Source organism: Lithobates pipiens, unplaced genomic scaffold (genome assembly GCF_037356315.1).
Source record: "Lithobates pipiens isolate NorthernLeopardFrog02 unplaced genomic scaffold, aLitPip1_a1.2 Scaffold_13, whole genome shotgun sequence".
NCBI classification, from domain to species: Eukaryota; Metazoa; Chordata; class Amphibia; order Anura; family Ranidae; genus Lithobates; species Lithobates pipiens.
The window spans coordinates 154,065,562-154,130,199 of record NW_027507718.1 but is presented as its reverse complement, the minus strand read 5'-3'; the positions used below and the strand labels follow the sequence as shown (position 1 = coordinate 154,130,199).

The 64,638-nt window shown below is 47.3% G+C and overlaps 6 pseudogenes; all 6 read left to right on the top strand.

Annotated features, from left to right (window-relative positions):
• Positions 1 to 11,365: 11,365 nt before the first annotated feature.
• LOC143979533 (5S ribosomal RNA) lies at positions 11,366 to 11,484 on the top strand (annotated as a pseudogene).
• Positions 11,485 to 12,139: 655 nt separating this feature from the next.
• On the top strand, positions 12,140 to 12,258 carry LOC143979830 (5S ribosomal RNA; annotated as a pseudogene).
• A 97-nt stretch (positions 12,259 to 12,355) lies between these two features.
• On the top strand, positions 12,356 to 12,470 carry LOC143979811 (5S ribosomal RNA; annotated as a pseudogene).
• A 99-nt stretch (positions 12,471 to 12,569) lies between these two features.
• LOC143978908 (5S ribosomal RNA) lies at positions 12,570 to 12,688 on the top strand (annotated as a pseudogene).
• An 8,500-nt stretch (positions 12,689 to 21,188) lies between these two features.
• Positions 21,189 to 21,297, top strand: LOC143979081 (5S ribosomal RNA; annotated as a pseudogene).
• Positions 21,298 to 21,984: 687 nt separating this feature from the next.
• Positions 21,985 to 22,093, top strand: LOC143979661 (5S ribosomal RNA; annotated as a pseudogene).
• Positions 22,094 to 64,638: the final 42,545 nt, after the last annotated feature.

Genomic DNA, 64,638 nt, shown 5'->3' with positions numbered 1-64,638 from the left:
AAGGTCGAAAGCCGCAAGAGGTTCCATTCGGACCAGTGACCAAAGTGGTAGCCGTCACCAGGACTGCCATCCTTACACAGGAAAGTCCTACTTGGATCCATGCCAGCAGAGTAAAGAAGGTTGATCTAAGCCCAGGAATTCAAGAAAGGCTGAAAAGAGGTGAAGCAGGTGTTTTAAGTCCTCAAAAGACAAGCACAGACATAAAGGACAGTGATGTCACTCATTTCACCACAGACTTCTGGGAAGGCCTTTTGCCTTCTGGTGATGTTTCTACTTCTGATCTTTGTCCCAGTGTGGATAATAACTAACTGTATTTTTCATCCTGAAGACTTAGGTGCCTTGAAACTCATATGTGGTAAAAGCGAAATACACACCAACCATACTGACTTTCACCTCAGAAATCGCAGTAAAAGAGATGTCTCTAATGAATTGATCAAAGAAACAAGTTTTTCTGGAAAAATGTTACTGTTAAAATTTAAATATGCTTATGCTAGAAAGTCAGGATATGAAAAATGCTGGATTTGTAGTAAGTTGCACCCAGAAACTGCTAAAATCCCACTCTTAGCTGTCCCTCTGAACCTCAAGTCATTATTGGAAAATACTCTAGTCTTAAGTATTAAGAATGTCTCGGAAGGGTACCGCAATCAGAGTATTATGTTTTACACTTTAGGAAAGACACATGAACCTGAGTGGTGTGTTCAGTTAGGCAATACATCCAACGGAATAGGTATGTGTTCCAAGTCTGTATTTAACATTTCAAAGGGTATTCCCTTCCACACCAGTAACATTATCATAGGTCATATGTGTAGTTACAAAAATCAATCCCTTAACAACACCATTAGTGAACTTACTACATACAGGAACACAACCTCTGGGATACTTGTGAGTAAACTTGTTAGTGCTGCATTTGAGGCTGGAACTGAGCCCCAACGTAGTTCTCTAAGAAGTTTTTCATTGGGAAACAATACATATGTATGCTGTGCTAAAATTTGTTACCCATGGATCCCCGCAGGAGTGAAAGGATGGTGTTATTTAGCACAGTTGGTACCAGTCATGTCAGCCCTAGGCCAGAATCAGGAACATCACATACAAGTTACTTCAAGTCCAGTACATAGGTTAATTTATAAATACAAGAGAGAAGCCCCACCTATGTTTTCTACTTCAGATAAGTCATGGACATGGTTTCCATCCTGGACAGGATGGGGCATAACCATGATGGACAAATTAAATAACTACACTAGTTTAATAAATGATGTTATGGAAAAAAACTCCCAAGATATAGGACTACTCAATGTCGAGCTCAAAGCAATTAGAAGACAACTAGAGTTACACGAATTAGCTATTGAAAGCATGAGTGCAGCTCTGACAGGTTTATGCGAAATGACCCAAGATTATGAATGTTGTACATGGTTTCACAATACCAGCCTGGAAATCCCAGACTACTATGATGTTATTAGTCAACACCGAACACAGGTAAATGAATTAATGAAACAAGCAAGGGACATAGGTAATTATGGATGGAATCCCTTTTCTAGTTTGGGTTTAGGTGGAATGTTTTCATGGTTAAAGGACATAGTGATTATGATTATCATAGTACTATTGTTAGGATTGATAGGCTACTTGATTTTCAAGCTTATTCTACTTTGTATTAGCAAGTGTACTACACCAGACCAACCTTCTCACGCATATACACAATATCTGCAGCTTTATGTAAAAGAATATAACAAACGTAGCAAGAACCGTAGATTTCAGGAGGCTGCGGATCTGTAGAAGTCATTTCATGACTTAAAGAGGGGGTTGAAAGGTTATGCTAAGCATCCATCTTGTTTCTGTCAGCCATCTTAATATTCACAAACTTCCATTTCACAATATGTACAGTTTGAACACCCCTTTAACTTCTCAGATAACTGTCTCAACATGAGATTCTTCTAACCCGTGTGTTCTCACACACTTATCTATAACCTTCACACTGTTTCTCAGCATTGCTTTAGCTACAGAAGGAATTATGTATCTTTTTCTTATATTAATTCAGCTAGCTTAGAACAAAGAACAATAGCGATTTGTCTTGACCAGCTGTAATCGTCTTGATGTCTACTGCGCATGTCTTATTCTGTATGACGTAAAATACACTATATCATTTGCTTTGTAAAATCTCAATACAATTAGTTCTCGAAGGACGCCATGGTGTGTGTGTGAATTTATTTGTCCTTTGAGAATTGATTCCAGAGCGCTCTGAATTTATACAATACATTGGATCTAAGGTCTGAGAGGTTGAAGGGACCCCCCTAGACACAGAATTAACCCTAACAGACGTGTGCGGCACAAAGCCGGTTATTGTATAATTTGATTTATTCTGTACCTGGATGGGAGACCACCTGGGAATACTAGGGATGAGACGAAAACCCCCTGGTTCGGTTCGCACCAGAACTTTCGAACGGACTGCAAATTCGTGCGAAATTTAGAACCCCATTGAAGTCTATGGGACTCGAACGTTCGAAATAAAAAGTGCTAATTTTAATGGCTAATATGCAAGATGTTGTCCTAAAAAGGGTTTGGGGACCTGGCTCCAGCCACAGGGGACATGGGTCAATGCCTAAAATGTTTTTAAAAACATCAGTTTTTTCGGGAGCACTGATTTTAATGACGATTAAAGTGAAAAAAATGTGAAATATTCCTTTAAATATTGTGCCTGGGGGTGTCTATATTATGCCTGTGAAGTGCCACGTGTTTCCCGTGTTTAGAAAAGTCCCTGCACAAAATGACATCTAACGGAAAAAAAGTAATTTAAAACTGCTTGCGGTTTTAATGTAATATCTGGTTCCGGCAATATGGATGAAAATCATTGAGAAAAATGGCATGGGTAGCCCCCCCTGCCCATTACTAGCCCCTTTGGGTCTTGTACGGATATTAAGGGGAACCTCGTACCCATATTAATAAAAGGAAAGACATGGTGCCCCCGGGCCCTATATACTCAGAACAGCAGTATACAGGCTGTGCAAACAAGACAGGGACTGTGTAGGTTTGTTGTGTTAAGTAGAATCTGTTTGTAATTTTGAACTGGTGCATTTTTAAAGTGTAGCTCCAGTCAAAAAATCGATTTTTAAGCTTTTTGGAAAACATAGGGAAGGGTTATCACCCCTGTATAATTTGTTTTGCCGTCCGTCTTTCTTCATCTCACTTCCTGTTGTCTCCTTCCGTTTGCAAGTAGGAGACGTTTGTAAGTTGGATGTTTGAAAGTAGGGGTCGGCCCTATATGCTCTGCAGAAATGGCGGTGTTCTGTCGTATAGTGTCCGGCCATGAAATAGTGTCCGCCCCGTACTGCGCATGCGCAGTAAGGAGCAGACAAAGCTTCGGAAAATTTCCGAAGCTGAACGGCGCCTGCGCCGTGAGTGGAGGTGGTAGCCCCACCATCCAAGCGGACATAGGGTTGTGAGTATTAAAGGGCCCCTCGCGGGCGAGCTTCGCTCGCCACGCTTCGGGCTCGGCCTCGCTGCACTCGGCTCTTTTTTATTCCTACTCTATGTCCACTTGGATAGTGGGGATAGAACTTGGACTCACGGCGCAGGCGCCGTTCATCCTCTGCAATTTTCGGAATCTGTGTTGCTGTGTACTGCGCATGCGCAGTACACAGCGGACACTATCCGATGAAGGACGTTATTAGACAAGACACCGGAACAAGGTGTTGGCGTTGCCACAACATTGTAAGCCCTCAAAGTGACTCTTGGTGGGCGCTGGAGCACCCTGCTGTAAACGATTATATCAAGAATTGTAATTACATGCCATTGTTGAACAGTGGTAGAAAAATTGGGCCTTTGGTGGTTGTGGTGCTGGTGCCACAACACTATAAGTCCTCACAGTTACTCTCGGTGGGCACAGGAATGAGCCCTGCTGTGAAATATTATATCAAGAATTGTAATTACATGTCCCTGTTAAACAGGGGCTGAAAAATTGGGCCTTAGGCACTGGTGCTGGTGCCACGACACTGCAACCTCTCCCATATACTCTACTTGTAATGCAGGAATGAGCCCTGCTGCAAAGCATTGCATCAAAAATTGTAATTAAACACCCCTGTTAAACAGGGGCAGAAAAATTGGGCTGGTGGCATCACCCAGAACCAAAAATGTTCTTCCAAGATATCAGCGGAAGAGGAAGAGGATAGACAGTCAACATAACAGGACAGTCACTCAGCATCAGCATAGGCAGTCTTGAAGGGATGTGATATTTCAAAAAAAAATATTCGGTTACATCAGCTTCAGGTGCTTGGTAGCTGGTGGTGATCCAAGACTGATTCATCCTTATGAAGGTCAGTCGATCAACCGAGTCGGTGGACAGGCGGTGATCGGTAACAAAGCAACCAGCAGCACTGAAGGTGCGTTCCGAAAGAACGTTGGATGCAGGACAGGCCAGTAGCTCAATTGCATACTGTGCAAGCTCTGGCTCTGTGCAAGCTCTGTGCAAGCTCTCCATCCTCAAGACACAGTAAGCCAGAGGATTTTCGGTGGGAAAGGTGTCCAAATCTGACCTTGCCCCTAGGTATTCCTGCACCATGTAAATCAGATGCTGGCGATGGTTGCTGGAACCGATCATACCTTGGGGCTGCGGACTAAAAAATTGTCTGAACGCATCGGTCAGACGCCCACCTTCTCCACCGCTCCTTCTGACCGATGCCTCAGCAACACGTTGTCCAGGATGTTGTCCTACACGTTTGTAACCTCCCAGTCTGTGGGGACGCATTGCACAGACCTTTCTGCAAGGCCTCCTGGAGATGTCTCATCCTCTGCTCCCTCTGCGACGGCAAGATAAGGTCGGCAACCTTACCCTTGTACTGTGGATCAAGGAGAGTGGCCAGCCAGTAATGGTCCCTCTCCTTGATCCAAAGAGTAGGATGATCCTTCCGCAGGCTTTGTAGGATCAGGGAGGCCACGCAGCGTAGGTTAGCTGAGGCTTTCGGTCTGGAGTCCTCTGGGTCACTAAGGACAACATGATCCGCAGCTACCTCCTCCCAGCCACGTACAGGTCCACAGGTTTCTTGGGACTGTAAATCATCCCTACAAGGCTGCTGCTGCTGCTGATGCTGAGTTCCAGCCTCCACCTCCATGCTGACACAATCATCCTCCTCCTCCTAGTCCTCTTCATGTGTGATGGGTGGGACAGCAGGAACACTGTCTGGATAAAGGGGGCCTTGAGAGGCAAGGAAGTCCTCCTCTTCCTGCCTCTGTTCCGCCTCAAGTGCCCTGTCCATTATTCCATGCAGCGTTTCCTCCAACAGGTGGACAAGAGGTACAGTGTCACTGATGCATGCACTGTCACTGCTCACCATCATTGTGGCCTCCTCAAACAGTGACAGGACAGTGCATGCATCCCTGATCATGCCCCACTGGCATGGGGAGAAAAAAACGAGCTCCCCTGACCCTGTCCTGGTGCTGTAGTTGCACAGGTACTCATTGATTGCCCTCTGCTGCGTGTGCAGCTACTGCAGCATGGCCAACGTTGAGTTCCACCTGGTGGGCATGTCACATATACAGTGGTGTGAAAAAGTGTTTGCCCCCCTTCCTCATTTCCTGTTCCTTTGTATGTTTGTCACACTTAAGTGTTTCGGAACATCAAACCAATTTAAACAATAGTCAAGGACAACACAAGTAAACACAAAATGCAATTTGTAAATGAAGGTGTTTATTATTAAAGGTGAAAAAAAATCCAAACCATCATGGCCCTGTGTGAAAAAGTGATTGCCCCCCTTGTTAAAACATACTATAACTGTGGTTGTCCACACCTGAGTTCAATTTCTCTAGCCACACCCAGGCCTGATTATTGCCACACCTGTTCACAATCAAGGCATCACTTAAATAGGAGCTGCTTGACACAGTAAGGTCCAGCAGAAGATCCTTAAAAGCTACACATCATGCCGAGACCCAAAGAAATTCAGGAACAATTGAGAAAGAAAGTCATTGAGATCTATCAGTCTGGAAAGGGTTATAAAGCCATTTCCAAAGCTTTGGGAATCCAGCGAACCACAGTGAGAGCCATTATCCACAAATGGCGAAGACATGGAACAGTGGTGAACCTTCCCAGGAGTGGCCGGCCGCCCAAAATTACCCCAAGAGCGCAGCGATGACTCATCCAAGAGGTCACAAAAGACCCCACAACAACGTTCAAGGAACTGCAGGCCTCACTTGCCTCAGTTAAGGTCAGCGTTCATGCCTCCACCATCAGGAAAAGACTGGGCAAAAATGGCCTGCATGGCAGAGTTCCAAGGAGAAAACCACTGCTGAGCAAAAAGAACATCAAAGCTCGTCTCAATTTCTCCACAACACATCTTGATGATCCCCAAGACTTTTGGGACAACATTCTGTGGACCGATGAGACAAAAGTGGAACTCTTTGGAAGGTGTGTGTCCAAGTATATCTGGCGTAGAAGGAACACTGCATTTCATAAAAAGAACATTATACCAACAGTAAAATATGGTGGTGGTAGTGTGATGGTCTGGGGCTGTTTTGCTGCTTCAGGACCTGGAAGACTTGCCGTGATAAAAGGAACTATGAATTCTGCTGTCTACCAAGAGATCCTGAAGGAGAATGTCCGAACATCTGTTCGTGTACTCAAGCTGAAACGAACTTGGGTTCTGCAGCAGGACAATGATCCTAAACACACCAGCAAGTCCACCACCGAATGGCTGAAGAAAAACAAAATGAAGACTTTGGAGTGGCCTAGCCAAAGTCCTGACCTGAATCCTATTGAGATGTTGTGGTATGACCTTAAAAAGGCCGTTCATGCTCGAAAACCCTCTAATGTAACTGAATTAGGACAATTCTGCAGAGATGAGTGGGCCAAAATTCCTCCAGGACGCTGTAAAAGCCTCATTGCACGTTATCGCAAACGCTTGGTTGCAGTTGTTGCTGCTAAGGGTGGCCCAACCAGTTATTAGGTTTAGGGGGAAATCACTTTTTCACACAGGGCCATGATGGTTTGGATTTTTTTTTCACCTTTAATAATAAACACCTTCATTTACAAATTGCATTTTGTGTTTACTTTTGTTGTCCTTGACTATTGTTTAAATTGGTTTGATGTTCCGAAACACTTAAGTGTGACAAACATGCAAAGGAACAGGAAATGAGGAAGGGGGCAAACACTTTTTCACACCACTGTAAGGCAGTTCTTGGGCAGGTTCAACTCCTTTTGGAGCTCAGCCAGCCGAGCACAGGCATTAAATGATCGGCGGAAATGCACACAGACTTTCCTGGCCTGCTTCAGGACATCCTGTAAGCCCAGGTACCTGCCCAAGAACCGCTGCACCACCAGGTTAAGGACGTGAGCCACACAGGAGGTTGCTGCCATTGTCGCAAACCACCAATCCTGGCTTAAGCTGGCGTGGCGTCAACCACCTCTTGGCCTGCCCCTGCAGAGCTGACAAAATATCTGCCCCAGTGTGGCTCCTGTCCCCCAAACAAACCAGCGCAAGCACGGCATGGCGTCGTTTTGCCTGCGTACTTGCGTAGCCCCTTGAACGCCTACGGAGCACCGCTGGTTCCGAGGACAGAGCACTGGAAGAGGCCATGGAGGAAGAAGAAGAGCAGTGGGTGGAGGAGAGAGGTGTGTCACAATCAGTAGTAGCATTTTGGAGGCGTGGTGGCGGAACAACCTCCAACACTACTGCACCTTGTCTCCCTTCCCATCTGCCAGAAGAGTAAACCAATGGGCGGTGAAAGACAGGTAACGTCCCTGTCAATGCCTGCTGGACCATGAGTCAGCGGTAATATGCACCTTACCGCTGACCGCCCTGTCCAGCGGGTCAAGGACATTGCCTTCCACATGCCGGTAGAGAGCTGAAATCGCCATACGTGAGAAAAAGTGGCGTTTGGGGACCTGCCACTGGGGAACCGCACATTGCACAAACTCACGGAAGGGGGCCGAGTCTACCAACTGAAAAGGCAGCAGTTGATGTGCTAGAAATTTAGACAAGCTAGCATTCAACCGCTGGGCATGTGGATGGCTGGGAGTGAACTTCTTTCGACGGTCCAGCAGCTGGGGCAGGGAAATTTGCCTGCTATAATTGGACATGGGTGTACTGCTAGCAGAGTGCCCGCAAACACTTGGCTGTGACACACCTAATTCTAGACGTTCATTCCTCTCAGCGCAGGTTTCAGAGAGGACTTAAGGTCTAGTGGGGTTGGAGATCCCAGCTGATGAGGAGCAAGGAGAGGTCCGCTTTGTTCTTTGGTGTGGGTCTTTGAGGTACGCTTGCCAACGAGCTACATGGCAGGTCAACATATGTCTGGTCAAGCATGTGGTGCCCAAGCGGCTGATGTTTTGGCCACGCGAGATACGCTTGAGACATATGTTGCAAATAGCAGCGGTGCGATCTGATGCACTCGTCTCAAAAAAGGCCCACACCAAAGAACTTTTAGAATAACGCGCAGAGGCAGCACCCTGCACAGGCTGCCCCTAAGCTGGCCCCCGGAGGGCATCCTGCCTCGTTGGAGATGTACTTCCTCTTCCTCTCTCCTACCAGGCACGCACGTGGAGTCAGTGCCCTCATCATCCCCTCCCTCTTCATCGCTGGAGCAAACCTGGCAGTATGCTGCACTCTGTGGAACATGACTGCCAGATGGCTGCCCTTCTTGAGCATCCCCTCTCTCTGCACTCACGCTACTGCCTTCCTCTAGCTGAGTATCATCATCAGAGCTTACTGGGAATCCTCCTGGAGCATGTATCCAACACTGTGCTCAAAGAGTTCAGGGGACTCCTCAGGAGGACGTGGTGGGTCTAGGGAAGGAGTCACTGATGATGACATTGAGACAAGGGAAGAGGATGCATTGGCAGCTGCTTTGCTAGTACCCTGAGCCCGGGTGAGAGAGGATGAGGAGGATGAAGAGGGCTTGGTCATCCACTCTACCAAGTCTTCAGCATGATGCGGCTCAACACGTCCAGCTGCCGAAAATAAGGACAAGCGTGTCCCATGGCCACGTGCTGATGACGAAGCACCGCGTCCACGACCAGCACTGTTGTCTCTAGACACAGAGCCTGCTTGCCCTCTTTTATTGGCTCGTGACTGCCTGCCTCTCCTTGTTGGCCTTCCAGACAAAGTAATGGCCTGCAGGGAGATGGGAAAACCAGCAGTTGGGTAGTGTATATTGTGCTGGAGGCACACAACACCCACTAACTCCTGCAGATGCCTTTATTATAGAACAACAGGAATTAAAGGGTAGATACCGGTGTATACTGTGCTGTGCTGGAGGCACACAACACCAACTAACTCCTGCAGATGGCAGATAGCTCAATTAGAGAAGAGCAAAATAGGTAGATACAGGTTTATACTGCTCTCAGGGCACACAGACAACACCTAGAAACTCCGGCAGATGGCTGATAGCTCAATTACAGAAGAGCAATATATCTATATACTGTAGGTGGATAATGGTGTATACTGCGCTCAGGGCACACAGACAACATCCACAAACTCCTGCAGCTGGCTGAAAGCTCAATTACAGAAAAGCAATATAGCTATATAGGTGGATAATGGTGTATACTGCGCAAAATCAAATAGATGGTGCTGCGCTCCCTTAAACCAATAAACTAAATAAATGATTCCATAAAGTGCTAACCAATAAATACATAAACTATCTGTGAATAGATTCTGATTACCGTGACCAATCGTGATCAGTGATTAAAGTGACTAGTGCAAGCAAACATTCCAATAAAAAAAAAAAAAAAATATATATATATATATATATATATATATATATATATATATATATATATATATATATGTGTGCAAAAACAAAGAACATATATAAAATCGCATAAACCAAAGCAAAATCGCATAAAATCACACGGTGATAGTGATGGATGCAAATAAATAAACTATCTCACAAAGTGTAAATAAAAACATATAAAATCGCATCAGCCAAAGAAAAATCGCATAAAATCATACAGTGATAGTGATAAATGCGAGTAGGTAAAATATCTCACAGAGTGTATATAAAAATAATAGAACCAAACTTAATAGTAGTGAATCACTCAGTGCAAAAATGAATAAGTCTCTCAAACTGCAGAATAAGTTAAAAGTGGCAGAAAATCCATAAGGTGCTTCTCATAGTAGCAAGTGCAATACAACGCAAACTGTGCACACTCTGGTGTCTCTTCAGTGTCCCGCACCTAGCAGTTAGGGTGGCCCCTTACCTTACTGCTGTAAGGTGAACAGCATATAGAGACCGGGGTCTCAGATGGTAACAGCGGTGTACCCTTAATTCCAACTGGGAGGTATTATCCCCACATCAGGGTGTCAAACTGGCAAGATCTCACAGAAAGGGAAACAGGAGGGCTCCAAATAGTGAAGTATGTATACACTTTTTATTAATCAAAACTCAAAAAATGGAGAGGTACTCACAAACAATCAGTTTAAAAACGCCAGATATGCAGTTAAGTATTTCTTTTCGTTTCTCAGACGTGACTTCCGGTATCCACAAACGCTTCCTTTCCGACGCGTATCGTCATGTGACTTCATCAGGGAATGATGGTGGATAATGGTGTATACTGCACTCAGGTCACACAGAAAACACCCACAAACTCCTGCAGCTGACTGAAAGCTCAATTACAGAAGAGCAATATAGCTATATAGGTGGATAATGGTGTATACTGTGCTCAGGGCACACAGACAACACCCACAAACTCCTGCAGCTGTCTGAAAGCTCAATTACAGAAGAGCAATATAGCTATATAGGTGGATAATGGTGTATACTGCGCTCAGGGCACACATACAACACCCACAAACTCCTGCAGCTGGCTGAAAGCTCAATTACAGAAGAGCAAGAACGCTAAATAGGTGGATAATGGTGTATACTGCACTCAGGGCACACAGACAACACCGACAAACTCCTGCAGATGGCTGAAAGCTCAATTACAGAAGAGCAAGAATGCTAAAGATAACGGACTGTGTATACTGCGTTGAAGGTACACAGAGAACACCCACTAACTCCTGCAGACGCCAACACACTACACAAGGCAGCCGTGCTGGCGGCCTTATATAGTGTGGGGCATGTACTACACAGCCTGAGCTATGATTGACCACAGGCATCCTGCCTGTGGCCAATCATGGCTCTCCTTGCTGCCGGCGCTGTGATTGGCCAAGCATGCGGGGTCACAGTGCATGCTTGGCCAATCATGAGCCAGCAAAGCACTGCGATGGCGCAGTGCATTGTGAGACGTGAGCACCACACAAATTTGGCGCGAACGGCCCACAGAGTTCTGGCTTCGCTGAACGGGCGAACAGCCGGTGTTCGAGTTGAACATGTGTTCAAGTTGAACATGCGTTCGACTCGAACACCAAGCTCATCCCTAGTCAATAGGTTTGAAGGTGGCCAAAGAGATTGCTACGGCCACATCACCCTGAAAGCGCCCAATCTGATCTGATCTTGGAGGCTAAGTGGGGTCGGGCCTGTTTAGTACCTGGATGGGAGAATGCCTGGGAATACCAGGTGCCGTAGGCTTATTTTTTTTTGGCGTTGACTTGTTCTTTTCCCTTCTTTCCCAAGGTGACCATCTTGGTATTTGTAAAGAGAGTTGAGGGTGCCCCAAGAGATTGCCTATGGCCACATCACCATGAAAATTTCTGATCTCAAAAGGCTAAGCAGGGGCGGCCTGGTTAGTACCTGGATGGGACACCGCCTGGGAATACCAGGTGCCATAGACTTCTTTTTTTTTTGGAGTTGACTTGTTTTTTTCCCTTGTTTCCCAAGGTGACCATCTTGGCGTTTGTCAGGGTGTCCAAAGACATTGCCTACAGCCACATCACTCTGAAAGCGATTGATCTTGTCTGATCTCAGAGGCTAAGCAGTGTCGGGCCTGGATAATGGAAGACCGTAGGCTTCTTTTTTTTTTTTGGTGTTCACTTGTTTCCAAACGTGACCATCTTAGCGTTTGTCAAGAGGGTTGAGGGTGCCCAAAGAGAATGCCTATGGCCACATCACCCTGAAAGTGCCTGATCTCAGAGGCTAAGTAGGTTTTGGCCTGGTTAGTACCTGGATGCGAGACCTCCTAGGAATGCCAGGTGCCATAGGCTACTTGTTGACTTGTTTTTTCCCTTGCTTCCCAAGGTGACCATCTTGGCATTCGTCAAGAGGGTTGAGGGTGCCCCAATAGATTGCCTACAGCCACATCACACTGAAATCACCCAATCTCGTCTGATCTCGGAGGTTAAGCATGTTCGGGCCTGGTTAGTAACTGGATGGGAGAAGACCTGGGAATACCAGGTGCTGTAGGCTTCTTTTTTTATTTTTTTTTGGCGTTCTTTTTTTCCCTTGTTTCCCAAGGTGACCATCTTGGAATTTGTCAAGAGGGTTGAGGGTGCCTAAAGAAAATGCCTATGGCCACATCTCCCTGAAAGCGCCCAATCTCATGTGATCTCAGAAGCAGGGTTAGGGCCTGATTAGTACCTCGATGGGAGACCGCCTGGGAATACCAGGTGCCGTAGGCTTCTTTTTTTTTTGTTAGCGTTGACTTATTTTTTTTCCCTTGTTTTCCAAGGTGACCATCTTGGCGTTTGTCAAGAGGGTTGAGGGTGCCCAAAGAGATTGCCAACGGCCACATCACCCAGGAAGCGCCCAATTTCATCTGAACTTAGAGGCTAAGCAGGGTTGGGCCAGGTTAGTACCTGGACGGGAGACCTCCTGGGAGTAGCAGGTGCTGTAGGCTTTTTTTTTTTTTTTTGGCGTTCACTTGTTTTTTTCCCTTGTTTCCAAAGGTGACCATCTTGGCATTTGTCAAGAGGGTTGAGGGTGCCCAAAGAGATTGCCTATGACCACATCACCCTGAAATCGCCCGATCTCGGAGGCCAAGCAGGGTCGCGACTGGTTAGTACCTGGATAGGAGACTGCCTGGGAATACCAGTTTTTTTACAAAGATTTTATTATATTTTTACAATAACAGAAGCATGAGTAACATGGATACTGCAGTACAAGTTATAGGAGTCAAAATTGTACAAAAGGGCAATAATACAGAGAACATGTATATTGTAAATAGTTAATCACTTGACTATTTTAGTTACCATGTTCTAAGTAGGTCCATTAGCATCCTGTAGGCTAATTATAGTTATATATGGAGAGGACTGAAAAAAGACAATAATAGTCCAATGTCTCAGAGGCTACTATGGTATAAAGGGGCAGGGGACAGAAAGAAGCGTCTGGTATGCAGTTCACATGCAGTTTACCTGTAATCAGTTAGTGCGTTGCCCCTGTGAATTGGATTATTTCCCAAATTTGGGAAGATGCTGATGGGACATGACGGCATGCAACACCTAACAGGGTAGGTGGTGCAGTCCTTAGCCCGGTTGACTTCGTATGATGTTACTGGGTAGCACGATATAATGGGTAGGAGGAACTTGATAAGGGGGAAGTAGAGGATGGAAGGGTGACGGATTGGTGACGTGACCCAATAGGGTACTGATTATCCTTCCATATGTGAGGGTTTAAATATTACATAGTTACATAGTTAGTAAGGTTGAATAAAGACACCAGTCCATCCTGAGTGTCTACAATTGTCCCTATCCTTGTACATTGCACACTCACATTGGTCCCCATTCATATACTAGGGTCAATTTTTGACAGAAGCCAATTAACCTATCTGCATGTCTTTGGAGTGTGGGAGGAAACCAGACTACCCGGAGGAAACCCACACAGGCACAGGGAGAACATGCAAACTCCAGGCAGGTAGTGTCGTGGTTGGGATTCGAATCAGTGACCCTTCTTACTGCTAGGTGAGAGTGCTAACCACTACACCACTGTGTGTCTAGCAAGCCCATGTAGTTAGAAATTTGTTGGGGTTTTCTTTGTCTTGGTGGATAAGTCTTTCCATTTCAGCTATTTTTTCTACACAGACAATCCATTCGGCAACTGTAGGTGTGTCCATGGATCTCCAATGAACTGGTATACACTGTGTGGTGGCATTGATAAGATGTAGGGTAAGGGATTTTTTATAAGATGACAGTGGAAGAGATATATGGTGGAGTAATTATTGCGCTGGAGTGAAGTCTGGGGTGTAGGTTGTGATTTAAATGATCAAAGCGTGTATAGCTTTCCAAAAAGGTTGTATTAGTGAACACTCCCACCAAATGTTGAGTAATGAGCCGTGTACGGTGTTGCATCTCCAGCAGAGGGAGGGGATGCTTGGGAAATATTTGTGTATCCTATCTGATGTCCTATACCATCTGGAGTAGAGTTTATACCTGTTTTCTTGTGGAGAGATGTTTATGGATCCTTTGTGTATGTGTTCAAATATGATTTCCCATTCTTCTTTGTATATATCGAGGGCTAATTCAGTCTCCCATTGTTGTTTTACCTTCATGTTTGGGTTTTCGTCAGAAAAGAGTAACCCATATATCTCTGAGATTAGGTGTTTCTGGGGTTCTGAGGTGTTGCATACTGTATATGTTCGAAGGAAGTAAGACCCCTAAACCATTGGGTGAGTGGTTGTGTGTTTTGAAAGAAGTGCCTGATCTGAAGGTATTTAAAAAAGGAACGTGGAGCTCCGAGAGCAGTAATGGGATTTCTGAGTATGAGAGGATTGTCTCATCTTCAAAGAATTGTTGGGCTCTGACTGGTGTGGCTAAAAGGGAGTCCTGTGGGTTATGAGCAGTAAAACCCGGTTGGAAATCGGGGTTTAGAGTTAGTGGGGTCATGGGTCCTGGGGAGGGGTTCATATTGAATGCTTTGCATGCTAATTTGAAGTTCAGCATTGTGGGACCTATTAGCGGGTGGGAAGAGTATTCTTTCAGTATGGACCATATTAAGGTTCTGCATATTTCTTTGTATGAGGTGAAAAAATAGAGGGGGGTATGGTGGGAATGGCTTGGATAAGGTAGAGTAATCTGGGGAGGATGTTCATCTTCAAGACAGCAGCTCTGCCAAACCATGAAAAATGGTCATTATGCCAGCTGTGCAGCTCTCCCTGTATTTTCTGTAAGGTTGGCAAGAAGTTTATGGTGTAAAGTTCAGACAGCTTGGTAGGAAACTTAATGCCTAAGTATGTTAGTGCATGTGGTTCCCATTTAAAGGGGAAGTTATGTTGGCATTGAGATACTAATGTATTTGGGAGTGTGATATTGAGGGCTTTTGATTTGTCGAAATTGATCTGCAGGTTGGAGAGTCCCTGATTCTGCGAAGGAGCGGTTCCATAGTTAAAACAAAGATGAGGGGAGAAAGCGGACAACCCTGGTGTGTACCGTTGGCTATAGAGAAGGTGCTCGACAGTCGGCCATTGACTCTGATTCTGGCAGTGGGAGATGAGTATAAGGCAAGTATCATTTGAAGCAGACGTGGAGGAAATCCCAGTGTGGCAGACATGAAGTCCTAGGCCACCCATTCGGAAACGTCTTCTCCGCGTCCAAGGATAAAAAGAATCCCTGAGAGGAAGTTGTATTTAATCAGTGGTTCACGTTTATTGCTTTTGTGGTGTTATCCCTGGCTTCCCTTCCAGGGATAAAGCCGACTTGATCAACCAAAATCAGTTTGGGGAGTAGGGGAAGCAACTGGTTTGACAGTATTTTGGCATAAAGTTTTACATCTACATTGAGAAGGGATATGGGACGGTAGTTAGATACCAGTGTTGTGTCGTTGCCTGGTTTAGGGATTAGGGTGATATGGGCCTCTAGGATATGTTTTTTGGCTAGGGGGGAGGAAGTTAGGTTGTTAAAAGCTTTAACAAGGTTGGGAATAAGAGTGTCAGAGAAGGATTTGTAGTAGTTGACCGTTATTCCATCCGGTCACGGGCTCTTTCCCATTTTTAGCTGTTTGAGTGTGGTCAGGGTTTCTGCAGTCGAGATTGGGAGATCTAAGTCTGCCGCAACTTCCTCTGTGAGAGGAGGGGGGCTATATTTCGATAGGAAGTTATGGTCTTATTTCAGTCAGGGAGTCGCTTGATGGGCTTTGATTCAGGTAAGTTGTACAGTTTACAAAAATAGTGGACAAATTGGTCTGATAAGACATCTGACTAAGCCATTGCCTGCTGGGGTTTTGATGGTGTGGATGGTATGTGTTGCTTTTTGGTTTGTAGGGCTCTAACCAATAATTTGCCTGCCTTATTGCCGAATTCATAGAAAATGTTATGGCTGAGTGCATATTTCCATTTTAGTGTTTTTTTGTAATTCTTCCAATAGTTCTTCCCTCGCTTTCAGAAGATCAGCATAGCAATCAGTGGCTAAAGAAAGTTGTGTATCCATGAGGATAGTTCCTCTATACGGGCTTTCCTGGTTTTGTTTCTTCTAGCCACTATAGATATGAGTTCACCTCTAATTACGCATTTGTACGCAGCCCAGATTACTGTGGTTGAGGTGTCCTCCGAGGTGTTTTCCGCAAAGTATTGGGAAAGGCGTTTGGAGATGGTGTGAGTGTTAGCTAAGCCCATCAGAAGGGAGTCATCGAGATGCCAAATTGCCGACGGGGTGCGGGTCGATGGAAGTGTTAGGGTCATAGTTATTGGTTGGTGGTCGGATAGTAGCATGGGCTCAATCGCCGCCCCAGTAAGGCCGCGTAAACACGGGCGGATTGTCTGCCCAACTAAGTTCGTCAGACAATCCGACAGACAGTCCGTCCAACATTTGAATGAACGGACTTGACCACACACGATGAACAGACAGTCCGCTGAAAGCTTGCGCGATGACGTGTACAGCACGTACGACGGGACTAGAAAAACGACGTCCAATACACTGCAATGCAACCTTCGGCTGTGTAAATCCTTTCTGAGCATGCGCCATACTTAGTCCGTCCAACTTGCCTACACACGAGCGGACTGTCCGCTGAAACCAAGTTTGGACGGACAAAACCAAGTTTGGACGGACAAAATTACGGAAATTCCGAAAGACTTAGTCCGTCAGACTGTCCGCTGAAAAAGTCCGCTGAAGCCCACACACGAGCGGATTGTCCGCTGAAACGCGGTTCAGCGGACTAAGTTGGGCAGACAATCCGCCCGTGTGTACGCGGCCTAAGGAAGGTTAAATAATTTTGGGAGAGGAAGAAGTGGTCAATTCTAGAATACTTGTTGTGTGGTGGGGAGAAGAAAGTGAAGTCTTTGACATTCGGGTGTAGTGTGCACCATGTGTCGTGGAGGGTTAAGTTACTTAATTGGGTTTTAATTGCACGGAGGGCTCTGTATGTTATACAGGAGGACCCATTAGAAGTGTCTTGGGAGGGAGTCAGGGGGACATTAAAATCCCCTCCTACAATCAGAGTACCTGATTTGAAAGCTATCAGTTGTTGCAAGGCTTTGCGAAAGAAAGATACTTGTTGAGTGTTTGGGGCAAAGAGGTTCGCAATAGTTATTGGTCTATTCTGAAGTGATGCTTTGAGAAAGAGAAATCTACCCTGACTATCACTTTGCGTGTCAGGTATCTGGATAGGGCCGTTTTTTGATATCAGGATAGAGATTTGGCTGTATCGTTTGCAGCAGGATATACCATAGGAAAGTTATGGTTATGGAGCTTAGGTATATTGTCAGGTCTGAAAAGGGTTTCCTGGATCAGGGCAATGTGCGTTTTGTTTTTTTGTAGTGTATAGAGTAATTGCGATCTCTTTTCAGGCATATTTAGCCCTCAAATGTTCAGTGAGCAAAGTTTAATTTGTAAGGAGGTAGATGCGTGTTTATGGTTAGTTGAGGAAGGGTCGGTGGTGTCCGCCATACAGGAAGGGGTGGGACTAGTGGGGTAGGTGTAACAGAGAAGGAGGTGAAGCTTAGTGAGATGTAAAGACAGTTATTTGAATACTGCTAGTGGGGGGGAACCACTGCGGGGAGGGGAACTCGTCTGGTCTCCACAACTATGGGAGCAGGATCTAGTATGTACAGAGCGTATGCGGTGTATGCACGCCTGCTGGAATTCCTGCACCGCAATTCGTCGCTGTGTGGGGGTTGACCCAAGCCACGCTACAAAGAGTGTTTGGTGACTGGCTAGATGGTCCATTGCCACAGAGTATACATTAGTTCAGGGAGCAGGAGATGTGCAATACAGGTTGGTCTGCAAGGAAGTGCTTATTTTAGTTACTGTATACATGGGTGGGAAATGTATGTCGAACAAGTACTATTTCCAGGTGGTATGCATGCACAGCAATAGAATCAGTCTATCAAGATTTTCGTAACAACATACTATCTATCCCTGAGATGAGATCCCTGCTCGAAGTACCATGGGGATTCCATATCAGGGACCAGGAAGCAAGGTAAAATAAAGGTCTAAAGCCCCATACACACGATCAGATTTTCTGCTGATTTTTGTCTTCAGATTTACCAAAACCATGTAGTACAAGGGCCTGCCTGTTTGCATACAAATTGAAACTCCTAAGGTTTGACCTCATATTATATGGTTTTGGTAAATCTGAAGGAAAAGATCAGCAGAAAATCTGACATAGTGTGTATGGGGCTAAAGACCTGCAAACTTGAGCAAAAATACGAACCCATAACTGTAGAAATTGGTTGGTACAACTCGCATCTAATTAAAGAAATGATGGGCCATTATGTTGTCTATCATAAACACATCATAGTTAAACAATTCTGCTACCTGTTGGAAAAGTCTTGAATTCTGAAGAGCAGAGTTATATCCATTTTGCTTGTAAAACTTGTTGGCATCAGCAATCTGTACTCAGCAGTATCTGGAGGGAGACATGAAAGATCCTATGATCGTTCAGCAGTGGTCTGGAAAGTCACTTGTCTCTTCTCTGTAAGAAGCTATGAGAACGTGCTTAGGTCTATGGGGAGGAGAGGGGGAGGAGAGGGAGAAAGCGACTGTGCGTGGTCCCTGAAAATAATTATTCAGTGCCGCCAAAGTTGTATGGTGATCCAGTACAGGGGCCGCTCGAAGCTGAGGGGTTAATGATGCAGCAGGAGGGAGTGACTGCTGTGTGGTTTGCAGAATGTCTTTTCACTCGGGTCCGGTTACATAGCAGCACGTGAGCTGGAGGTTGATCTTCTCCAATCAAGTGTCGTATGGGTGTTGCAGAGCGTTATGGGACTTGGGTGCCTAAATCCTGTGTTCAATAAGCTATAGGCAGTCTTAAGGCCTGTACATACGATCGGACTTCATGCAAATTAGCTGTTTTGGAGCAACATCCGACCGTGTGTACGCTCCATCGGACAAACTTTTTAGGTTTTCATCTGACTTTTGGTCGCTGTGCAAATGGACAAACTTTCTGGCAACAAAAGTCTGATGGAGCAAATTCTGATTGTGTGTACAGAAAACCATAGGACTTTTGTACAAAGTACAAACACGCATGCTCAGAACCAATGCAAAAGATCAGACAACAATACAGAAGTTGACCAAAGGTGGTGGTAAAGAGCAGAAAAACCACGTGATTTGGTGAAAGTTGGCTGAAAAAGTCCTACTGTGTGTATGCAATACAAGTTCTCGGCCGACGCCCTTTTTGTACAAAAATCCACGGGAAAGTTTGTACAAAGTCTGATCCTTTGTATGAGGCTTTACTCTGGTTAGAGAGATCTGTATGCTGTATCAGCATCGAGGATGACGGCTCCACTGTCAGTGTGTATTGTCTATAGTCAACAGGCAGAAAAAATGAAAAGTAAAAAATAAAAACTTTGAAAGGTTCATACAGAAACCAATTGCTGTAAAACTGAGAAACTGTATAACTAGGCAGGGTAGAAATCAAAGGAGTATAAAGAGCAAAGCATATTTAGTTAACTTTTGCCAATTACAACTGTGTGTGAAGAGGTGACCAGCCGTGGATTAGTGGTCTCTCCGAGCTCTTCTGGAATTGGATGGTGTGGTGGGACTCAGATCCCTTGGTGAGAGATGAGACATTGTGTGGCGTCCAGATCCCGAGGGGGACTGTCTCCTGCGGTACCTTATGTCTTGAGCTTCCATCTGTTCCTCTCGTTGCTTATCCAGCCTGCCAACAGTATGACGGAAGTTAGCATACCAATTAGGGACGTCCACAAGATGGATGCCTAGGGTGTTGCAGAAGTGAGGCAGATCTTCTGGCACTTTAAGAAGCGCAGTGTGACCTTGAGTGGTGGCAGATAAGCATAAAGGGAATTTCCATTTGTAGAGTATACCCTTACTGCGCAAGGTATCCAGCAGGGGTTTCAAATCTCTACGGTGCTGGAAAGTGATACCTGAGAGGTCTTGGTATATCTGAATGGGTGTTGTTTTATATGTGAGGTGGTTTCTGCTCCTTGCCTGACGTAGGATGTCCTCTTTGATCTTGTAATCAACCAGGCAACATACAATGTCCCTTGGGGGATCCGTGTCTCTACCCCTAGGTCTCAGAGCACGGTTAATTCGCTCCATGTCAATGGCTGATTGAGGAGGTCTGTTTAGCAGGTCATTAAAAAGTTTGGGAGTCAAATCTTCTTGTGGCCCGACGGACCACAGTGTCCTGCCTTTCTGTCACTTTCTCTACCACCTATATTCTGTCAGTCAGAGCATGTATGTCCAAACGGAGCTCTGCAATGGCCGTCGAGAGGGTGTCTTTAATGTCCACGGCAATGGTGCGTAGATCCTGGATACTCAGGTGGGGTTGCGGAGGGATATCCATCCCCTCATTGTTGGTTGTGTTTAGAGGGGCAATGGCGGAAGGTGCACCCGATATTAAGGAGTCATTCAGAGGTCGAGAGGGTGCCTGTGAATGGCCTTGTGAGTGACTGTGGCGGTAAAATGCAGTATTGCTTCTGTGGGACCAGAACATCTCCAGTATATTCTGGCTCAGGTTCCAGTTTTGGGCTCGGGGAGAGCGGGAACGGGATGCCAACGATTGCCTGGACGCGGTTCCCATGTTGTGTTTGAGGTTTGGGGTGATAATACCTCCATTTGCTGTGGGAAAAGTCCTGTGGCGACGGGAGCTCAGGAATCAAGTGTCCATCTTCGAGTAAGGTCAGGCCACGCCCCCCTTCTTTCTTTTTTTTACGTTGACTTGTTTTTTTCCCTTGTCTCCCAAGGTGACCATCTTGGCGTTTGTCAAGAGGGCCAAGATTGTCACCTTGTGCCCAAAGAGAATGACTATGGATACATCACCCTGAAAGCTCTTGATCTCAGAGGCTAAGCAGGGTTGGGCTTGGTTAGTACCTGGATGGGAGACCGCCTGGTAATATCAGGTGGCGCAGGCTTCTTTTTTTTTTTTGGCGTTGACTTGTTTTTTTCCCTTGTTTCCCAAGGTGACAATCTTGGCATTTGTCAAGAGGGTTGAGATTGCGCAAAAAGATTGCTTACGGCCACATCACTCTGAAAGCGCCTGATCTCAGTGGCTAAGCAGAGTCGGGCATGGTTAGTACCTGGATGGGTGACCGCCTGGGAATACCATGTGCCGTAGGCTTCTTTTTTCTTTTTTTTTTTGACTTGTTTTTTTCCCTTGTTTCCCAAGGTGACCATCTTGGCGTTTGTCAAGAGGGCTGAGGGTGCCTAAAGAGAATGCCTATGGGCAAATCTCCCTGAAGGCACCCCATCTCATTTGATCTAAGCAGGGTTAAGGCCTGCTTAGTTAAGGGTTAAGGCCTGCTTAGTACCTGGATGGGAGACTGTCTGGGAATACCAGGTGCCGTAGACATCTTTTTTGTTTTTGGAGTTGACTTGTTTTTTTCCCTTGTTTCCCAAGATGACCAACTTGGCATTTGTCAAGAGGGTTGAGGGTGCCAAAAGAGATTACCTATGGCCAAATATCCCTAAAGGCACCCCATCTCATCTGATCTAAGCAGGGTTAAGGCCTGCTTAGTACCTGGATGGGAGACCGCCTGGAAATACCAGGTGCCGTAAACATCTTTTTTGTTTTTGGTATTGACTTGCCAAAGAGATTACCTATGGTCGCATCACCCAGAGAGTGCCAATCTCATCTGAACTCGGAGGCTATGCAGGGTCGGCCTGGTTAGTACCTGGGTGGAAGAACGCCTGGGAATACCAGGTGCTGTAGGCTTCTTTTTTTTCGCATTGACTTGTTTTTTTCCCTTGTTTCCCAAGGTGACCATCTTGGCATTTGTCAAAAGAGTTGAGGGTGCCCAAAGAGATTGCTTACGGCCACATCACCCTGAAATCTCCTGATCTCGGAGGCTAAGCAGGGTTGGGCCTGGTTAGTACCTTGATGGGAGACCGCCTTGGAATACCAGGTGGCGTAGGCTTCTTTTTTTTTGGCGTTGACTTGTTTTTTCCCCTTGCTTCCCAAGGTGACAATCTTGCCATTTTTCAACAGGGTTGAGGGTGTCCAAGGAGTTTGCCTTCCTTCACATCACCCTGAACACGTCCAATCTCATCTGATCTAGGAGGCTAAGCAGCGTCGGGCCTGGTTTGTACCTGGTAAGGAGACCGCCTGCGAATACCAGGTGCCATAGGCTTTTTTTTTGTTTTTCGGCATTGAGTTTAAACCCATGTTCTTCGAGGCCCTACCTACCCACATAAAAGTGAATTTAACGAAAGACTACAAAGTGGGATGTTCACTGGAGTCTTTGGTAAAAGAGAATAACAATTTGTACTCTATCCAACAGACTGGTGAAAACAATGGAAGGCTTGAAAGCCCTACAATTAAATTTGTGGATAAAATTCATGTATCTCCTCAATCATTACAGTCTAAAACCAAGAAAAAGACATACGCTGATATAGTCAGAGGAGATATGCCACAGAGTTTCCCGAGCGGGAGACCAGATTCCCCAGCCATCAGAAGGGGGGGAGCAGAGACCACCCTTTAGAGGAGGAGTTCAAAGACCACCTCAGGAGTATCAGCCAAGGGAACCAGACCCGAGATTTAAGAGAGACTATAGGGTGTATCTCCAACGGGTCAGATTTAAACCTAGGGGTATACACCCTCACCATTACCGATGTAATCGATCAGTTCTCCAAGATGGCTCATTTTGTTCCTCTTTCTGGTCTCCCTTCTGCCCCTGCCTTGGTTTCCATTTTTCTATGAGAGATTTTACACCTTCATGGTGTTCCTTTCCATGGCGTTTCGGACAGGGGTGTGCAGTTTACTTCTCGTTTTTGGAGAGCCTTTTGCAAATCCCTCAACATTACCTCAACATTACCTCAACAAGATTTTACCTCTTCTTACCATCAACAATCCAATGGCCAGACTGAGAGGGTTAATCAGGAGTTGGAGGTCTTTCTCCGTACCTTGGTCTCGGCCCATCATGATGATTGGGCATCATTATTATCGTGGGCTGAGTTCTCCCACAATAATCATGTCAACGTCAGTTCTCAGAAAACACCCTTTGTCACTGTTTATGGAAGACATCCTCAACTCCCTTTTCCTATGACTTGTTCTTCTGACATTCCAGCTTTGGCTACTATTCACAAATCATTCAATTCATGATTCCCTCCAGAAAGCTGCCAACACATTCAAGAGTTTTGCTGACCGTCGCAGGCGTAAGCCACCTTCTCTTCAGCCAGGAGACAAAGTCTGGCTCTCCACCAGGAACATTAACTCCGGGTTCCATCTCTCAAATTTGCCCCAAGATTCATTGGTCCGTACACCATAACTTCTAAACTGAATCTGGTTTGTTTCAAGCTCCAGATTCCCAAAGGCCTCAAAATCTCTCACTCCTTCCATGTTGCCCTTCTGAAGCATTTAGTCCTCAATAAGTTCTCTCGTCCTCTCTCTACAGTAGCACCGGTCTCTGAGGAGGATCAGGAGTACGAGGTTAGCCAAATTTTGGATTCCCGACTCTGTAGAGGAATTCTCCAATACCTCATGCACTGGAAAGGGTTTGGTCCTGAGGAGAGGTCGTGGATTTCAGCTTCCGAGGTCTTTGCACCTTGTCTGTTGAGGAAGTTTCATTTGAAGTTCCCCTCTAAATCTGGTTCCAGGTGGGGAAGGGGGAGGTCTTGTAAGAGGGGGGTACTGTCATGGTTATGCAATAGAGTTTGTCTGCTTACCTGTCTCCTACATGTGTTCATCTCTAGAGACCAGCCGACTCTCACCTGACTGCTTTTGTAATCCCTCCTCTGGCATGGCTCCATCCTAGCTCCTATTAGAGAACTCTATATTAACCTGTGCACTGCAGGCCTACCTTGCTGATCAACCTTTGTATGTTTGGCTTCCTGTTAACTGCTGTGTGCTCTTCTGTTGTTCTGTTAACGACTTTGGCGTGTCCCAGACTATCCCTGTTTGCCTGTGATCCTAACATTTTGGTGTGTCCCTGACTATCCCTGTCTGCTTGTGGCCCCGACCTTGGCTTTATCCCTCATTATCCCTATCCTCCTGTTGCCTACTGTGGGTGTGAACTGGGGAACCCTGGGTGTTGTGACCTGGAGCCAGTTACAGCCCAGTCCATCCTCACCACTAGAGGCTCTGGTGGACACCTGCTGGCTCCTAGACTCCACGCCCCAGGGAATCTTACACTCTAACCCCAGTGGGATCCGTCTTGGTGTTCTGGTGGCCCTGCCTTCCTTTTCACCTTGACTCCCATCTGCAGCAGTCAGCCATAGGGTCCACAACCTTGCGGTGCACTCCTAATGCCTACGGTGTGTATCTGTCACCTGGCCTCTAGGTGACCTGACACATCTCTGTATACCCTAGCCTTTCTGTACACACTAGAATCTCTGTATACACCAGCCTTTCTTCTGTATACACTAGCCTCTCATTATACACAAGCCTCTCTGTAATCATTAGCCAGTCTTCTGTATACACTAGCCTCTCAGTATACACTAGCCTTTCTGTATACACTAGCCTCTCTGCATACACTTGTATACATTTGCCTCTCTGTATACCGCAGCCTGTCTTCTGTATACTCTAGCCTTTTTTATACACAAACCACTCTGTATACACATAGAGAAGACAGGCTGGGGTATATAGAGAGGCTAGTGTATAGAGAGAGTTTAGTGTATACAGAGATGCTAGTGTATATAGAGAGGCTAGTGTATACTGAAGACAGGCTGGGGTAAAGAGACTCTAGTGTATTCAGAGAGTCTGGTGTATACAGAAAGGCTAGTGTATACAGTAAACTGGTTAGGGTATACAGAGAGACTAGTGTGTACAGAAGACAGGCTAGTGTATACACAAAGGAAAATGTATACAGAATGTTGTGGAAAATGTTATGAAGATGTATTTTAATGTATTGTCATGTCTCCCTGTGTTCGTTCTCCCCTAGCCCGCTGCAAAGAGCTGACCGGGGCAGACTGACGCTGGTTGAGGTCTGTTAGGTAGTGGATAACTTCCTGTTTGGAGAGAGGGGTTTTTGCAGAGTGAGGACATGTCCGCCAGCGAAGGGCCCCTGTGCGATGCATGGCATGATCGTATAGGGGGATTTGTTCACCCTGCAGACACAGTTATCTGTTTTAGTGGATGTGCGCTTTTGTCACCCCTGTATGCCTGATCAACATATTTGGGATGCCATGACATACACCTACATATAATTTCCCATCTACAAGGAACTGTAGTCATTGGTTATTGAATCATTTAGTCAGTTTGCACATGGCGGTTTGATAGTCTATTTGAATGTATACATGTCTGTGATTGGTTCTTTTGAAGGAATACAAATATCTGATTGGCTGTCTGTGAACGCATCACCTTCTTCTGTATTGTATTGCATTGTATTGTATTGATTAATCCTGTTGGAAGGGTTTCTGTATTGTCACATCATGTATTTTTTAATCTTTATTTGGTCATGTCCTTATATGGTCATTCACATCCTGTGTTGCTCCTGTGAGGTCACAAGCTTTGTAGGAGGCGTTTAGCTGTTGGAGGCAAACCCTCCAGCGTGTGGCTTCCTGTTGATATGTAAATAAAAGTAGATGCTCGGCTCAGGGAACTCAGACTGGCTGGTGTACACAGAGAAGCTAGTGTATAGAGAGAGGCTAGTGTTTGCAGAAAGGCTAGGGTATACAGAGAAGCTAGTGTATATAGAAGACATGCTAGGGTATACAGAAGACAGGCTAGTGTATACAGAGAGGCTAATGTACAAGACAAGCTAATGTACACAGACAGGCTAGTGTGTACAGAGAGGCTGGGGTATACACAGAGGCTGGAGTATACAGAGGGGCAATGGTATACAGAAAAAAGATGGGGTATACAGAGAGGCTAGTATATACAGAAAGACTAGTGTATACAGAGGGACAAGGGTATACAGGGTAAATAGAAGACAGGCTAGTGTATATAGAAGACAGGCACATTTATACTGAGGACAGGCTGGGGTATACAAAGAGGCTGGGGTATAAATTAGATAGTGTATACAGAAAACAGGCTGGAGTACACAATCATGCTAGTATATATGCTAGTATATATAGACGACAGGCTAGTTTATACAGAGAGGCTAGGGTATACAGAAGACATGCTAGTCTATACAGAACACAGGCTAGTCTGTACAGAAAATAATCTAGAGTATACAGAGAGACTGGAGTATACAGAATACAGTCTGGGGTATACAGGGAGGCTAGTGTATACAGAGAGGGCTATACAGAGAAGATAGGGAATCAGAAAAGACTAGGCTAGTGTATACTGAAGACATGTTAGTGTATATAGAAGACAAGCTAGGGTATACAGAGAGGCTAGGATATTCAGAGAGGCTACTGTATACAGACAGGTTAGTGTATACAGAGAGGCTAGGGTATACCGAGAGACTAGAGTAAAAAGCTGACAGGCAGTGTATAGAAGACAGGCACACATATACAGAAGACAGACTGGGGTAAACAGAGAGACTAGGGTATACAGAAGACAGGCTAGTGTAAATTGAAGACAGGCTGGGGCATACAGAGAGGCTAGTGTATATAGAGAAAGTAGTGTATACAGAAGACTGGCTAGTGTATACAGAGAGGCTACTGTCTGCAGAAGACGGGCTAGTGTATACAGAAGACAGTCTGGGTTATACAGAGAGGCTAGTGCATACAGATAGGCTGGGGTATACAGAGAAGCTAGGGTATACAAAAACATGCTAGTGTATATAGATGACAAGATAGGGTATATAGAGAGGCTAGAGTATACAGAGTGGCTAGTGTATGCGGACAGGCAAGTGTATACAGAGAGGCTGGGGTATACAGAGAGGCTAGGGTATACAGAAACACAGGCTGGGTTATACAGACAGTCTGGGGTATACAGAGAGACTAGAATAAAAAGACAGGCTAGTGTGTACAGAACACAGGCTAGTCTAAACAGTAAAAGGCTAGGGTAAGGGTATAGAGAAGATAGGCTAGTGTATACAGAAAACAGGCTGGGGTATACAAAGATGTTAGCATATATAGATGACAGGATAGTGTATAGAGAGAGGCTAGGGTATACAGAAGACAGGCTAGTGTATACAGAACACAGGCTAGTCTATACAGAAAACAGTCTAGGGTATTCAGAAAAGGTATTCAGGTATTCAGAAAAGCTAGGGCATACAGAGAGACTAGGGAATACAGAAGACAGTCTGGGGTATACAGAGAAGCTAGGGTATACAGAAGAAAGTCTAGTGTATACAGAAGGCAGGCTAGTGTATATAGAAGACAAGCTAGGGCATACAGAGAGGCTAGGGTATACAGAGAGGCTAGGGTATACAGAGAGGCTAGTGAATACAGACCGGCTAGTGTATACAGAGAGGCTGAGGTATACCGAGAGACTAGGGCTAGATGGCAGGATAGTGTATAGAGAGAGGCTAGGGTATATAGAAGACAGGCTAGTGTATACAGAATACAGGCTAGTCTATACAGAAAACAGTCTAGGGTATTCAGAAAAGCTAGGCTCCCCCACCCGCCGGCTCCCTGATTGGCCAGCAGCCTGCTCACACACCGAGCTGCCCAGCTACTCGCTTGCTCTCTCACAGCTACTCACCTGCTCCCCACCCACCGACTCCCTGATTGGCCAGCAGCCCGCTCAACTGACCTAGCCGCCCGGCCTGCTATCGCTCTTACCCACAGAGCCAACCGCCCGCAGGGCCAACCAAGTTCTCCCCTGCGGAGCCGCCCACCTGCTCACTCACCGGCATTCTCAGAGGGGGCACTTGCCCTGTTGGCCCCCCTAGATCTGCCCCTGATATGGAGAAATTGTAACGAACAATTAGTCAGTCAAAACCAGGCAAGGCACAGAGAGGCTGGGTACACAGAGATGCTGGTATATACAGAGAGTCTGGGTATATACAGAGAGGCTGGGTATACAGAGAGGCTGGGTATATACAGAGAGGCTGGTATATACTGAGAGGCTGGATATACAGAGAGGCTGGGTAGATAAAGAGATGCTGGTATATACAGATATACTGGTATATACAGAGAGGCTGGGTATATACAGAGAGGTATATACAGAGAGGCTGGGAATTTCCCCATCCACCTCCATATGGTCTGCACTTACCAGCTCAGGGGAGATTTGTGTAAGTGAAAGATACTCCTGACACTATGATATGGGCAGAGCAAGGGAGGAGACTGACTCTCACACTGATCTCAGAGCTCTGGCTGTGTCACTGAAGCATGGAGTGCAGACTCGGTGAGAGTGCCACGGCTATGCGGGAAGCACTGTGTCCGAGAGGCTGCAACTCTCGCACAGTAGGGCCCTCCCTGGACTCTATAGACACCCCTTAACTATGCCACTCACTGCAGATATATGTGCTTAGGTTAAATTTCATGAATCAGGTTTACATCCACTTTAAAGTGAAACCATCAAAATGAGAAATAACAATAAAAATGAAAAATTCCTTTAACCACTAGGCGTCCGCGCTATTGCCGAAAGATGGCTACAGCTGCCACAGGCACACAGAGGGGAAATTCTGTGTTGGCCATGTCCCTTGGCCAATCACAGATTGTGCTAAATGGCCAATCACAGTGGCCATTTAGCATTCAATCTGAGTGTCCAATGAGAGATGATCTCATATGTAAACTTATGAGATCATCTCTCATTTCTGGTGTCTTGGCTCTCCCTCCTCACATATAGACAGCGTGTGAGGAGGGAGAGCGAGCTGCTACAGTTTGAGTGTTAGAAAGAAAAAGGGAAAATAAAGTGCCCACGGTGCCATCTGTCAGTACCATCTGTCCCCTGTGCCACCTATCCCCATTGCCACCTATCCCCATTGCCACCTGTCCCCAGTGCCACCTGTCCCCAGTGCCACGTATAAGTGCCATCTGTCAGTGTCATCAGTGCCATGTATTAGTGCCATCTGTCATCAGTGCCATGTACTAGTGCCATCTATCATCAGTGCCACATATTAGTGCTGTAATGGAAATTTGTAGGTTCTGTATATAATTGTATTCTATTTTATATGTATTGCACAATGCCCTCACTGTGCACACGGCACTAATAATGTTTTCAGTACATGTTTTGCATTCTTTCGAGTTCTGATTAGAATAAGCCTGCCTATGTAACGCCCCTTGTTACCATAAACGTACAATTGTAATATTAATGTGATACCTACGTAATCATGTGTATAAAAGCCTTCAAATGCGTCATAATAAAGGAGAACGGTTATTTGGAAAGATGCTGAGCGTATCTTTTGTGTCTGTTCCCTACTGCAGTAGTTATTAATTTGGAACCACAAATCAATATGAGGATAGGAGGTGCCTATCATCAAAATATCAATTTCAGTGCCACGTGTCATCAGTGCCACATATTAGTGCCACGTGTCATCAGTTCCACATATTAGTGCCATCTGTCATCAGTGTCACATGTCATCAGTGCCACATATCAGTGTCATGTGCCATCTGTTATCAGTGTCACATGTCATCAGTGCCACGTATTAGTGCCATCTGTCATCAGTGCCACATCAGTGTCACGTGCCATCAGTGCCACATATCAGTGCCATCTGTCATCAGTGCAACATGTGTCATTGTCCTGGTGCTCAAGGGACTTCAAAAGTGTAATAGGTAGTCAACAAGTTAGATGTGCAATTTATGCTCCTAGAACATGTGATGGTGCTCCCTGCATGTTGGGCCTCTCTTAGTCCACGTACACACGGTCGGAGATTTTGCCAACCAAATCCGTCGGATTTTGCCCGTCGGATTTAGTCCGACGGATTGTGTCCGAAACTGTTGCATACACACGGTCGGGCCAAGTTGGCAAAAAATCCGATCTTTCAGAACGTGATGACGTAATTTCGTTACGATGGGACTACATTCAGGCTAGTAGCCAATAGCTTTGATGTAGGAATTTGATCTGAGCATGCGTGGCACTTGGTCCGATGAAAATGCTCTACACATGATCGGATTAGGTCCGTCCGGCCCAGTTGGTCAGGAAATATTTCCAACATGTTGGAAAATTGGGTCGGACGGAGATTCGGACAGAATCAGTCCGATGCATACCACACACAGTCGGATTATCTGACGACACAGTCCGATAAGACTCATTCCGACAGATTCTCCAACCGTGTGTACAAGGGCTAAGTGGCTAGGCTGTGAAAAAGTCCCACACGTATGGTATCGTAATACTCAGGAGGAGTAGTAAAATGTATTTTGGGGTGTCATTTGTGGTATACACATGCCATGTGAAAGAAATAACCTATTACAATGACAATTTTGTGGAAAAAAATTAATAAATCTTAATTTTGCAAAGAATTGTGGAAAAAAAATTGCCTCATCTAATACGAATCAATAAAAAGCAAAAAATGCAGCGCTGCCCTACACATCATCTCTAAAATTGTACAAATGGACTTATACGTGCAATGGTAAAACCTATCAATGAATATCCAGTGCAAATCAACCAATGTATGGCAATATAGTAGTGATGGTGTAACCTCCTTTGCTAGAAATATTTTGAGAAATTGTAGACCTTCAATGTGCAAATAATGGTGAAACCTCTTACATACAATAATAACAGAGATGCAAATCAACTAGTGTATTAGAATATAGTAGTGATGGTGTCACCCACTCTGCAAAAGGTAAGACATATTGCAAGCTGGTGGTGAAACCCCCTATATATAATCCCTATATATAATCCTAATAAAATGTAAAATATGTATCTGAGTGCCTCATCATACAGACTGGCTCCCCAAGCCCTTGTTTATAAAAATAAAGAAAGCTTTAATGGAAAATGACTTTTTGTTGACATTATAAATGTCATTGATGCTGCAGCAGGCTCTATACATGGTTACAGGCACTACATTTAAAGGAATTTTTCATTTTTATTGTTATTTCTCATTTTGATGGTTTCACTTTAAAGTGGATGTAAACCTGATTCATGAAATTTAACCTAAGCACTAGAGATGAGCAGAACATCCCCCCCCCCCCCCCCCCCAGTTCGGTTCACACCAGAGCTTTTGAACGGACCGAAAATTCATACGAATTTTAGAACCCCATTGAAGTCTATGGGATTCAAACGATCAAAATAAAAAGTGCTAACTTGAATGGCTTATATACAGGATATTGTCCTAAAAAGGGTTTGGTGACCTGGCTCCTGCCCCAGGGGACATCAATGGCAATTATTTTTTTTTTAAACGGCCGTTTTTTCAGGAGCACTCATTTTAATGATGATTAAAATGAAAAAAAGTGAAATATTCCTTTAAATATCGTGCCTGTGGGGTGTCTATAGTATGCCTGTGAAGTGGCATGTGTTTCCCGCTTTTAGAACAGTCCCTGCACAAAATGACATTTAACGGAAAATATCATTTAAAACTGCTAGCGGTTTTAATGTAATGTCTGGTTCCGGCAATACGGATGAAAATTATTGAGAAAAAAATGGCATGGGTAGCCCCCCTGCCCATTACCAGCCCCTTTGGGTCTTGTACAGATATTAAGGGGAACCCCATACCCAAATTTAAAAAAAGAAAAGGCATGAGGCCCCTAGGCCCTATATACTCAGAACAGCAGTATACAGGCGGTGCAAACAAGACAGGGACTGTGTAGGTTTGTTGTGTTAAGTAGAATCTGTTTGTAATTTTGAACTGGTACATTTTTAAAGTGTAGCTCCAGTCAAAAAATCTATTTTTAAGCTTTTTGGAAAACATAGGGAAGGGTTATCACCTCTGTATAATTTTTTGGGCCGTCCATCTTTTTTTATCTCACTTCCTGTTGTCTCCTTCTATTTGCAAGTAGGAGACGTTTGTAAGTTGGATGTTTGAAAGTAGGGGCCTGCCCTATATGCTCTGCAGAAATGTGGGCCTAAGGTGTTGCTGTTGCCACAACGCTGTAAGCTGTGGGCGCTGGAGCACCCTGCTGTGAACGATTATATCAAGAATTGTAATTACATGCCATTGTTGAACAGTGGTAGAAAAATTGGGCCTTTGGTGGTTGTGGTGCTGGTGCTGGTACCACAACACTATAAGTCCTCACAGTTACTCTCGGTGGGCGCAGGAACGGGCCCTGCTGTGAAATATTATGTCAAGAATTGTAATTACATGCCCCTGTTAAACAGGGGCTGAAAAATTGGGCCTTAGGCACTGGTGCTGGTGCCATGACACTGCAACCTCTCCTAGATACTCTAGTTGGAGTGCAGGAATGAGCCCTGCTGCAAAGCATTGCATCAAAAATTGTAATTACATGCCCCTGTCAAACAGGGGCTGAAAAATTGGGCCTTAGCCACTGGTGCTCGTGCCACAACACTGCAACCTCTCCCAGATACTCTAGTTGGAGTGTAGGAATGAGCAAAGCATTGCATCAAAAATTGTAATTACACGCCCCTGTTGAACAGGGGCTGAAAAATGGGGCCTTAGCCACAGGTGGAGTCACCCAGAACAAAAAATGTTCTTCCAAGCTATCAGCAGGATCATTGAGCAGGAAGAGGATAGTCAGTCAACATAACATGACAGTCACTCAGCATCAGAATAGGCAGTCTTGAAGGGATGTGACATTTAAAAAAAAAAATATTCGGTTAAATCAGCTTCAGGTGCTTGGTAGCTGGTGGTGATCCAAGACTGATTCATCTTTATGAAGGTCAGTCGATCAACCGTGTCGGTGGACAGGCGCACCCTGTGATCGGTTACAAAGCCTCCAGAAGCACTGAAGGTACGTTCCGAAAGAACGCTGGATGCAGGACAGGCCGGTAGCTCAATTGCATACTGTGCAAGCTCTGGCCAGTGATCCATCCTCAAGACCCAGTAAGCCAGAGGATTTTCGGTGGGAAAGGTGTCCAAGTCTGACCTTGCCCCTAGGTATTCCTGCACCATGTAAATCAGATGCTGGCGCTGCTTGCTGGAACCGATCATACCTTGGGGCTGCGGACTAAAAAAGTGTCTGTACCTAACGGTCAGATGGCCACCTTCTCCAACGCTCCTTCTATGACTGACCGAAGCCTCAGCAACATGTTGTCCAGGACCAGGAGTTTGTAACCTCCCAGTCTGTGGAAACACATTGCACAGACCTTACTGCAAGGCCTCCCGGAGATGTTTCATCCTCTGCTCCCTCTGCGAGGGCAAGATAAGGTCCGCAACCTTACCCTTGTACCATGGATCAAGGAGAGAGGCCAGCCAATAATGGACCCTCTCCTTGATCCGAAGAATATGAGGATCCTTCCGCAGGCTTTGCAGGATCAGGGAGGCCATGCAGCATAGGTTAGCTGAGGCATTCAGTCCTCTGGGTCATTAAGGATAACATGATCCGCAGCCACCTCCTCCTAGTCACGTACAAGTCCACAGGGTTCTTGGGACTGTAAATCATCCCTAAAAGACTGCTGCTGCTGATGCTGAGTGCCAGGCTCCACCTCCATGCTCACACAAGCCTCCTCCTCCTCTTCGTTCTCTTCCTGTGTGATGGGTGGGATAGCAGGAACACTGTCTGGATAAAGGGGGCCTTGAGAGGCAAGGAAGTCCTCCTCTTCCTGCCTCTGTTCTGCCTCAAGTGTCCTGCCCATTATTCCATGCAACGTATGCTCCAACAGGTGGACAAGAGGTACAGTACAGTGTCACTGATGCACGCACTGTCACTTCTCACCATCCTCCTGGCCTCCATCATGCCCCACTGGTTGTGATGAAAAAAACTAGCTCCCCTGATCCTGTCCTGGTGCCATCAAGGCACAGGTACTCATTGATGGCCCTCTGCTCTGCTGCAGCATGGACTATGTTGAGCTCCACCTGGTGGGCATGTCACATATAAGGAGTTTCTTCGGAAGGTTCAACTCCTTTTGGAGCTCAGCCAGCCGAGCGCTGGCATTAAATGATCAGAGGAAATGCACACAGACTTTCCTGGCCTGCCTCAGGACATGCTGTAAGCCCGGGTACCCGCCCAAGAAGCGCTGCACCACCAGGTTAAGGACATGAGCCACACAGGACACATGGGTCAGTTGTCCCTGTTGGAGGGCAGAGAGGAGGTTGGTGCCATTTTTGCAAACCACCATTCCTGGCTTAAGCTGGCGTGGCATCAACCACCTCTCGGCCTGCCCCTGCAGAGCTGACAAAATATCTGCCCCAGTGTGGCTCCTGTCCCCCAAACAAACCAGCGCAAGCACGGCATGGCATGTTTTTGCCTGCGTACCTGTGTAACCCCTTGAATGACTACAGAGCACCGCTGGTTCCGGGGAAAAAGCACTGGAAGAGGCCATGGAGGAAGAAGAAGAGGAGGGAGTATAGGAGAGAGGTGTGTCAAAACCAGTAGTAGCATTTCTGAGGCTTGGTGGCAGAACAACCTCCAACACTACTGCACCTTGTCCTGCATCCTTCCCAGCTACCAGAAGAGTGACCCAATGGGCCGTAAAAGATAGGTAACGTCCCTGTCCATGCCTGCTGGACCATGAGTCAGTGATAATATGCACCTTACCACTGATCGCCCTGTCCAGCGAGGCATGGACATTGCCTTCCACATGCTGGTAGAGAGCCGGGATCGGCTTCCGTGAGAAAAAGTGGCGTTTGGGGACCTGCCACTGAGGAACCGCACATTGCACAAACTCACGGAAGGGGGCAGAGTCTACCAACTGAAAAGGGAGCAGCTGAAGTGCTAGCAATTTAGCCAAGCTAGCATTCAACCGCTGGGCATGTGGATGGCTGAGAGTGAACTTTTTTCGATGGTCCAGCAGCTGGGGCAGGGAAATTTTCCTGATACAATCGGACGTGGGTGTACTGCTAGCAGAGTGCCCGCAAGTACTTGGCTGTGACACACCTAATTCTACACCTTCATTCCTCTCAGTGCAGGTTTCAGAGAGGACTAAAGGTCTAGTGGGTTGGAGATCCCAGCTGATGAGGAGCAAGGAGAGGTCCGCTTTGTTCTTTGGTGTGGGTCTTTAAGGTACGCTTGCTAATGAGCTGCATGGCAGGTCAACAAATGTCTGGTCAAGCATGTGGTGCCAAAGTGGCTGATGTTTTGGACACGCGAGATACGTTTGAGACATATGTTGCAGATAGCAGTGGTGTGATCTGATGCACTGGTCTCAAAAAAGGCCCACACCAAAGAACTTTTGGAATAACGCGCAGAGGCAGCGCCCTGCACAGGCTGTGCTCTGTGGTGTGATTCAGTCGGTGTGCTGCCCCTCAGCTGGCCCCCGGAGGGCATCCTGCCTTGTTAGAGATGTGCCTCCTCCTCCTCCTCTCTCCTATCAGGCACCCACGTGGAGTCAGTGACCTCATCATCCCCTGCCTCTTCATCACTGGAGCAAAGCTGGCAGTAAGCTGCAACTGATGGAACATGACTGCCAGATTGCTGTCCTTCTTTTTTTTTTTTTTTTTTTTTATCAAAAAAAATAGGATTTTTATATACAGCTTACCTGTAAAATCCTTTTCTTGAGAGTACATCACGGGACACAGGAGCTCATTACATAGTGGGTTATATAGGCACCTCTGGTGATTGGACACTGGTTAACCCCAATTAAGGAGAATTCCTCCCCTATATAACCCCTCCCATATGGGAGGCACCTCAGTTTTGTAGCAAAGCTATAGGAAACCACGTAAAACCCAAGAGGGGCGGGAGCCCTGTGTCCCGTGATGTACTCTCAAGAAAAAGATTTTACAGGTAAGCTGTATATAAAAATCCTATTTTCTTGATCATACATCACGGGACACAGGAGCTCATTACATAGTGGGATGTCCCAAAGCAATGCTCAGATTGAGGGGAGGAAGACACAGATCATAATTATAGACTGCCATGGACCGGAGGACCTAAACTGCAGCCTGCAGTACACAAAGGCGATATCCTCATGCCCTCTGACATCCACCTGATAGAATCTGGTGAATGTGTGGACTGATGACCAAGTTGCAGCCTTACAGATCTGAGCCAGGGAGGCCTGGTGATGCACTGCCCAAGAAGCACTTACAGCCCTAGTAGAGCGCGCTTTCACTTGAAAAGGAGGGATTTTCCCTTTAACACTATAGGCCTGAGAAATAATCTGTCTAATCCACCTTGAGAGAGTGGATTTTAATGCCGCCTGGCCCTTCCTAGGCCTTCCGGCAAAATAAATAAGCATTCAGTTTTCCTTATCTGAGCAGTTGCTTGAAGATAGATACTGATTGGCCTAACCACATCCAAAGTGTGCAAAGATTCTTCTGCGGACTGTGGGTCCGGAAAAAAGGATGGTAGGATTACATCTTGATTCAAATGGAATCCCGAAACCACCTTAGGTAGAAAGGACCTGTTGGGACGCATGATCACCCGGTACTTATGAATAATTAGATACGGCTCCTTGCTGGAGAGAACTGCTAGTTCTGACACTCTTCTAGCCGTGGATATGGCTACCAAGAAAACCAATTTTTTAGTCAAAAGAACTAATGAAGCCAGATGCAAAGGTTCAAAAGGTTGCCCCTGCAAAGCCGAGAGAACCAAATTCAGATCCCATGGGCATACCGGAGGTTTGACTGGCGGCCTTATCCGCATAGCCCCCTGGATGAAAGCCCGCACCAGGGAATGAGATGCAAGTGGCTTCTGAAAAAACACTGACAAGGCCGAAATCTGCACCTTGATAGTGCTTACGGCCAAATTCATTTCTAGGCCTGACTGGAGGAAGGCCAAGATCCTGCTAATGACATTTCAGACTTTCTAGGATGCCATTCCCTGAGTTCACACCAGGAAACATATGCCCTCCAGATTTTGTAGTAAATAAGCCTGGAGGCCAGCTTTCTGGCATTGACCAGAGTAGAAAGGACTGGCCCCGAGAGCCCACGGTCTCTCAGAATGTGGGTCTCAGCAGCCAAACCGTCAAATTCAGATTGTGTAAAGCAGGATGGTAAATTGGATCCTGTGAGAGCAGATCTGGCCGGAGAGGGAGGATCCACGACCTGCCTACTGCCAACTTCATGATCTCTGCGTACCGTGGTCGCCTGGGCCAAGCCGGGGGTACCAAAAGAACTGATTTTGTCTCCCTCTTGACTCTTCCCAGGAACCGCGACAGAAGCGGGCACGGGGGAAGGCATAAATCAGATTGTACTGATCCCAGGGAACTGTCAGAGCATCTGACCTCTGAGCAAGTGCATCTCTTGTTCTTGACACGAATTTGTCCAGTTTTCTGTTGAACCTGGAAGCAAACATCGTCTGGAGTACCCCACCTGTGACATATGTTCCAAAACACGTTGGGGTGCAGAGCCCATTCTCCTGGGCACAACTACTGGCGGCTCAGAAAATCCGCCTGCCAATTTTCCACTCCTGGAATGAAGACTGCAGAAAGGCATGGAACATGCTTTTCTGCCCAGACAAGTATGCGATTCACCTCTTTTTGCGCAACCAGACTCCTGGTACCGCCCTGGTGATTGATATAGGCCACTGTTGTGGCATTGTCAGACTGAACCCGAACAGGGAGACCCCGTAGTCTGGAAGCCCAGTTTATGAGAGCCATATAAACTGCCCGGATCTCCAAGACATTTATGGGCAATAGCTTCTCGATCGCAGACCATTTCCCCTGCGAGTATGTCTCCTCCAACACTGCTCCCCAGCCTGTGAGGCTGGCATCTGTAGTTATAATCTTCCATGGAAGAGGAAGAAAAGTTTTGCCTTTCAGCAAATTCTCAGTTTGTAACCACCAGACGAGACTCTTGCGTGTCCCTGGGGATAGACGCATAGGAAGATCCAAGGACTGGGGCTTCCTGTTCCAAGCCGCAAGGATGCATCTTTGCAGAGGCCTTGAGTGCAACTGGGCGAATGGAATGGCCTCAAAGGAGGCGACCATTTTCCCTAACAGTCTCATGCACAACCGAATGGCGGAAGATCTCCTGCCCAGAATTAGGCGCACCAGATCCCCAATGGTCAAGGCTTTTGGCCTTGGAAGAAACACCTTGCCCTGAGCGGTGTCGATAAGCATACCCAGGTATTCCAACCTGGTAGCAGGCTGTAGGGACGACTTTTCTAGGTTTATAATCCAACCTAGGCGTTCGAGGTGTTCTAGCGTTCTGGTAACACTGCAGTTCAGGAACGCTACTATTTTCTCCATGAGAAGCAAATCGTCTAGATAAGCCATGACGGCTATACCCTGAGCTCTTAGGTTTGCCAAGAGGGGGTCCGGAATCTTTGTGAAGACTCGAGGGGCCGTAGCGAGCCCGAACGGCAAGGCCACAAATTGAAAATGGCGCTGCTCTACCGCGAACCTTAGATACTTTTGGTGTGTGGGAAAAATTGGCACATGGAGATATGCATCCTTGATGTCTATTGATGCCATAAACTCTCCCCCTTGCAGGGAGCAGACCACAGTGCGAATTGACTGCATTCGGAAGGACCGGATGCGTAAAAACCGGTTCAGATCCTTCAGATCCAGGATAGGTCTGACACTTCCATTTGGCTTCGGAACGGTGAAGAGATTCGAGTAAAACCCTAAACTCTGTTCTTTTGGGTCCACTTCTACTATCACCCCCTGGTATAGTAAGTGATCTAAGGCCAGAAATAGCGGTTTTTGCTTTACTGGGTCCCTGGGGATCCTTGACCTTAGAAAGCGAGAAGGTGGAATCTCCTGAAACTCTAGCTTGTAGCCCAGAGATATCGAAGAGATCACCCTCTTGTCCCAGATCTCTTCCCGCCAGGCTTCCACAAACTGCAAGAGCCTTCCCCCCACTCGGCAGAGCGGGGGCGCCCCTTCACAAGGAAGCTTTTGGGCTCTGCTTGGCAGGCTTTAGCCCCCAGGATTTCTTCTGCCCCTGGGCCCGGCCTTGAGCCTTTCCTGTAGAGGAGGGTTGAGAAGGCCGTCGCCACTGCTTAGAGCTTGATGCTCCAGGAGAGAGAGAACGCCTAAATGATGGACGTTTGCTCCTTTTGACTGGAAGGAGAGTAGATTTACCCCCTGAAATTTTTTGGAAGAATTTGTCTAATTCTTCTCTAAACAAACGTTCCCCTTTAAACGGGAACCCAAACAAATGCTTCTTGCATGATAGCTCAGCTGCCCAATTCTTTAGCTATAGGGCCCTTTGCGTGTGTACCAACAGGAGAGACAAACGAGATGCTTGTTGGACAGAATCCAAAATCGCATCAATCATGAAACAAAGAATTTGAGGTATTTCTGCATAATTCTCCACTTCCTCACTGGGAAGGAGGCCAAGCATCTGCTTAACCTGTTCCTTGAGGAACTGACACAACCCCACGGCTGCGACTGTAGGTTGCACTACAGCGCCAGTCATGGAAAAGGAGGCTTTTAATAATGTTTCCAGCTTCTTATCAGTTGGATCTTTAAATACCTGAGCATTATCCAACGGACAGGTCAGGTTTTTATTCACGCAAGAAACAGCCGCAGCGAAAGATGGGACCCTCCATTTCTTGGTGAAACTTTCCTCCAGAGGATAACCTTTTAGGAGGAGCAAACAGTTTATCGGGATGTCCCCAATCCTCATACAACAATTTATCCATTAAGGGATGAATTGGAAAGGAAAAAGCAGTCTGTGGAACTTTCCTGACTCCCAGGGAAGAAACAGAGGACGTAGCGACTTCAGCAGCAGGCATTCTGAATCAGAGGAAGAGGAGAGAGTCCCCTCCTCCCAGGCGCTCAGAAAACAGGTGCAGTATTTTACTGAATTGGTACGCACCAATTCAGTAAAATACTGCACCTGTTTTCTGAGCGCCTGGGAGGAGGGGACTCTCTCCTCTTCCTCTGATTCCTCCGACTGCTCAAGATCCTTGTCCCAAGATAGGGATCTCTCCTCATTGTCAGAAGAATCAACCGAAAGAGGAATCTCAGCAGAGGGAGGGGATCTACCCCTTTTCCTGCTATCTTTCAGGGAAGCAGAAATAAAATTCATGATTCTCCCTTCAAAACCCTCCAATGTAGCCCTAAGGGAGTCCTCAGTGACGTATACCAGGGCTGAGACATTAGGAGAGGCTGCAAAACCTGACAAGGGCACTGGCTCATCCTGTGAGGCTGGCTCCAGTCTTGCAGGGGGGGATGGTAACTTACAGGCATTTTTAGAACCCCTGGACCTAGGCGGTGATTTACCAGTGCCCTTGTTACCTCCCCCTGAGACCCTCTTACGAGGAGACATAGTTCTAAGCTACAAAGCAGAGGTACTAGTACAAAGTGCAATCACTGTTGTGCTTAAAGTCTCACAATAAATATATATGTTTAAACTGCACAACCTAATGCTGAGTAGGTGTCTTAGGTTTGCCTGGATCCAATCCCTTGGGATGCTTACTGCCCACAGCTCCTGAGTCTCACACTTACAGCCCCCTGATGCTCTGGGCTTTTTAAAACTGCCGCCTGGCGCCTGCGCAGTACAGCGCCATGCACACCGACGTACACGGCTCACAACCACACTCCCCCCTCCTCCATTAGCCCGGGAGCGTGCTCAGCGCACGAGCACCGCCAGAATCCAGGGGGGAAAGGGAATTTCCATCGGAGCTGCGTGAGACCCCCAGACTACATGGGACCCCTGTATTACCTATATTGTGGCAGGGATTGCAGTGGAGATGTGAGATATCTGGAGAACCAGGCTTCACTGAGCGTGTGTACTGAAAGGCATGTAAGTATGCATCAGGCTGCTCTTACTCCCTCTAGTGGTGGAAACCAGGTAAGACATACTACTACTCAAATGAAGAAATCCATAATATATAGGATTAACTTACCTTACCTGTCCTCGCCGCAGGAATTGCTGAAAACAGACAGATTCCAGCCTTCACCCATCACGGCGGGCAAGTTGTGCCAACCTTCAGGTTTTTTTGTGGTTCTTTCTCAGAAGAACCTCCTACCTGGACCTTGTAAAAGACTCTGCCAGAAACTTTCGTGCCACTATGTAAATAGTACATCAAGTCTGGATTTCCCAGAGCCCAGTCTTCCAATAGGAGAGGACTTACAGGCAAAACCTTGTTTCTTCGGATGACGAGGCCCGGGTACCATACCATCTTGGGAGTCAAAATATCGGCCCGAGATATGGATCCGGTTTGTTGTAGCCCTTAGGCCCCCGCAGGGACCTGCACAGAGCTTTCTTCATAGCACATGTCTTACGTGACCAACCACCATAGACACTGGCGAAAAAACTGAGGTGCCTCCCATATGGGAGGGGTTATATAGGGGAGGAATTCTCCTAAATTGGGGTTAACCAGTGTCCAATCACCAGAGGTGCCTATATAACCCACTATGTAATGAGCTCCTGTGTCCCGTGATATATGATCAAGAAATAACGTTTCTTGAGCATAGTAGAAAAGGACAACATAAACACGTGTAGGGTGCAACATGCACCATATACAAGGATATAACAGCTGTTGACAATGTGTTACAAGTATTACATAGTCAATATTACAGTGTGTTCAAAGAAGCGAAGGGCCCAGAAAATGGGGGCCACAGGTGGACATTCAGTATATTCTGTAAGGGGCCGCCCGGAGGGCGCAAGTAGGGATCCGGCAGCCGTGGCTGGAGACCCCCAGTCCGCCCGTGAGGGCTAAGGGGTGGTAACATACAGGCTCTCAACAAATTCTGGTGGAGTAGTCCCGGGTCACACTCATTCTGTGCAGGTGTTGGAATCCCCCACCCACCTATCCCATATCTTGGCTAACTTGCCCGGGAACCCTCTGTGTTTGTATAACATCTTTTTATAGGGAAGGGTAGCGTTGACCGCCGCCTTCCATTTCTGGACGGTGGGGGGTGTCGGACTTATCCAAGTGCGGGCTATTTGCATCCTGGCGAGGAACAGAGTCTCTTGCAGGAAAATGGTTAGGTTCCTTGCCACCTCAGACACAAGGAGGATGCCAAGTAAGCACTGGCGGGGGCAGAGTGACAGTGGAGAGCCCATTTGGTCATGGAGGAATTCAACAACCTGGATCCAGTAGTCCTGCAGCTTGGGGCATGACCATAGCAGGTGATAAAACGTGGCTTGGAGATCACCGCACTTGGGGCATGACGGGTTGTAATTGGGTCTGAATCTGGAAAGGTGGGAGGGGGTTACGTAGGATCTGTGGAGCATGTAAAGATGAGTGAGCCTATCCGACATGCTCAACTCATCTTTTAGGGCTTGAAATGGTCTAATTATTCCATTATTGATGACCTGGGAGAGAAAAAGAATTCCCTTGGTTATCCATTGAGAGCGGTCTGGGATGGTGAGTAATTCAGGGAGCAAGGGGTTATCCCAGAGGGGGGTGTGGGAGTGGAGCCTAGGGGCCTCAGTGATGGGCATAGCTTGATGCCAGATAGAGCAATGATGAAATAGCATGGTGCTCCTTTGGATGGGGAGTCCCTGGGTGCCCCGCATGAGTAGGCGAAATGGGTGAGCGACCTGGCCGACGTGTGAGGAGCACACCAAGGTGGTGTAGCGGTCTCTGCCTGTCTGATTGTAGTAGTAAAATTGTGACAGCTGGGAGGCTATATAGTAGAAGAAAAGGTCCGGTAGGGTGGTGCCACCTAGGTGGGCAGAGCATTTCAGGGTACTCCATGAAGGCTTATGGCGGGATGTGCCCCACACGAACGTGTTGAGGAGGGCCTCCATGGACTTAAAGGTCCTAAGGGGAATACGCAGAGGAGCCTGCCAGAAGCTTGGGGAGAAGGATCATTTTGGCTAAATTTACACGACCCATCACACTAAGCTCCTGTACACACGGTCGGAGATTTTGCCAACCAAATCCGTCGGATTTAGTCCGACGGATTGTGTCCGAAACTGTTGAATACACACGGTTGGGCCAAGTTGGCGAAAAATCCAATCTTTCAGAACGTGATGACGTAATTTCGTTACGATGGGACTACATTCAGGCAAGTAGCCAATAGCTTTGATGTAGGAATTTGATCTGAGCATGCGTGGCACTTGGTCTGATGAAAATGCTCTACACATGATCGGATTAGGTCCGTCCGGCCCAGTTGGTCGGGAAATATTTCCAACATGTTGGAAAATTGGGTCGGACGGAGATTTGGACGAAATCAGTCCGATGCATACCACACACAGTCGGATTATCTGACGACACGGTCCGATAAGACTCATTCCGACAGATTCTCCGACCGTGTGTACAAGGGCTAAGGGGGAGGCGGGACCATACCTGGGTTTTATCTTTAAGGAGGGCGAATAGGGGTTCTATGTTGAGAGCAGCATAATCTGCCAGTGATCACAAGCATTGCACACCTAGATATTTTATCTGACTCGCTCTGACCAGGGGAAACGCCGCCTGGGCTTCAGATGGGGCGCCCATGTCCAAGGGGAGGACCTGGGACTTAGACCAATTGATCTGCAATCCTGAATATTCCCCAAACTGCTCTATCAGCCGCAAAGCCGCTGCAAGGGAGGGACCTGAGTCTTCTAGGTAGAGTAACATGTCATCCGCGTAGACTTAGGATTTCTGTCAAGGGACCCGAGCGTAGACCTCTGATGTGCGGATGGTCCCGGATAGCAATAGCCAGCAGCTCGACTGCCAGGGCATATAGAAGGGAGGACAGTGGGCACCCCTGGCGAGTACCCAGAGACAAGGGGAAAGGGTCAGAGATCCTGCCGTTGACCTGGATCCGGGCAGTGGGAGCCCGGTAGAGAAGCTGGAGCCACTTAATGAATTTAGGGCCAAAGCAAAATCTGTTCAAGCATTCCCATAGGTAGCTCCATTCAACGGAGTCAAACGCCTTTGCGGCATCCAAGCTCAGATTGCTGTCCATCTTGAGCATCCCCTCTCTCTGCGCTCATGCTACTGCCTTGCTCTAGCTAGGTATCATTATCAGAGCCTTCAAAACGCTGGGCATCCTCCTGGATCATGTACCCAACACTGTGATCAAACAGTTTGGGGGACTCCTCAGTAGGACATGGTAGGTCTCGGGAAGGAGTGACTGATGACATTGAGACGAGGGAATAGGACGCTTTGGCAGCTGCTTTGCTAGTACCCTAAGCCTGGGTGAGAGAGGATGAGGAGGATGAGGAGGGCTTGGTCATCCACTCTACCAAGTCTTCAGCATGATGCGGCTCAACACGTCCAGCTGCCGAAAATAAGGACAAGCGTGTCCCATGGCCATGTGCTGATGACAATGTATCACGTCTACGACCAGCACTGTTGTCTCTAGACACAGAGCCTGCTTGCCTTCTTTTATTGGCTCGTGACTACCTGCCTCTCCTTATTGGCCTTCCAGACATAGTAATGGCCTGCAGGGAGATGGGAAATTCAGCAATTGAGTAGCTTTAGGTGCACACTGAGCAGATGACACAGTACACCGACTGTAATTACTGCAGCTGCCTGCCTGTGATACAGAAACAGAACAACACCAGCAATAAGGGAGATCTTCAGGTGTATACTGTGCTGGAGGCACACAAAACCCACTTTAACTGCTGCAGATGCCTGTATTACAGAACACCAGTAATAAAGGGTAGCTTCAGGTGTATATTGTGCTGGAGGCACACAACATCCACTTTAACTGCTGCAGATGCCTTTATTACAGAACACCAGTAATAAAGGGTAGCTTCAGGTGTATATTTTTCTGGAGGCACACAACATCCACTTTAACTGCTGCAGATGCCTGTATTACAGAACACCAGTAATAAAGGGTAGCTTCAGGTGTATACTGTGATGGAGGCACACAACACCCACTTTAATTGCTGCAGATGGCTGTATTACAGAACACCAGTAATAAAGGGTAGTTTCAGGTGTATACTGTGCTGGAGGCATATAACACCCACTTTAACTGCTGCAGATGCCTGTATTACAGAACACCAGTAAAAAAGGGTAGTTTCAGGTGTATACTGTGATGGAGGCACACAACACCCACTTTAACTGCTGCAGATGCCTGTATTACAGAACACCAGTAATAAAGGGTAGCTTCAGGTGCATACTGTTGTGGAGGTGCACAACACCCACTTTAACTGCCGCAGATGCCTGTATTACAGAACACCATCAATAAAGGGTAGCTTCAGGTGTATATTGTGCTGGAGGCACACAACACCCACTTTAACTTCTGCAGATGCCTGTATTACAGAACACCAGTAATAAAGGGTAGCTTCAGGTGTATATTGTGCTGGAGGCACAGAACACCCACTTCAACTGCTGCAGATGCCTGTATTACAGAACACCAGCTATAAGAGGTATCTTCAGGTGTATACCATGCTGGAGGCACACAACACCCACTTTAACGGCTCCAGATGCATGTATTATAGAACACCAGTATCAAAGGGTAGCGTCAGGTGTATACTGTGGTGGAGGCACACAACACCCACTTTAACTTTGGCAGATGCCTATTTTACAGAACACAAGCAATAAGGGGTATCTTCAGGTGGATACTGTGCTGGAGGCACACAACATCCACTTTAACTGCTCCAGATGCCTGTATTACAGAGCACCAGTAATAAAGGGTAGCTTCAGGTGTTTACTGTGCTGGAGGCACACAACACCCACTTTAACTGCTGCAGATGCCTGTATTACAGAATACCAGTAATAAAGGGTAGTGTCAGGTGTATACTGTGCTGCAGGCACACAACACCCACTTTAACTGCGGAAGATGCCTGTATTACAGAACAGAAGCAATAAGGGGTATCTTCAGGTGTATACTGTGCTGGAGGCACACAACACCCACTTTAACTGCTGCAGATGCCTGTATTACAGAACACAAGTAATAAAGGGTAGCTTAAGCTGTATACTGTGCTGGAGGCACACAACACCCACTTTAACGGGTGCAGATGCCTGTATTACAGAACACAAGCAATAAGGGGTATCTTCAGGTGTATACTGTGCTGGAGGCACACAACAACCTCTTTTTTTTATCCAGAAAGGACTTTATTCAGTAATTCATGCATACAGTCCAAATATCCATATTCAAAAATACATAACAATGTAATACAGTGCAAATTGGCCCGAGGACATAAATTGCTTAAGAGCATTTGGATCCCCCACAACCCACCCCATCCACTACCTGATATTGTTGTTCAATCCGTACTCAAGCCAATACATTAGACCATATCTGCACAGGTAGAAATATAGTTGTAGTGTTGTGTTTATCTCACCCCAGAACCGAGCAGTCGGTCCATGACTAGATCATCCGGGGCAAGACCCGGAGTGTCCAACCATGGCCCCCACAATTTTTCTAATTTATCAGGACAACCTCTATGCTGATATACAATTTTGTCCATTCTCAGCGTATTGCCTAATGTGATGGTCCACTCCCCGACCGTTGGAGGTAAGTCTGATTTCCAGTGGAACATTATCAACTTGCGGGCCACAAAGAGCGCCCTAGACAGGGCCTCTCTGGTATGGGATTCCCACTCCTGTTCATCCAGCAAGTTCAAAATGCAGCACCTCGGGTCCCAAGGGACTGACACCCGAAAATACTGTGCTCAGGGTGCCAGTCACCCCTCTCCAATAAACATGGAGTTTGGGACATCGCCACATGTATTAAGTCTGCATGGTCCCTTTCGCATCTGGTACACACAGGTGTCGGTGTAAGTCCCATAGAGTGTAACCTGTGGGGTGTATAGTAAATTCTCAGTATGGTGTACAGTTGTGTAAGTCTTTGCGTCACATTCAGCGAGCATACGGCCACTGACTGCAGTACTTCTTCCCACTGCTCATCCTCCAGGGGTCCTACATCTAATTCCCATTTCCTTTTGACCGTCAGGGGGTGTTTCATCAAGAATTTGCTTAGAAGTAGTGTGGCGTAGCTCTGCGAGATGAACCCTTTAGAATTTTTGGCTGCTTTAAACTGGGAGACAAGAGGCAGTCCCTCCACCTGACACTCTGAGACCTTTGATTGGTCTATAAAGGCATGTCTAAGTTGCATATAGTAAAAGTACATATGAGCCGGCGGTTGATATCTTGCTCTCAGGCTATCAAAGGGTAATAGTTTACCATTGCTGATTATCTGTGTCAGATAAAACACGCCCCTCCTCTGCCATTTCTCTTTATGCTGTAGCTCAGCTAATTCAGGATAAGACTCATTAGCCCATATAGTGCTATATTCACTAATACCTGTTGCTCCTTGCGGATATTTGGTTTTGTTCCATATTTTCTGTATTAAATTATATGTGGGGAAACTTTTTTGGGGGGTTTACTGAAGGCCAAAGCCTCAAGGGCAGTTGGAATAGATCTCCCACCCACTGTGCGCAGCATAATGACCTCAGATTCGCTGGGGATTCTATTACTGAGGTCTCCTTCTGGGACCATGGTGCCTATCAAATGCTGCAATTGAGAAGCCATATAGTATAGCCAGGGTTTCGGCAACGCAAGGCCACCTTCCACCTTCGGGTGTTGGCGATGTTCTAATTTAATCCTAGGGGGTCGGCCTTTCCATATTAGCTCTTGGAATATTGAGTTTACTATCCTGAAGGTCTTTAATGGAATCACTACTGGGGAGTTGTGTACCATGTATAGCAGTTGGGCCATAAGAATCATTTTAATAAGATTCACCTTGCCCGCAGCTAACATACATATCGTGTTCCAAGTCTTAGTCCTTGAGCGGAACCTGGTCAGCAGCAGTGCGATGTTTAAAACATTATAGTCTCTGATCCGAGGGGTCACCTTTATCCCCAGATATTTAAAAGAGAGGGCTATAGGGATCTCTCCCACCCGTCCCCCCTGCTGTATTTGCGGTTCATTTATCGGCATAAGTGCTGATTTGGACCAATTTATCTTAAGACCTGAGAACTCACCAAAACGGATCACTGTATCCAGTGTGTTGCTCAGAGACTGTGCCATGCCCCCCAGTAGAATCATCGTATCATCTGCAGAAAGCATCACCTTTTCCTGTCTATCCCAATAGCAGAAACCTGTGATGCTTCTGTCACGTACCTAGTGGTGAGCCCGGAATGCAGAAGGAGACCTCTCTTGCGTCCCCGACTCACGGTCCCTGATGATGGTGACAGGAGGCACGGGAGTCAAAGGTAGCACGAGTGCCTGGCAGGATCAACAGCCGGTGGATGGATCAGACTGACTTCAGGAACTGTAGCTGGACAAGCAGGCCCCAATGGCAGCGGACAGGAACCAGTAGACAGCAGGTGACCAACAGGAACAGGTGGATCACTCAGGGGCAGGCACGCAGAAGAGTCAGGCAAGCTGGGTCAAACCAAACAGTCAATACAGGAACAGATGCAGCAGGCAGAGGCAGGAACGTGGAACAGGCCGGGTCGGTCACGAATGAGCACGGATGGACCAGAGGATGAGACAGGTGCAGAGTCGTAGACAAGCTGGAGGTCAGAGGCAGGCAGAAGGCAGGGAAGGTCACAGGTCAGGCCGGGTCAAAACACAAACAGATCAGATTCAGGTAATAGTCTCAGGAACGCTGTAGATCAAGCAGCAAGATCTGAAGGGAGAACTGGGTTTAAATAGCCCGTCTGGCGCCGGTAACTGTGCGCGCACGCGTACACGAACGTGCGCACCCGCGCGACCGCGAACGTGTGCACCCGCGCCACCGCGATCGCGCGCAACCGCGCGACCGTGAACACACACACCAGGCACCCGCAGGCGTGCACAGACAGGTGACGGACCACTGTCCCCAGCCAGCCTTTCCTGACAGCTTCTGTGCTCCCTGATCCTAATGGCCAGTGGTTCTATTGCCAGGGCAAACAGCAAGGGGGGCAATGGGCACTCCTGCCGAGTGCCTCGACCAAGTTCAAATGACAAGGATAACCTGCCGGCCTCCCTAACAGCCGCTCTCGAGCGGTGATAAAGCAGCCGCACCCAAGAAATATACACAACTCCAAAGCCAAATTGCCTCAGTATCTCCCAAAGGTACACTCCACACTCCACTCCACACTATTGAATGCTTTCATAGCATCCAGGGTAGGGATGAGCCGAACACCCCCCTGTTCGGTTCGCACCAGAACCTGCGAACAGACCTAAACTTCGTGTGAACTTTAGAACCCTATTAAAGTCTATGGGACTCGAACGTTCACAATCTAAAGTGCTCATTTTAAAGGGTAATATGCAGGTTACTGTCCTAAAAAGTGTTTGGGGACCCGGGTCCTGCCCCAGGGGACATGGATCAATGCAAAAAAAAGTTTTAAAAATGGCCGTTTTTTCAGGAGCAGTGATTTTAATAATGATTAAAGTGAAACAATAAAAGTGTAATATTCCTTTAAATTTCGTAGCTGGGGGGTATCTATAGTATGCCTGTGAAGGGGCGTATGTTTCTGGTGCTTAGAACTGTCCCTGCACAAAGTGTCATTTGTGCAGGAAAAAAAGTCTTTTAAAATCACTTGCGGCTATTGTCGGGTCCCGTAATACAGAGAACACTCAATGAGTGTTCTCTGCATTAGCCGACAATTCATTCATTCATTGATAAAAAAAAAAATAAATAAAAAAAAAGCGTGGGGGTTCCCCTAAATTCAATTACCAGGCCCTTCAGGTCTGACATGGATATTAAGGGGAACCCCGTGTCAAATTAAAAAAAAAATTGACGTGGGGGTCCCCCTAAATATCCATAACCAGACCCTTCAGGTCTGATATGGATATTAAGGGGAACCCCGCATCAAATTTTAAAAAAAATTGACGTGGGGGTCCCCTTAAAAATCCATATCAGACCCTTTATCCGAGCACGCAACCTGGCAGGCCGCAGGAAAAGAGGGGGGGACGAGAGAGCGGCCCCCCCTTCCTCCTGAACCGTACCAGGCCACATACCCTCAACATTGGGAGGATGCTTTGGGGGTCTGTGACCCCTCAAAGCACCTTGTCCCCATGTTGATGAGGACAAGGGCCTCATCCTCACAACCCTGGCCGTTGGTTGTGAGGGTCTGCGGGCGGGGGGCTTATCAGAATCTGGAAGCCCCCTTTAACAAGGGGACCCCCAGATCCTGCCCCCCCCCCCTGTTTGAAATGGTAAGGGGGTACAAAAGTACCCCTACCATTTCACAAAGAAAGTGCCAAAATGGTTAAATAAGACAAACACACTTTTGAAAAATTCCTTTATTAAAAATAAAAAAAATAAAAAAAAAGATTCCAGCGGTGCTAATCCACTCTTGCTATCCAGCGACGGGTCTCCGGGGTCCAGCGATGGATGATCATATCCAGCGACGGGGGATCTCTCAGTCCAGCGCTGTCCATACATCCTTCTTCTGTCTCCACTCCGGAGACACTGCAGAGATCCCAGCGCTGACGTTTCTTATATTAGGAGGGCGGGGCCACCCGTCACCTGACCCCGCCCCTCTGACGCTGGAGAGGGAAGCCAGGGGTTCCCCAGTGACGTGTGGGTGACCCCGCCCCCTCTGATGTAACGCAGGTTTCTGTTTTTTTATTTTTTTTATTTTTAATAAAGGAATTTTTCAAAAGTGTGTTTGTCTTATTTAACCATTTTGACACTTTCTTTGTGAAATGGTAGGTTACCATTTCAAACAGGGGGGGGGCGGGATCTGGGGGTCCCCTTGTTAAAGGGGGCTTCCAGATTCTGATAAGCCCCCCACCCACAGACCCTCACAACCAACGGCCAGGGTTGTAAGGATGAGGCCCCAAAAGCATCCCCCCAATGTTGAGGGTATGTGGCCTGGTACGGTTCAGGAGGGAGGGGGGGCCGCTCTCTCGTCCCCCCCTCTTTTCCTGCGGCCTGCCAGGTTGCATGCTCGGATAAAGGGTCTGATATGGATTTTTAGGGGGACCCCCACGTCAATTTTTTTAAAAATTTGATGCGGGGTTCCCCTTAATATCCATATCAGACCTGAAGGGTCTGGTTATGGATATTTAGGGAGACCCCCACGTCAATTTTTTTTTTTTAATTTGACACGGGGTTCCCCTTAATATCCATGTCAGACCTGAAGGGCCTGGTAATTGAATTTAGGGGAACCCCCACGCTTTTTTTTATTTTTATTTTTTTATTATTTTTTTTTTATCAATCAATGAATGAATTGTCGGCTAATGCAGAGAACACTCATTGAGTGTTCTCTGTATTACGGGACCCGACAATAGCCGCAAGTGATTTTAAAAGACTTTTTTTCCTGCACAAATGACACTTTGTGCAGGGACAGTTCTAAGCACCAGAAACATGCGCCCCTTCACAGGCATACTATAGATACCCCCTAGCTATGAAATTTAAAGGAATATTACACTTTTATTGTTTCACTTTAATCATTATTAAAATGACTGCTCCTGAAAAAACAGCAGTTTTTAAAACTTTTTTTTGCATTGATCCATGTCCCCTGGGGCAGGACCCGGGTCCCCAAACACTTTTTAGGACAGTAACCTGCATATTACCCTTTAAAATTAGCACTTTAGATTTCTCCCATAGACTTGTATAGGGTGTTCCGGCTTTTCGAATTTGCTGCGAACAGCCCAAATTGTTCACTGTTCGCTGAACAGGCGAACAGGCAATGTTCGAGTAGAACATGAGTTCGACTCAAACTCGAAGCTCATCCCTAATCCAGGGACAAGAGAGAGCCCTCTTACCCACATTATCAGCCAGTTATTGCATATTGAGGAATTGTCTCCTGAGATTTATTGCCGTGGATTTATTCGGCATAAAGCCTGCCTGGTCTGCATGTATCACTGAGGTAATTACTTTGTTTAACCTGAGTGCTAACACTTTGGCCAATATCTTAATGTTGGATTGTAACAGTGATATCGGCCTGTATGAGGCCGGGTCTACTGGGTCCTTATCAGGTTTCAAAATTAAAACAATATTTGCTTCAGACATAGAGGGGGTAAAATCTCATCCTCCTTGGCAGCGTTGAACACTCCAAGCAGCCTAGGGAGTAATATCTCCGAAAATTGCTAGTAGATCTCAATAGGAATCCCATCCGCCCCCAGGCCTTACAGTTGGGGAACCTCGCCACCTCAGTCTGTAGTTCCTCAAGGGTGAGTGGGGCGTCCAATGCCTCAATTTGGGCACCCGAGAGTTGTGGGAATGGTATTTCATTTAAGTAAGCAGTCAGCTCCTCAGAACCATACTGTGAGGTTGGGCGGTATAAGTCCTCATAGTAGTCTGCTAGCGTCTGTATCACCCTATCAGAGGAATCAACCAATTGTCCCTCTTTCATTCGTATAGTTCCTATAATTGGAGATTTCTGCTTAGAGTTAGCTATTCTGGCCAAAAGGCGTCCAGTAACCTCCCCTTCCTCAAAAAAAGCTGTCCTCGAGAAAAATCTATTTTTTTCCGCCGAGGAGGCTTACAAGTGGTCATATGCTGAAAGAGCCGACTGCCACGCCCCCTTTGTGGACTCTGTAGGGTCCTGAATGTATCTTGCCTCCAGAGAATGAACCTGCACCTCCCTGAGAGCCTCTGACCCTCTCTTAACTTTCGTAACCTCCTTACTAAGTAGCTGTCTCAGAAATGTCTTGAACGCCTCCCATTAAGTAAGTACCGACAGTGAGTCAGGTTGCTGAGTAAAAAACTCTTGGATGCTCCCCTCTATCTCCAATGGTGTTGTAAATAACTGAAGCCAGAAGGCATTACATTTCCAGGGGGCCCTAGAAAGTGAGGATGTTTGAGTGACAATTATATTGACCACCAAATATGAGTGGTCCGAAACACATCTAGGTTTATAGGAAATATCTAAGAAAGAGGGGAGCATGGTTGAGTTTCCCACCGCCAAGTCTATCCTGGACAAAGACCCATGAGTTTTCGAAAAACAGGAGAATTGTTTGCTAGATGGATTACGATGCCTCCATATGTCTACCCATCCCACCTCTTGTAACAACCTTGCCAGAGGAGTTAGCCTCTGAGGACTGTGTGCACCCCGAGCCGGATGCTTATCCAGACCCGCATTCAAGCAACTGTTAAAGTCCCCCCACTATCAGTAACGGGAGGTCCAGCCGCCCCCTAAAAATTCTAGGAGCAGCCAGAGCACCCGTGCGTCAAACGGGGGCGGTATGTACATACATGCCAATACACATTGCAAAATACCAATACGACAGTGTAAAAATACAAATCTTCCTTTTGAATCTATTTTGGAAGCATATTCCTGATAGTCCAGGGACCTGTGTACCACTACACTCACCCCCCGGGAAAAAGAGTGGAGTGATAAGCCCAGCCAATCCACGGATACTTCAAGCATCCCCTGGTGGCACTGGTAAGGTGCGTCTCCTGTAAACATAAAACAGTGGGGAAAAACTTCTTTAAACAAGTAAATATCATTGTGCGCTTAAGAGGGGAGTTCAGGCCCTTAATGTTCCATGAAATTACTGCTGCACACGCCATCATGGGGGGAAGAGTGTAAGCCATATGAGGCCCCCAGGCTCCCCCAGTTGTGGGTAGCCTTCAGGGGTGAGGTAGGTAAAAAACAGACTTTCTTTAGTCAAACTGGTAAAGTTACTCGGACTGCATGATGATCTAGACTGTATGCTGTAATAAGGCACAGCGGAGCTGTCATTTTTAGTTTGGAGGTTCCATGACCCGCTAAAATCACCTTCAACGTAATGAGGCTGTAAGGTCTGGGCGGGTTCAGGTTTCCAGGTCAACTCTGCCAACGGGGCAAAACTTTTCGTTGCATTGTGGCCTAACAGATGGCCAACTTTTGGATCCTGCATTTTCCAAAAAAGAAAAGAATTTTTTTTTCCAGAGGAAAATAAAGGGGTGGTCGTAGAATTGAAAGTCACAGATAATTTCCTAGCGCTTCAATAAGATCACAGCTTTCCCGGGCAGTAGGGAAATAGAAGAGAACCATTAAAGATGAGGTAGGGCCAACAAGGTAAGTTAGGCAAAACAAAATAGGGCCTTTGCTAAGTGCTGTACAACATGGGCAAAAGCAGTCTAAAAGCCATGCCCGTCGTGCTGGTCTCATAATTCTGTAATGTTATCAATCTCCAGCAGCATGCGCCCTGTGGTGGAGAAGGGCCTGCTCATTATGATCCAACCAAGCTACCGCATCTGTGGCTGACTCAAAAAACTGTGCATGCCCCTCCGCTGTCACGCGTAGCTTAGCTGGGTAAAGCATTGCGTAAGGCAGTTGTAAAGCCCTCAGGTGTTTCTTCACCTCACCGATGTGACGGAACCGATCTCACACTCCAATTGAGTGCTTCCGTCAGTATACCGCTTCCTAAGTCTGAATATAGATATCAGATATTCCAACCTCTCATAAGCACAAAACAAGACGACACTTGCTTAGCTGCTCAACATGTCATCCTCATTTATTAGAACCAAAATGACAAGTATTTATAATACAGTAGAAGACTAAAACCTAACCTAATTAGCATGAGCTAATTATCTAATCATTGACCCAGACTAGTTGTCTGAGAGATAAGACTTTTCAGGGTAAGACTTTGTCTCCTAGCTCACTGATTGACTATTCAATACACATTACCATACATAAACTCAGGGTTAATTAGCACAAACAACAATGTGTGAATACTCCTACAAGCCAGACTAGACCCATGTGTCCCAACAGTGTGATTCAGTCTATTGCTAATATGGCAAATACATATCCAGAGTCTGTGTGTCTTGGGGGGGGCATGGATCTGAATCCAAGTAACACCACCTCAGGGGTCCCCAGGCATACAGCTCACAAAGAGCACCGTTCCCCCAAATGCGAGGGCCCATAATCGCAAGGCAAGAGGCTCGCATTCTGTCCCCTCCAACAGCCTTTGTCCCGACTAGGTCTGTCACATTTCTCCCCTTTCGGCAGGAGACTAACACAGGAGTAGTGATGGCCGAACGGTTCGCCCGGCGGTCGTTTCGCGGCGAATTTCCGACTTTCGCCGTCCGCGGGTTCGAACGCCTTTTTCCGTCGTTCGCCCCGGCGGACTTACGTGTTTAATGTATACAAGAACTTTAACCTTTCGTGACACGTTTATCATGTGTTACAGGACAACCAATTGAGACATGACAGCTCATGGACACTTGGACATTCCCCCTAACCTATAAATACACCCGATCCGGTGGCCATTTTACATTCTTTCTTCTGTCACTGTAGGGAAAGGATCCTGTGTGGAGTAGGGACAGAGAAAACGCTAGCTATTTGGTACACAAAAGTTCTTTTCAGGACTGGTATAGGTGTTAGGTCAGCAGCCTGAGTTTCTTTTGTCAGTTTAGATAAAGGGACAGAGCGCTGTATGCTGCTATTTTAGGGACAGCTCAGCCAGATTAGTCTTTCTTCATCATCATCATCATCATCATCATTAGCTGTTACTATCAGGTCCACAAAAGAGCTGTTCCAGCTAATCGTTCCAGCCTACTCTTTTTTGCCAATTTGTATAGGGACAGGCAGGAAGCAGTGTGTCAGGCAGTGAGGATAATTTTAAAGACTTGCTGTTACTATTAGTTCCACAAAGGTTCTTTTCAGGACTGGTATCAGTGGTACGGTAATAGGCTTGTACACGTATAATATTCTTTCTTCCAAATATAGAAAGAATATTATACTTGACTGCTGCCCTTCTGCTGCAGTCTGCTAATCATTCACAACTCACTTGTTCCACAAAAGTTCTTATAAGGACTGGTAACTTGGTCTGTCTAGGGTGCTACGGTACATAGGCTTGGGTGCGGTACAGTCTGCTGTTCTGTAAGGACCGCTATCGGTCCACAATAGATAGGGTTGCCGTGCACTACTGCTGACCGCTGCCCTATACTGCAGCAGTCCTTCAGCGGTATAGGGACTGACGCACAGTCTGCTAAACACTAATACACAACCTGCTTGGTCCACAAAAGTTCTTATAAGGACTGGTAACTTGGTATAGGGTGCTACGGTACATAGGCCTGAGTGCGTTACAGTCTGCTGTTCTGTAAGGACCGCTATCGGTCCACAATACATAGGGTTGACGTGCACTACTGCTGACCGCTGCCCTATACTGCAGCAGTCCTTCAGCGGTATAGGGACTGACGCACAGTCTGCTAAACACTAACACACAACCTGCTTGGTCCACAAAAGTTCTTATAAGGACTGGTAACTTGGTATAGGGTGCTACGGTACATAGGCCTGAGTGCGTTACAGTCTGCTGTTCTGTAAGGACCGCTATCGGTCCACAATACATAGGGTTGCCGTGCACTACTGCTGACCGCTGCCCTATACTGCAGCAGTCCTTCATTGGTATAGGGACTGACGTACAGTCTGCTAATCACTAACACACAACCTGCTTGGTCCACAAAAGTTCTTATAAGGACTGGTAACTTGGTATAGGGTGCTACGGTACATAGGCCTGAGTGCGTTACAGTCTGCTGTTCTGTAAGGACCGCTATCGGTCCACAATACATAGGGTTGCCGTGCACTACTGCTGACCGCTGCCCTATACTGCAGCAGTCCTTCAGCGGTATAGGGACTGACGCACAGTCTGCTAAACACTAACACACAACCTGCTTGGTCCACAAAAGTTCTTATAAGGACTGGTAACTTGGTATAGGGTGCTACGGTACATAGGCCTGAGTGCAGTACAGTCTGCTGTTCTGTAAGGACCGCTATCGGTCCACAATACATAGGGTTGCCGTGCACTACTGCTGACCGCTGCCCTATACTGCAGCAGTCCTTCATTGGTATAGGGACTGACGTACAGTCTGCTAATCACTAACACACAACCTGCTTGGTCCACAAAAGTTCTTATAAGGACTGGTAACTTGGTATAGGGTGCTACGGTACATAGGCCTGAGTGCGTTACAGTCTGCTGTTCTGTAAGGACCGCTATCGGTCCACAATACATAGGGTTGCCGTGCACTACTGCTGACCGCTGCCCTATACTGCAGCAGTCCTTCATTGGTATAGGGACTGACGTACAGTCTGCTAATCACTAACACACAACCTGCTTGGTCCACAAAAGTTTTTATAAGGACTGGTAACTTGGTATAGGGTGCTACGGTACATAGGCCTGAGTGCAGTACAGTCTGCTGTTCTGTAAGGACCGCTATCGGTCCACAATACATAGGGTTGACGTGCACTACTGCTGACCGCTGCCCTATACTGCAGCAGTCCTTCATTGGTATAGGGACTGACGTACAGTCTGCTAATCACTAACACACAACCTGCTTGGTCCACAAAAGTTCTTATAAGGACTGGTAACTTGGTATAGGGTGCTACGGTACATAGGCCTGAGTGCAGTACAGTCTGCTGTTCTGTAAGGACCGCTATCGGTCCACAATACATAGGGTTGCCGTGCACTACTGCTGACCGCTGCCCTATACTGCAGCAGTCCTTCATTGGTATAGGGACTGACGTACAGTCTGCTAATCACTAACACACAACCTGCTTGGTCCACAAAAGTTTTTATAAGGACTGGTAACTTGGTATAGGGTGCTACGGTACATAGGCCTGAGTGCAGTACAGTCTGCTGTTCTGTAAGGACCGCTATCGGTCCACAATACATAGGGTTGACGTGCACTACTGCTGACCGCTGCCCTATACTGCAGCAGTCCTTCATTGGTATAGGGACTGACGTACAGTCTGCTAATCACTAACACACAACCTGCTTGGTCCACAAAAGTTCTTATAAGGACTGGTAACTTGGTATAGGGTGCTACGGTACATAGGCCTGAGTGCAGTACAGTCTGCTGTTCTGTAAGGACCGCTATCGGTCCACAATACATAGGGTTGCCGTGCACTACTGCTGACCGCTGCCCTATACTGCAGCAGTCCTTCATTGGTATAGGGACTGACGTACAGTCTGCTAATCACTAACACACAACCTGCTTGGTCCACAAAAGTTCTTATAAGGACTGGTAACTTGGTATAGGGTGCTACGGTACATAGGCCTGAGTGCGTTACAGTCTGCTGTTCTGTAAGGACCGCTATCGGTCCACAATACATAGGGTTGCCGTGCACTACTGCTGACCGCTGCCCTATACTGCAGCAGTCCTTCATTGGTATAGGGACTGACGTACAGTCTGCTAATCACTAACACACAACCTGCTTGGTCCACAAAAGTTTTTATAAGGACTGGTAACTTGGTATAGGGTGCTACGGTACATAGGCCTGAGTGCAGTACAGTCTGCTGTTCTGTAAGGACCGCTATCGGTCCACAATACATAGGGTTGACGTGCACTACTGCTGACCGCTGCCCTATACTGCAGCAGTCCTTCATTGGTATAGGGACTGACGTACAGTCTGCTAATCACTAACACACAACCTGCTTGGTCCACAAAAGTTTTTATAAGGACTGGTAACTTGGTATAGGGTGCTACGGTACATAGGCCTGAGTGCAGTACAGTCTGCTGTTCTGTAAGGACCGCTATCGGTCCACAATACATAGGGTTGACGTGCACTACTGCTGACCGCTGCCCTATACTGCAGCAGTCCTTCATTGGTATAGGGACTGACGTACAGTCTGCTAATCACTAACACACAACCTGCTTGGTCCACAAAAGTTCTTATAAGGACTGGTAACTTGGTATAGGGTGCTACGGTACATAGGCCTGAGTGCAGTACAGTCTGCTGTTCTGTAAGGACCGCTATCGGTCCACAATACATAGGGTTGCCGTGCACTACTGCTGACCGCTGCCCTATACTGCAGCAGTCCTTCATTGGTATAGGGACTGACGTACAGTCTGCTAATCACTAACACACAACCTGCTTGGTCCACAAAAGTTTTTATAAGGACTGGTAACTTGGTATAGGGTGCTACGGTACATAGGCCTGAGTGCAGTACAGTCTGCTGTTCTGTAAGGACCGCTATCGGTCCACAATACATAGGGTTGACGTGCACTACTGCTGACCGCTGCCCTATACTGCAGCAGTCCTTCATTGGTATAGGGACTGACGTACAGTCTGCTAATCACTAACACACAACCTGCTTGGTCCACAAAAGTTCTTATAAGGACTGGTAACTTGGTATAGGGTGCTACGGTACATAGGCCTGAGTGCAGTACAGTCTGCTGTTCTGTAAGGACCGCTATCGGTCCACAATACATAGGGTTGCCGTGCACTACTGCTGACCGCTGCCCTATACTGCAGCAGTCCTTCATTGGTATAGGGACTGACGTACAGTCTGCTAATCACTAACACACAACCTGCTTGGTCCACAAAAGTTTTTATAAGGACTGGTAACTTGGTATAGGGTGCTACGGTACATAGGCCTGAGTGCAGTACAGTCTGCTGTTCTGTAAGGACCGCTATCGGTCCACAATACATAGGGTTGACGTGCACTACTGCTGACCGCTGCCCTATACTGCAGCAGTCCTTCATTGGTATAGGGACTGACGTACAGTCTGCTAATCACTAACACACAACCTGCTTGGTCCACAAAAGTTTTTATAAGGACTGGTAACTTGGTATAGGGTGCTACGGTACATAGGCCTGAGTGCAGTACAGTCTGCTGTTCTGTAAGGACCGCTATCGGTCCACAATACATAGGGTTGACGTGCACTACTGCTGACCGCTGCCCTATACTGCAGCAGTCCTTCATTGGTATAGGGACTGACGTACAGTCTGCTAATCACTAACACACAACCTGCTTGGTCCACAAAAGTTCTTATAAGGACTGGTAACTTGGTATAGGGTGCTACGGTACATAGGCCTGAGTGCAGTACAGTCTGCTGTTCTGTAAGGACCGCTATCGGTCCACAATACATAGGGTTGCCGTGCACTACTGCTGACCGCTGCCCTATACTGCAGCAGTCCTTCATTGGTATAGGGACTGACGTACAGTCTGCTAATCACTAACACACAACCTGCTTGGTCCACAAAAGTTTTTATAAGGACTGGTAACTTGGTATAGGGTGCTACGGTACATAGGCCTGAGTGCAGTACAGTCTGCTGTTCTGTAAGGACCGCTATCGGTCCACAATACATAGGGTTGACGTGCACTACTGCTGACCGCTGCCCTATACTGCAGCAGTCCTTCAGCGGTATAGGGACTAAGAGTTTTGTCACAGGGTGATTTAAAAAATGACAGGCAGAGGAAGAGGCAGGCCCTTCCGCAGGGGTGGTAGGGGTAGGGCAGGAGCAACAGCCTTGAGCCAAAGTGGGAAGTTGCAGAAGGTGCGTTCAATTACTTTAAAGGACGCACCAGACTTGGTTGAGTGGCTCACTCAGCCTTATTCTTCTGCACCCTCCTCATCCTCTCGATCTGCACCCTCTTCTTCACTCTCTGCTATGTGCACCCCCAAAGACACTACCACCAACAACACCACCACCACCACATACCTTCCGCTTGAGTGCAAATGGGGGCCTTCATGCTCCAGTGTTTTAATAGGGACCCCCGTATAAAAAGCATGAGGGTCAAGGACCAGTACTGGGTGGCAACGTACTTAGATCCCCGGTACAAACACAAAATGGCGGAAATGTTACCGCCGTCGCAGAGGGCTGTCAGAATGCAGCACTTCCAGGCCTTGCTTCGAGAAATGCTGCATTCTGCTTTTGCGTGCGCTGGCAGAGGAGCAATTCCCACTCCCAGAGAAGGATTTGCGGGTACCAATCCAACAGCGCCTGCAAGAAGAGGCCGGTTTGAAGATGTGTTGGTGACTTCGGATATGAGGTCATTCTTTCAGCCGACCCATCGACAGGTGTCATCCGGATCCAGCATCAGGGAACGCCTAGACCGTCAGGTGTCCGACTACATTGGGTTAACGGCCGATGTGGACGCTCTGAGGAGTGATGAACCCCTAGACTACTGGGTGGGCAGGCTTGACCTCTGGCCAGAGCTTGCCCAATTTGCAATCGAACTGTTGGCTTGCCCCTCATCCAGTGTCCTGTCCGAAAGGACGTTCAGCGCAGCAGGGGGGATTGTGACCGATAAGCGTACTCGCCTAGCTCACGACAGTGTTAACTACCTCACATTTCTAAAAATGAATGAGGCATGGATCTCGGAGGAATTCAACACATGTGATCAGTAGACCATGTATATGTCTATAAACAATTTTTGGAATCAAGCACACAGACCTTCTTAATTCATTTGGCTCACTTCCCTGACCCAAAAAAGCACACCGTACTATATGCCCCTACCCTCCTCTTTGAAGAGGTTGAGCGGTGTCATATTTCTACTGGGGCTGCTTATTATGAGGGGTTCCCACCATCCCTGTGCTGTGCTGACTTCCTCCTGGGTGTTCTTATTATGAGGGGCTCCCACCATCCCTGTGCTGTGCTGACTTCCTCCTGGGGGTTCTTATTATGAGGGGCTCCCACCATCCCTGTGCTGTGCTGACTTCCTCCTGGGGGTTCTTATTATGAGGGGATCACACCATCCCTGTGCTGTGCTGACTTCCTCCTGGGGCTGCTTACGGTGCTGCTGTCAGCGCTGTATGTCACGGAGCTGCTGTCAGCGCTGTATGTCACGGAGCTGCTGTCAGCGCTGTATGTCACGGAGCTGCTGTCAGCGCTGTATGTCACGGAGCTGCTGTCAGCGCTGTATGTCACGGAGCTGCTGTCAGCGCTGTATGTCACGGAGCTGCTGTCAGCGCTGTATGTCACGGAGCTGCTGTCAGCGCTGTATGTCACGGAGCTGCTGTCAGCGCTGTATGTCACGGTGCTGCTGTCAGCGCTGTATGTCACGGAGCTGCTGTCAGCGCTGTATGTCACGGAGCTGCTGTCAGTGCTGTATGTCACGGAGCTGCTGTCAGCGCTGTATGTCACGGAGCTGCTGTCAGCGCTGTATGTCACGGAGCTGCTGTCAGCGCTGTATGTCACGGTGCTGCTGTCAGCGCTGTATGTCACGGAGCTGCTGTCAGCGCTGTATGTCACGGAGCTGCTGTCAGTGCTGTATGTCACGGAGCTGCTGTCAGCGCTGTATGTCACGGAGCTGCTGTCAGCGCTGTATGTCACGGAGCTGCTGTCAGCGCTGTATGTCACGGTGCTGCTGTCAGCGCTGTATGTCACGGAGCTGCTGTCAGCGCTGTATGTCACGGAGCTGCTGTCAGCGCTGTATGTCACGGAGCTGCTGTCAGCGCTGTATGTCACGGAGCTGCTGTCAGCGCTGTATGTCACGGAGCTGCTGTCAGCGCTGTATGTCACGGTGCTGATGTCAGTGCTCTGTATTACGGTGCTGCTGTCAGTGCTCTGTATCTCCTGCACCCTCTTGTTTGCCTACCCTGGTCCCTGACCTTCCCTCTCCTCCATTGCCTTCATTAGCTCCATAGTCCTGAATTGTCAGAACAATTTCCCAAATAAAAAAAAAATGCTTGTAGTTATCGATCCCAAATTCACCTCATACATGTATTATGCTATTGTCCAGGTGGTGGGACTACGTGCTACCCCCTAATAATTACCCCGTGGCCGCAAATTCGACCTAAAGGTTTGCGAAATTCGCCTCCCATTGAAGTCAATGGAGCCCGCGGCGAACGGTCGTTTTCGCGAACGTTTGTGCCCGTTCGCGTTTCGCGTTCGCGAAACGTCCCGTCGGAAGTTCGTCCATCACTACACAGGAGAAGACCCTGGACGGGTTGACTCCGAAGTTAGTCAGTGATTCCAGTCCCCCAATGCCAGTATCCACACAGTACCCCAAACAAATTGGTCCAAACAGAGCATTTCTGGGGAGAGGCCTGGACTGACCCTTCTCCCTCAAGTTTTTTCAGCCGCTGTTGAGAAGACAGGGTGACTGGGCTCAATCCATCAACTTGTTTGGGATATGGGCCAACCGACCAGCATCCCTGGGGTATACAAGTGGAGACTGAAATTCCATCCATCGATATCAGCTCAATCTGCAGTTGTGTGTAGGGGCCAGTAGCATTCTGTCCTGTTAGCACTTCAGCTGAGGACCCCACATCATCCACTCCAGCTGACTTTTGGGGAGTCAGGCCCACTGCCCCGGTTCCCTGGAGCTCTGCAGCTGCTACCAGTGCTGGGCAGAGGTTGGCAGCACTCTGCCCGGTTGCCAGCACTTCAGTACTCTTGGGCGCCGTCTGCTGTTGGAACTCCCTTTCATTGGTATTGTCTCCCAGGTGCATGAACCCTTGTTGGGGAGGGAAAATGTCTGCTTCTCCTCCCTTCATCTCTGAAATCCACTGGGAGAGAGGGACCATCACCTTCTCACCTTGGGCCTCCGAATCTGCCATGGGTGTGGAGCAGGGGTCTTCAGTACTCTGTCCTGCTGCAAGTACTTGAGCAGGTGATGCGTAATCTATGACATCCTCTGATGAACAGTCCATTAAGTCGATAAATTCTGTAATCTGTGGCTGGAGAGATGGGCCAACTGCCCCAGCTCCCTGGAACTGCACAGTTGCTGCCGGTGCTGGGCAGAGATTGATAGCACTCTGCCCTGTTGTCAGCACTTCTGCTGGGGGCCCCACATCATCCGCTTTGGCTAACTGTTGGGGCAAGAGGCTGGATTCCTCCACTCCCAAACTGTGTAGCTGCCATTGGGGAGGTGAGCTGGCTGCTTCCCTTTCCGTTCCTTCATCTGGCTTCTGGGATGACATGTCTGTGGTACTGTCTCCCAGGTGCACGGATCTTTGCTGGGGAGGAAAGGCTTCTTTCTCCACCCTGGCCGACAGTTGAGGAGGGACAACCAACACCTCCTCTCCCTTCTCCCCCTGTATCTGCTGCTGGGAAGTGATTGCTACTTTCTCACCCTGAGCCTTCGGAACTGCCACTGGTGTGGGGCAGAGGTCTTGGACCCTCTGTCCGATGACCAGCGCTTCAGCTGGGGAAGTCCCTTGTAACTCCACAGATACCGCTGTTGGTGCTGGGCAGAGCACAGTGAAGTTTGTGGCTAATACCAGCTCTTCTGCTGGCGGCTCATCAGGTTCTTCTTCCTCAGCATAAAAGTCTATCAAATCCCCTGTCACTGCAACTGGTGTCTGGGGATAGAGTTTCACCATCTCCTGTCCATGGAATGGCTGTAGATGCATGTATTACAGAACACCAGTAATAAAGAGTAGCGTCAGGTGTATACTGTGCTGGAGGCACACAACGCCCACTTTAACTGCTGTAGAAGCTTGTATTAAAGAACACCAGTAATAAAGGGTAGCTTCAGGTGTATATTATGCTGGAGGCACACAACATCCACAATAACTGCTGCAGATGCCTATATTACAGAACACCAGTAATAAAGGGCAGCTTCAGGTGTATACTGTGCTGGAAGCACACAATACCCACTTTAACTGCTGCAGATGCCTCTATTACAGAACACCAGTAATAAAGAGTATCTTCAGGTGTATACTGTGCTGGAGGAACACAATACCCACTTTAACTGCGGCAGGTGCCTGTATTACAGAACACCAGTAATAAAGAGTAGCTCACTTGTATATTGTGCTGGAGGCACACAACACCCACTTTAACCACTTAACAACCGCCCTATAGCCAAATGACGGCTACAGGGCGGTTTCTTATCTCTGGGAGGCCGTCATATGACGTCCTCCCAGAATTCCGCTCTCGCGCATCCCCTGGGGCGTGCACTCGAGAGCATCCGTGACCGCCGGGTCCACAGGACCCGGCGCATCACGGATCACGGTAAACGGCTGCTCATAGCGGCCGTTTACCACGTGATCGCTCCGTTTCCGTTTAAACAAACCGGCGTCATATTATGACGCCGGTTCCTCCCTCCCCCTCTCTGTACCGATCGGAACAGCGGAGGGGGAAGAGATCGGTGTCAGCAGCGATGTGGGCTGCATCTGCAGTGCCCACATCGCTGCTCACCGAAAATTAACCCCTCAATTCCCTGCCATTACTCTGCATTACTCTGCAATACCCTGCCATTACTCTGCATTACTCTGCAATACCATGCAACACTCTGCAATACTCTGCATTACTCTGCAATACTCTGCATTACTCTGCAATACTCTGCAATACCCTGCAACACTCTGCATTACTCTGCA